This window comes from Zonotrichia leucophrys, chromosome 6 (assembly GCF_028769735.1).
Source record: "Zonotrichia leucophrys gambelii isolate GWCS_2022_RI chromosome 6, RI_Zleu_2.0, whole genome shotgun sequence".
NCBI lineage: Eukaryota > Metazoa > Chordata > Aves > Passeriformes > Passerellidae > Zonotrichia > Zonotrichia leucophrys.
Window position 1 is genome coordinate 804,356 of NC_088176.1, and position 69,887 is coordinate 874,242.

Below are 69,887 nucleotides of genomic sequence, written 5' to 3' on the forward strand. Positions count from 1 at the left end.
TAAAACCACCTAATTAAGGAGCCAAAGCCATGTGTTTTACCTTGGGATAATGAATGAAATGATGGGCTGGGGACAATTTCCCCCATGTGAGACACCAGCACCCAGAATCCTCTTCCTGCACTCATGGATTGAACTCCTGAGGATGGGTCTGGATCCTGGGGCAGCTCTGGAGAATCTCTGAGGAGCTGGGAAGGGGCTGCAGAATCCCTGAGGAGCTGGGAAGGGGCTCAGCTGGAGCAAAGGAGGCTCAGGATGGGCACAGCAGGAATTTCCCCATGGAAAGGGGGCTCAGGCACTGCCCAGGGAGGGTTGCAGTGCCCATCCCTGCAGGTGGCACCTGGAGGTGGCACTCGGAGCTGGGGACAAGGTGGGGACTGGTGACTTGGTGATCCTGGAGGGCTTTCCCAGCCTCAGGAATTCCAGAACTGTGATAACTTGACCATCCCTGAAGGACCTGCAGTCCCTGTCCATGCTGGGAACAGCAGGATGTCTGGAGCCCCTCACACAAATGTTCTGCTGGAACTCATGAAAGGGTTAATTTCCAGCTGAGTTATTTGGAGTGAACTCATTGATCTGGCTCCACCGAGAAGCTGCAACGCTCAGAATTTCTCCCTGAGCTCCCTGAGGTTCCTGGAATGCTTATGAGACGAGTGGTGGTGCAAGGACCAGCTCTCCAGGCTGGCAGGCACGGCTGAGGAATGGGAATGAGGGAAACACCCCTGGAAACAGCCGGGGCTGAGGCAGCTGCAGAGCATCTCCTGCAGCCCTCGGTGCCACTCCTGAGCCTTGCAGGGCCAGAAGGTGTGAGTCTGAGAATGCTGTGCGTCTGCAGTGTCCCCTTGGAGATCCAGAGTCCTCCAGGCAGCCTCTGGGAAGGGCAGGGAAGGGAGAGAAGGAGGGAATCTGTCTGTCCTTCTGTGGTCAGCAGTGCCTGCCAGGTGAGACTCCATGGACAGAAGTGCTGGCCCTGGGGCCCTTCTGGAACCCTTCTGGAGCAGCCCCAGGGCAGCAGATCCACAAAATGAGGGAGCCCCAGCCTGCTTTGGGTTGGGAAGGAACTTAGAGCCCATCCAGTGCCATGGCAGGGACACCTTCCCCAGTCCCAGGCGCTCCCAGCCTGTTGAAGATTGCAATGCAAGATGTTTTCCATCACCATCTGTATGGCAGATTGCCTTTGTCACGTGGGCAGTTTGCCTTATCTCTCTCTCTGAGTGACCACACCCACGCCTCCCTCGGGAGGGGACATTGCTGATAACAGCTATTGAATGTCCCTCCATGGCTGATAAGAACAACAGCATCCCATTGGGAGATGTGAGTCCAGAGGGAGGAGCCAAGCATTGCTACCCAGATATAATCCAGGGGGAGGAGCCAAGCATTGCTACCCGGATATAATCCAGAGGGAGGAGCCAAGCATTGCTACCCTGATATAATCCAGGGGGAGGAGCCAAGCATTGCTGCCCAGATATAATCCAGAGGGAGGAGCCAAGCATTGCTACCCGGATATAATCCAGAGGGAGGAGCCAAGCATTGCTACCCAGATATAATCCAGAGGGAGGAGCCAAGCATTGCTACCCTGATATAATCCAGGGGGAGGAGCCAAGCATTGCTGCCCAGATATAACCCAGAGGGAGGAGCCAAGCATTGCTGCCCGGATATAATCCAGAGGGAGGAGCCAAGCATTGCTACCCGGATATAATCTGGAGATTCTGGAACACCAGCACGGCTTCTTCACTGGATTCCCCAGAGGAACAGCAGCTGCCTCTTCTCCCACTGGATCTTCAGAGGAAGAATCCATCCTTCTCTACAGGATCCCTGCTCCAGCAGAACCACCCCTGACACTGCAGGAGGGCTGAGCCACAATTCCAATGGGACTGCTGCCAACACCCTGACCCACAGGGTGTCAGGTTGGGTTCTGACTCTGTCAGTGCTGTTCTAATGTACTGCATTGTTTATTTTATCCTTTATTTTTTTTTCCCTTTCCTTATTAAAGAACTGTTATTTCCTGCTCCCATATTTTTGCCAGAGAGCTCCTTAATTTAAAATTTATAGCAATTGGGAGGGGTGGGGAGGGTTCACATTCTCCATTTCAGGGGAGGCTCCTGCCTTCCTCAGCAGACTCCTGTCTTTCCAAACTGAGACACACCCCCAATGTCCAGCCTGGCCTTGGGCACTGCCAGGGATCCAGGGGCAGCCACAGCTGCTCCAGGCACCCTGTGCCAGCAGTGCCAGGGTTTGAGGGAGGCCCTCACCTCCCTGGCATCTTCTCCCTGTGCATTTTGTGAATTTGGAGTTCCATTGAGGCTGGGTTGAACCACCCTCCCTTTTTTCCTGGGTGCAGAGGGGAGCTGAGTTGCTGCAGCTGCTGACTGCTCAGCCCCCAGCTGAGCATGGAAACTTCTTTGGAGGCTTTTAAAGGATGCCTGGATCCAAGAGAGCTGTGTGTGCACTCAGGAGAGCTCTGGCACAAAGGGGGGCACAGGCAGATATCTTTATCCTGCTTTTCTTTGATCTCTCTGCTGCTGTGGAGCAGCACGGGGGCTGCCTCCCCAGAAGGGTGAAATCCCTGCTCTGGAGGTGGATTCCAAGGAGCTGGTACAAAGCAAACCCTCCCCATTGACTGTGCTCTTTATTCTCCAATTCACAAAGAGAATGTTTCCAGCCTCTCCTCTCATGCACACACAAAAGATGCCTTTTTCTCTTTTTTTTGTGCGTTTCTTGGTTTGAATGTTTTCTGTTGCTTCTCACAGCTACCCAAAGTGATCCTTCTGTGTGCAAACCCTGCCAAGCCTTACCCTGCACCTGGGCTGGTGTTAGAGATGAAAAGCGTCTTCAACTTCTGCATCCAACGGGATGAGAGGAAACTGAGATCTGAGGGAATGCACTCAGATGTTACCCAGAGCAGCTGTGGCTGCCCCTGCATCCCTGGAGCGCCCAAAGCCAGGCTGGACACTGGGGCTGGGAGCACCTGGGACAGGGGAAGGTGTCCCTGGGGGGATTTAGGGTCCCTGGTGGGATTTGGGGTCCCTCCACCCCAAACCAATCTGGGATTCTGTATTTGCCTGTGCCCTCCTGCCCTGCTTTCAGCTGCCCAGGAACTCGTTTGTTTTTCCTTCCTCAATTACCAGAGTTTGAAGTTTTGGTATCAATAACTCCGATTTTGGATAAAACCAGCTTGTGAATATTGCATAAACACCAGAAAACAAATTGACTGAGCCCAGTCGAAGGGAAACTGATACTCTGCAGAGGGAATTTTCCAGGAGGAATGCTGCTGGATCCTTTTTCACCTGGTCAGCAGAGGTCACCTGTGTGACCATGCTGGAGAGCTGGGAGAGCCTCCCGAGGAGCCCAGAGCAATTCCCACCATCCAGAGAGTGAAAAAGAGAGTCAGATGGGGCTCCTGGGGAGGCTGCAGTCCTGCACACACAGGTGTTCCTGCCGGGATTTTCACTGCCTCATTTGCCTCCTCTCTTTTTGATATCTCTTAATGGGGCTGTAACAAGGCTGATGGAAATCAATGGAATTCAGCAAAAATCACATCAAAGAGCGGGGATTTCACACGCCAGGAGCCGAAACAAGGGGTCATTTTCTGTCAGTCTGTGATTTGATGTGTTTGCCTGGGGCTCTGCTCAGCGGGGGCTGGACCCCGTGCTCGGAGCAGCGGGAGCTGCTGCAGCACCCACCACTGACACCATCTGCAGCCACGGAGCAACAGGGGAGCCCTGAAATGCCATGGGAACCCTGAAATCCCATGGGAACCTCGAAATGCCATGGGAGCCCCGAAATCCCATGGGAATTCTGAAATGCCGTGGGAGCCCTGAAATGCCCTGGGAGCCTCAAAATCCCATAGGAGCCCCAAAATCCCACCGGAACCCCGAGATCCCATGGAAGTCCCGAAATTCCCTGGGAACCCTGATATCCCATGGGAGCCCCAAAATCCCACGGGAACCCCAAAATTCCATGAGAACCTTGAAATCCCATGGTAACTCCGCAATCCCATGGGAACCTGCTGTGGTTTGGGATATGGGTGTCAATCCCCAAACCCCAAAGAGGGAATTGATGCAAGACTCCGAGGAGCTGTGCAGCAAAGCAGGAGCGGCCGCCGTGCTGGGGTGGAAGCGGGGGGCACAGGGAATTCCCGGTCCCTGGATGCTCCACACAGCTGGGGCAGCGTGGATTGCTTTGATCCATGCTGGGATCTCGCTCCTCGGTGCTGCTGGGAGCAGAGGAGCGGGCAGGGATCGGGATTGACCCAGACTGGGCTGGGAGATGCCCGCGATGGTGCCCCCGGTGCCCCGCGGGGTCACTGGTGCGGCCGGGGCTGGATCGGAGCCCCGCACACGGATGGGATGGGATGGGATGGATCGGGGGGAATCGGGGTGTGCTCAACCTTTCTCTGTCCCGCAGCATCGGCCGAGGGCATTCCCGGCCCCTGCTGCTGCCCCGGGACTCTGAGCTCGCAAACAGACAGGAATTTGTTCACTGGGAATGGGCAGGGGTTTATTCATTCACTGGGAATGGGCAGGGGTTTGTTCACTGGGAATGGGCAGGGATTTATTCACTGGGAATGGGCAGGGATTTATTCACCGTGAATTGACAAGGATCTTTTCCCTGGGACTTGGCTGGATTGTGCCAGGATTGCGGGCGCTGTTGGCACCTGCAGAGGCTCAAACAGGCGCCGCAGGTGCAGCTGCACCCGGGGGTTCCCGGGATGCCTCAGGTGTGCTGCGGGACCCGGGCTGTCCGTGGCCAGCACTCCAATTTAAAGGGATTCCCGGCGATGCTGCTGATCCACAGCGCCCCTTCCTTGAGTCAATGGTGCATCAGCGCCAGAGGGTTTGCTCATCACCCGATCCTGTCTCACCAGACAGCCCCGGCAGGAGGAGAAGTGGTGAAGAATGCCCTCAGGGAGAGAAATCCATAATGTAGATATTAACAAAAGGCATGTCTCTTTGGAGTGCTCAGACTCATTTTTCAGACTTAAAAATGAAGATGATGGGTCTAAACCTTTTATTTCAGCGCTAAATTGGCTTTTTGGCTGCCTGAAGTGCTCTTTGAAGCATTCAAGGGCCAAGGTGAGCACTGACTGAGGTGACGCTGATCAGCTGTCTCAGGTGCCTTTTCCCCACTGCATCCCATCCCAGCTCCTGAGCACCACTGCATTTCACAGGAAACAGCCCTGTTTCTGTTTGTTGGTTTTTGCTGTTGATTTTGTCATTGTGCTTCCGTTCCTCCGCTCAGCCCCAATTACCAGGATGTGGTTTTGAGTTTTACAAACAGCCACACACTGAAACATTTAGCAGTGATCCTCTGTTCATCTGATTTCTGTCGTTTTGTGCATTACTCCAATCTCCATCTCCCAGTGTCTCTCAGGGTAATTAGAAGCAATGCATTTCCCTGATCTCCTGTTTAGCCACAGATCATCATCATCTGACTCCAAAACTTCTAGGGTATTACCTTTATTAAGGTTATTTGCTGCCATGGGAATCAAACTCCTCTGCAATGATTCTAAACCGTGGAGCTGAAACATTTGTGTGTTGTGTGAATTCAGGCTTGGCCCATTTTGCCGTTATTCACTCCTTTAATTTTTTGCTGGAGCTGCTGGAAGCTGTGATGCCGTCAGCAGAGGCTTGCTCAGCTCCTTCATTCCACAGCAGGGAGGAAACGGCAGGAGAAACAAACCCACAGGTTTGGAGGGACAAACCCACAGGGTTGTGAGGGACAAACCCATGGGTTGTGAGGGACAAACCCACAGGGTTGTAAGGGACAAACATACAGATTTGTGAGGGACAAACCCACAGGGTTGTAAGGGACAAACATACAGATTTGTGAGGGACAAACCTACACGTTGTGAGGGACAAACCCACAGGTTTGTAGGGACAAACATACAGATTTGTGATGGACAAACCCCCAGGTTTGTAGGGACAAACATACAGATTTGTGAGGGACAAACCCACTGGTTTACAAAGGACAAACCCACAGGTTGTAAGGGAACACTGATGGCCCTGGGGGCTCAGGAATCACCTGGGCTGGTCTGGTCTGGACAAGGGAGCTGCCCTCGGGCAGCAGCAGCAGCACCAGGCTCCTTTCTGCTTGTCTGCCAGGAAATTCATAGGATCCCAGACTGGTGTGGGTTGGAAGGGACCTTAAATCCCCCCCAGTGCCACCCCTGCCATGGCAGGGACACCTCCCACTGTCCCAGGTGCTCCCAGCCCCAATGTCCAGCCTGGCCTTGGGCACTGCCAGGGATCCAGGGGCAGCCACAGCTGCTCTGGGCACCCTGTCCCCTCGCTCCCAGGGAAGAATTTCGTCCCGCTATCCCACCTAACCCTGTCCTCTGGCAGTTTCAATCCACGCTATTTTCTGTGCCGCCGGAAGGGTCTCGGCTGAGGGGCAGCCGTGGGATACCTGAACGCGCTGATGCCGCGGCGCTCGCACGGGCTGGGGAAGGGGGAGATCGGGGGTCTTGGGAAGGTTTGAGGGCTTCCGGAGATGGCCCGCAGCTTGAGGACCTCCGGGGGTCGGAGGTGTTGAGGGATGTGGGGGGTTTTAATGGTGAGGGGGGCTCCAGGAACTTGGGGGTGCCCAGGCTCCTCTGCCATGCCCCGCGGGCAGGGGCTGCCTCCGCACCTGCGGCCGCCGGGGATCACCCGAGAATCGCACCTGGCTAAAATCCCGCCTGCCCGAGAATCCCACCTGGCTAAAATCCCACCTGCGCGAAAATCCCACCTGCCCGAGAATCCCACTTGCTCCTGCCCCGAACCCGGCACAGCCGCGCTCCCAGCGGGGGCGGCGCCCCCTCCCTCTGTCCGTCCGTCGGTCCGTCCCCGCCGCGTCCCTCCCCTCCCCGGGGCGGCCCCGCTCTGCCCGCCCCGCTCTCCCCGCGCCGGGCGGAGCCTGTCCGCGCTGCCGCCGCGGGCTCGGAGTTGCGCCGGGCGGCGGAGGCGAGCGGAGCGCGGCGCTCCCGGCCCGGGCCGGTCCGGTCCATCCCATCCCATCCCGGGCCATGCAGGATGCTCCCGGCCGCCGCCCCGCGCCCGCCGCCGCTGCTGTGGCCGCCGCCCGCCGAGCCCCCCGCGCCGCCCTGGGCCTGGGTGCTGCCCGCGGCCGCGGGGCTGCTCCGGGTGGGCGCTGCCGCCGCCGGGGCTCCCCATCCTCCTCCTCCTCCTCCCGGGCCGCCGCTGCTGCTGCCGCCCCCCGCGCTGCTGCGGCCCGGGCCGGGCTGGCGCGGCCACGCCGAGCCCCCGCTGCTGCCGCTGCTGCCCGCGGCCGCCGAGCCGCTCCTGCACGGCCAGGTAAGGGCGGAGCCGCCGTGCGGGGACACAACTTTCCCGGAGCTGCTGCCCGGAGCCGGCATCGGCACCGAGACCCACGCCCGAGGCGTGCGGGGTGGCGGCGGGGGCTGCCCGGGCTCTGCATCCTCCTTTTCCGAGCTCTGTATCCTCCTTTTCCGAGCTCTGTATCCTCCGCTTCCCGAGCTCTGCATCCCACCTTCCCCGGGCGCTGCATTCCTCTTTTCCCGGGTTCTACAGCTCCCTTCCCGGGGCTCTACACCACCCGCCTTCCCTGGGCTCTGCATCCCCCCTTCCTGGGTTTTATATCCCTCTCCCTCGGGGCGCTGCATCCCCTCCTTCCCAAGCTCTGCATTCCCCTTTCCCCGGGTCTACATTCCCCCGTTCCCGATGCTCTGCACCCCCTTCCCCAGCTCTGCATCCCTCCTTCCCTGGGTTGTACATCTCCCTTTCCCCAGCTCTGTATTCCCCTTTCCCTGGGTTCTGCACCCCCTTTTCCAGCCCTGCACCCCCTTCCCGACGCTCCGCGCCCCGCGTGTGTGGGACCGCGGCTCTGGGAACGTGCTGCGGGCATCTCCCCGGGGGCAGAGGGGCTGCCAGGGGGCTGCGGGTCCCTCCCACGCCGGCTGCAGGCTGCGCTCTCCGCAGATGCGGCCGGAACGGGAGCGATGCCCCGGCAGCCGGGGCAGCACCGCCGCCGAGCGTTCTGCGAATATTTATAAAGACGAAAGTTTTGAGCCGTGTCACTGGAACCAGCGTGTCGCGCCAGTGCTTTCCCTGATGAATATTTCAATTATTAATTGCTGCCGTGAGGCTGCTCGCGGTAGCGGAGCCCTCAGCCGGGTGTTCGCCCCTCTCCGCGGAGGGCTCGGAGCCGTGCCCGCAGTTTTGCCTCGGCTTTATGGTTTTGGGCAGACAGAAGTAAAAATAAACGCGAGCCGCGAGCGCTGTGGCGTCCGCTCGATTCCGTGTGATGATTTCCAGCCTTTTCGAGCTCGAGCGTCTCTTGTGGTTCGGGAGAAAACAGTCGGTGCTGCTCTAATGAAACGGGAACATCAATTATTCCCCAGCGGGAGACCGCTCGACGAACCTGCAGAGGTGATTTTGCTGTGGGAACCCGTTTGCCAGGCGAATTTAAGTTGAGGAAAAATACATTTGTGCGTTTCCTTTGGCTCCCCCGACGCATTTTCAGGCTCTTGCTGGCGCTGTACGGTTCGGTGTGAGCAGAGGAGCCCAGGCTGCCCGTGTGCCCTGCTCCAGGCTGTGCTTTGGGCTTCCCGAGCCGCTCCGAACCTACCCAGCAAACACAAACCCAGGCAGCCTGAAGGGACATTCCCGACGTTTTCCGTCGCGTAATTAGGAAATCATGGAAAGCATCGCTTACCCAGGGTAAAATCCTTTTGTTAACCCCTCCTCTTGCGTTTGTTTGGTTTTTTTGTGCCTTCCCAAGTGGATATTTGGAGCTCACTCGCCGGTCGTGGGATTCTCCCCTTCTTCCAGCGTGGAATTGGTGCCGGTGCTGCCGCCCGTGTACAGCGCCGCGGTGCCGCCGCACGCCGCCAAGGGCTGGATTGAGAAAAGGCTGCCCAGCTGCAAGGTAAGTGCGAGCCTGGCCTGCCATGGGGCTTTGGGGCTTTTTTCTGGAGTACATCGAGTACATGAGCTGCAGAGTGCTGTGGGTTCAGGGCTGTGAGAGGTCGGTATTTGTCAGGAGAGGCCTGTGGAAGGGGCAGGTAATGGAACAGCAGGTACAGCTTTACTGTTCCTAAGTTTCAGTAGGACTAAAATGTCGCTAATATTTACTCCTTTGAGTAGAACGTCCTCATTTTCCTACCAGATGTGATTATGGGGGTTTTCCATCTTCCCTTTCTCCCTGGTTTTCCCACTGTCTGTCCCAAAGTGATGCCACAGTGCGGTGCTGGCAGAGTGGTGTCACCGCGGGCACTGCCATGTCCCTGGTGCCAGGGTGGCCCTCAAGGTCCCATGTCCCCATCCCACCTCTGGTCCCCACATCTGCCTCTCTGCCAGCTGAGTGCTGAACATCTGGCTTTGTGCTGCTGGCCCTCAGCTTTGTGCTGCTGGCCCTCAGCTGGTTTAGTGCCCTTATCTCCCCTGTCCCTCAGCTGGTTCTATGCCCTGTCCCCCTGTCCCTCAGCTGGTTTTGTGCCCTGTCCCCTGTCCCTCAGCTGGTTTTGTGCCCTGTCCCCCTGTCCCTCAGCTGGCTCTGTGCCAGAGGGTTCTGTGCCCTGTCCCTGAGCGGGTTCTGTGCCCTGTCCCTGAGCTGGTTCTATGCCCTGTCCCCCTGTCCCTCAGCTGGTTTAGTGCCCTTATGTCCCCTGTCCCTCAGCGGGTTCTATGCCCTGTCCCCCTGTCCCTCAGCTGGTTTGCGCCCTGTCCCCCTGTCCCTCACCCCCGTGTCCCCAGGCTGGGGAGGTGGCCGCAGTCCCCGGTGCTGACGGGGTCACTCGGGGTGGCCGTGTCAGCACCAGGAGTGGCCGTGTCAGGACAGCTCTGCCTCCAGGGATTGCTGGCCTCCCATGCAGCTGCAGCAGCTGATCTGTCATGTCAAAGCCTGTTAATTTTAAGTGGTCACTTCACTTCAGCCTCAGCACTGAGGGATCCTGCTTTGGGCAGTTTGTCCCCAGCTGAGGCTCTGCCTGTTGAAATACCGAGTTAAAGATGCTTTGTTCTCACTTGTATTTCTGAGTTTGGGATCTCAGACTGTCACGTTTTCCTTTCTTTCTGTTGCACAGATCTACCTGAACAATGCCTTTGCCCTGGATTCGGCCTGGGTGCAGCCTGAGGAGTCCAGGCTGTTCCAGGGGGCTGAGAAGCCCCTGCTGCTGAGCAACCAAGTGGCCATGGCTGTAGCCAGGCCAGCTGCTGCCTCCAGGCCACTGCCCACGCTCGTCCTGGCCCCTCAGCTGATCCCAGGTCAGGAAATGAGCGCATCAATATTTAAATATTGCCTGTTTCTCGGTGGTTTTCCTTTAATGCATCCCCCAGAGAGGCAAGGCTGCTCTCTAAAGCAGAGATTCACTTCCACTCAGCTGCAAACCTTGCTTGGGCAGAGCCTTGATGGCCAAGTGCAGCTCAGCCTCTGAGTGACTCTGAGAGGAAGAGAGGGCTCTGTGTAATTACAGCAGATTGTGCCAGGCTGCTCTGGAGCTGCTTGGTGGCCCCTGCCAGGAAGGGACCAACCACTCCCCACCTACTGAGTTTATTTTTCAAACAGAAATGGCTGTCAGCCTCAGTGAGTCTATGGTTCCGTGTAGGATTCTGCTGGCTGCTCGTGTGCAGAGTTTGGTGGGGTCTGTGCAGACAGCCAGCAGGAGAGAGGAGCAGAGGATCCGTCATCTCATTAAGGCTCAGTCATTTGTGAAATCAGTTCCATTAATCTACATAACTGAACAGAAGAACTAAAAGTTATAAATATTAACTGTGTAATATTTAAATATTCTATGTATAAATATTCTGTGGTGCTTTAGGTAACTGAGATTTACACCTGGTAAAGCGCTTTTATCCTTGGACAAGAGCAGACCAGGCATTCCAGCAGGGCTGCACCTCTGTTTTGTGGCTGCAGGAGTAAATTAAAATAGCAGTTCTATCCAGAAGGCTGAGGAGAAAAGTGCCACTGATGGTTCAGCCCCTAAATACACTCCTGGGAACTGGAATTAGTGGGAATTGGAATTACTGCCTTGCTGGCTGTGGTTCCTGCCTTCCTCAGAGCAGAGGTGCTGTCCCTGGTGCTGAGAGCAGAGCTCCCCTTTCTGCATGCTCTCCCCAAAGCAGTTTGTACTTCAGAGCTGTGCAGCACCCAGGACGTGGGGTTTGCCATCAGGGCTGGGGTTCAGAGTGCGCTGGAGGGGCTCCTGGGCTCGTTAGCGGCCTCGTTAATTAGCAGGGGGTGCCCTGGCACGTGCTGGCCCCTGCACCTGGGTCTGTATTTTGGTGTTTGAGCAGAGCTGGGGCTCAGCCTCCTCTCCTCTGCCAGCACTGCCCAGGGCTCAGCTGGAGGAGTCAGTGCTGTGGGGAAAGCCTGGTATGAGTTCATTTCTGTTTATTAGAGCATTTATTGGTATTTATTGCACACAGAAGCAGCTGCATGCCCAGGCTGCTGGGGAATCACAGGATGGGTGTGCTGCTGAGGGAGGGATCTGGGCAGGGGAGCCACAGCCCCTCCTGTTCCTGCACCTCTTAAAGACTCCAATGTTTTAAATATTTCAGTATTTTAAATGTGCACAAGCATATTTGATCACATGCAGAATGGCAGATATAAGGCAGGAGCATTCCTGGGAGCAGCTGAGGGGCAGTGCAGGCAGAACAGGGACACTGCCAGCCTGGTGCCACCTCTGTGGGCTGCAGAGAGCCCTGGGAGGGGAAGGGTTTTGTCCCCCTGGGCAGTGTATGTGCCCATGGCTGTCTGCTCAGGAGCCCTGCAGCTGGACCTGCTCCTCCTGCAGCAGCTGGCTCAGTGCTGGCTGCCAGCTGAGCTCCCTCGGGGTGGGAGAGGGGCAGGGGGGAGCTCAAATCCCCCAACCATCTCTGTAAATAATGGGATCGCAGAATCCTGGAGTGGTTTGGGTTGCAGGGACCCCAAACCCCCCCCAGTGCCACCCCAGCCATGGCAGGGACACCTCCCACTGTCCCAGGCACTCCAACCTCAGTGTCCAGCCTGGCCTTGGGCACTGCCAGGGATCCAGGGGCAGCCACAGCTGCCAGGGCCAGTCAGGAATTCCTTCCCATCCTTGTTGAGCTGTTGCTGTGGTTGGTGCCAGTCCATCCCATCCCATCCCATCCCATCCCATCCCATCCCATCCCATCCCATCCCATCCCATCCCATCCCATCCCAGGCTGTTTGGGGCTCCAGAGCTCATGAGGGACCGGTGGCCCCATCCCTGTCCTGCAGGCAGAGCCAGGAGCTGCCTCCCCAGTGTTCCCTGTGCAGTATCTGCCCTCAGTGTGGGCAGTGATGAAGGTCCTGGGGCAGGTTCTCAGTTGGGTGGGATCAGGGCAGTTAATCAGCTTCTGTGCAGCAGTTCATCAGGTTCTGTGCAGCATTCACACCAGAGCTGCCGTGGTGGCAGCAGCTCTGCCTTCCCCAGCCATCAGCAATGATAGAATTGTTTTCTCAATGGAGCTGCAGCCCTCCTCAGCTCCAGGAGTGAGCACGGAGCCTGGCAAGGCTAATGTGCATAATTGAGCAGCTGCAGCCCAGCCACTCCAAGGTGCTGTTGGCTGTGAGGAGCAGCAGTTATTGTTCTCTCCTGAAGTGCACACCGTGAGTTACGTGCTCTGTGTTTGTGTTTCAGCAGTTATTGTTCTCTCCCAGAGTGCACACCATGAATTATGAGCTCTGTGCTGTTTCTGAGGAGCAGGGTGCCCTGTGCCCCTGGCAATGACGCCTGGCTCACGCTGCTCTGGGGAGGAAGGCAGCATTTCATGTTCCTGCAAAGACAGCCCTGGTGTTTCTGGGAGGAAACAATTCATGTTTCTGTCTCCTGCGCTGTGCGGTGAGGTCAGGGCTGGCCAGGTGCCCTGTACCAGCTGGGTGTCCTGCACATCCCTGAGGGCTCAGTGGCTGCTGGATGGGGTAAGGGAGCACTGGCAGGACCCCGTGGTGGGGTTCCAACACTCCAAGGTGGAACCCAGAGCCCTGAGGCACAGGACATTCACCGGTGTCACTGGGAGCTGTGCTGGGGTGGTTTGGCACTCCTGGTGTCAGGACCATGCTATCAGTGCCATTTGGAGGTGTGCCTGCTTTGGCACTCCTGGTGTCAGGACCATGCCATCAGTGCCATTTGGAGGTGTGCCTGGTTTGGCACTCCTGGTGTCAGGACCATGCTGTCAGTGCTATTTGGAGGTGTGCCTGGTTTGGCACTCCTGGTGTCAGGACCATGCTATCAGTTTCATTTGGAGATGTGCCTGGTTTGGCATTCCTGGTGTCAGGACCATGCTGTCAGTGCCATTTGGAGGTGTGCCTGGTTTGGCATTCTGGTGTCAGGACCATGCTATCAGTGCCATTTGGAGGTGTGCCTGGTTTGGCATTCCTGGTGTCAGGACCATGCTATCAGTGCCATTTGGAGGTGTGCCTGCTTTGGCATTCTGGTGTCAGGACCATGCTATCAGTGCTCCCTGCCCGAGGGGGTGTTCTGATGCTGTATCTGGGGAGGTTTTATGGAATTGTGGAAAGGTTGGAATGGACCCTAAAGCTCATCTGGTTCCACGTGTCTCCTGCGTGGAGATGAGGATGTCGGGTGGGGCCCCCCAAGGAAATGACATTTTGATCCTTCTCATTCATGTCTTTTTCTCCTGATGGCAGTGCCCTTTACAGAACCAAGGCAGTGTCAGCACTGATGCGCAGATACACATCCAAACACAGCCCCAGCTTGCTAAGTAATTCCCGTTTACAGGTTCTGAATGAAATAGGGCTGCTCTCTGTTGAATTTGGGTTCTGTTTTCTCATGAAGTACACCAACCCAGGACCTCTGACCTCCTGTATTTCCTAAGCACAGCTCTGTGTTTGAAGCACATCTCCATTTACAAACACTCGGGTTTTGGCTTCCCAAATTGGATTATCTTGTATTTAAGTGCGTGTGCTGGGGCTCCCTGTTTGGGGACAGAGAATAGCACAGCAGGACCCCATTCATGTCCCTGAAAAGCCATCAAGCCTCCCTTTGTTTGTGGAGTATTCAAGCACTGCCAGCCAAGTGCTTTATTAGCTCTGGGAATGCTTGGCTTTAACCACAGCTTTCACAAAGTTTTTGTTTTGCTCATTAAGCTTATGGTTTTTGGTGCTTTTCCCGTTATTTCCTCAAATCAAGAGAAACTCAGAGTGAAGTTTGTTTTCTCACTTCAGTGACAGCAATAACCGCAGGAGCAATGTGTTTGTGGGAAGGGCTGCTGCTCTGACCTTTCCGTAACATCATCCCTCCTGACCCTGGGAGCTCCGTGTGAATAAATCCAGCTCTCGGTGCTTGCAGGGGTGTCTGAGAGCAGCCAGGGATTGCTATTTACTGCGCACGAGCAGCAAAGTGAGCAGGGCTGTGAATGGCAGTCACTGGGCTTACAGTGCCAGCTGCTGATTTCCCCCTTGGAAATCAGGGATATCAGGAAGCAGGGACATATCTACATTGTTTGTGTTTGCAGGGCTATTGGTGTGTTTGCTTCCCTTTGCAGGGCTGTTTGTGTGTTACCCCATACAGGGCTGTTGCTGTGTTTATATCCCTCTTCAGGAATATATCTGTTCCCTTTGCAGGGACATCCCTGTGTTTGCTTCCCTTTGCAGGGCTGTTTGTGTGTTACCCATTACAGGGCTGTTGGTGTGCTTGTTTCCCTTTATAGGAATATCCCTGTTTTCATTGCAGGGACATCCCTGTGTTTGTTTGTTTCCTTTGCAGGGATATTGGTGTGTTTGTGTTTGCAGGGCTAATGGTGTGTTTGTTTCCCTTTATAGGGACATCCCTGTGTCTGTTCCCTGTGCAGGGACATCCCTGTGTCTGTTCCCTGTGCAGGGACATCCCTGTGTCTGTTCCCTGTGCAGTGGGACATCCCTGTGTCTGTTCCCTTGGCAGGGACATCCCTGTGTCTGTTCCCTTGGCAGGGACATCCCTGTGTCTGTTCCCATTGCATTGGGACATCCCTGTGTCTGTTCCCTTTGCAGGGACATCCCTGTGTCTGTTCCCATTGCATTGGGACATCCCTGTGTCTGTTCCCTTTGCAGGGACATCCCTGTGTCTGTTCCCTGTGCAGGGACATCCCTGTGTCTGTGCCCTGTGCAGGGACATTCCTGTGTCTGTTCCCTCTGCAGTGGGACATCCCTGTGTCTGTTCCCTGTGCAGGGACGTCCCTGTGTCTGTTCCCTGTGCAGGGACATCCCTGTGTCTGTTCCCTGTGCAGTGGGACATCCCTGTGTCTGTTCCCTGTGCAGGGACATCCCTGTGTCTGTTCCCTGTGCAGGGATATCCCTGTGTCTGTTCCCTGTGCAGTGGGACATCCCTGTGTCTGTTCCCTGTGCAGGGACATCCCTGTGTCTGTTCCCTCTGCAGTGGGACATCCCTGTGTCTGTTCCCTGTGCAGGGATATCCCTGTGTCTGTTCCCTTTGCAGTGGGACATCCCTGTGTCTGTTCCCTTTGCAGGGACATCCCTGTGTCTGTTCCCTGTGCAGGGACATCCCTGTGTCTGTTCCCTTTGCAGGGACATCCCTGTGTCTGTTCCCTGTGCAGTGGGACATCTCTGTGTCTGTTCCCTTTGCAGTGGGACATCCCTGTGTCTGTTCCCTGTGCAGTGGGACATCCCTGTGTCTGTTCCCTTTGCAGTGGGACATCCCTGTGTCTGTTCCCTGTGCAGGGACATCCCTGTGTCTGTTCCCTGTGCAGTGAGATATCCCTGTGTCTGTTCCCTGTGCAGGGACATCCCTGTGTCTGTTCCCTGTGCAGTGGGACATCCCTGTGTCTGTTCCCTGTGCAGGGATATCCCTGTGTTTTCCTTTGTAGGGGTATCAGGGTGTTCAGGGTTTTTTAGGAACTCTAAACACAGCTCAGGTTGAGAAGGAGACTTTTGTTCCACACAAGATGAAAGTTTCCCAGAACCCCGTGTGGGTGCAGAGTGATTAATGGTAGCTCTAAAACCCTTTCAAGGCCTTTTTGAACAGAGCCCACAGCAAGATCTGGTTTGTTTGTGAGGAGGATTTCTCAGGCGGGTGCCCCCCGCGCTGGGGGAGCCCTGGCCCAGCTGGCAGTGCCCTGGGCAGGGCTGGGCTGTGTTTGGGTGGCTGGGCTGGGGATGCTGCTGAGCCGAGGCACAGCTGAGCCCTGCCCGTGCTCCTCTCCCCAGCACTGAGCCCCCAGGGATGGCCCTTCCTCCCTGGAGTTATTCACCGGGAGAGACAGAGTGAGAGCTCCATCAAAGGAGGGGAAACCACCCAAACTTCTCCTTCAGCGGAGCAATGAAACTTTGATGAGGGCATTGATGCAAGTTTAATGAGCAGCCCAGCTCGAGCAGGCTGTGCCTGCCCAGCTCACATCACTCTCCTGTTCTCCTGCCCTCTTTGGGGAAATCACATCCTCCTCTCCAGAAGAAAAGAATCAAATGAGAAGTAAACAACCTTCCTGCTCGTGTGCCCTGCAGGAAGGCGCAGCAGAGTCGTGTTTGCAGACAGCATTAGCTTTCACAGGAGGCGTTTTGTGGGTTTCTCCCAGCAGCAGGCAGCTGGAATTGGGAATGAGCACAGGCTCTTGGAGGGCAGGTGTTTGACCCCACTGAAGGATTGTTCCACTTCCCAGGTGAATGAACAATGAGCTTCTGTTTAACACTTGGATTGCTTGAACACTGATGGGTTTTTACTTTTCTGTTTGTTTTTTAATTTCTGCCAGTTGGTCTGGCAGAAAAATCTGTTTTCATTTATCCATTGCTAAGTGATCAAAACTTAAATATTTGTGGGGTTTGTTTGGCCTGTGTGCCTGTTACTGAGTGCATCTGCAGGTGTTCCTTGGCATGGAGGAATAATGACTGTGGAAATAATGGGCTTTTTTGGTGACACTGAAAACACTAAACTTCTGCTTTGCTAATGCAGGGCTTATTTTGTTGGGAAATAATTGTTTGTAAAGGTCTGGGACAAAGCTGGGGCACCTGGGGGGGGGCTCACCTGGGCAGGAGCAGCTCCAGGGAGAGCTCAGAGCCCCTGGCAGGGCCTGAAGGGGCTCCAGGAGAGCTGCAGAGGGACTGGGGACAGGGATGGAGGGACAGGACACAGGGAATGGCTCCCAGTGCCAGAGGGCAGGGCTGGATGGGAGATTGGGAATTGGGAATTGTTCCCTGGCAGGGTGGGCAGCCCTGGCACAGGCGCCCAGAGCAGCTGTGGCTGCCCCTGGATCCCTGGCAGTGCCCAAGGCCAGGCTGGACATTGGGGCTGGAGCACCTGGGACAGTGGGAGGTGTCCCTGCCATGGCTGGGGTGGCACTGGGTGGGTTTGGGGTCCCTCCCAGCCCATTCCAGGATTCTGTGATGTCACCCCTGTCCCTGCTGGGATTCTCATGCCTGGAGCTGTTCAGGGGCTGCATCCCCACCCCACAGCCTCCCTCCCCAGCACCCATTCCCTGTTTTCCTGCCATGCCCATGGAAAGGGAGCCTCAGGGTGAGGGAGGGCCTGCAGTGGGATCAGCTGTGGGTCTGTGGAGCCTCAGTTGTCTGCAGGGTTTGCAGGCGGGCTGGGCTTTGCTGGATGCCACAAGGAGCTGGTGATTGCTTGATTTCTGAATCCCGAGCTCGGGCGGAGGGAGGAACAGCTGCTGTTTGTCAGATTTGCTCTGCTCCTCAAGAGTTTTACACTCCTGTTCTTGTTTATTTAACATAATTAACCAAGATTGAGCTCTGAAGGTCTTCCTTGCCACTGTCAGGCTGGGGAGAGAATGGTGCAGGGGCTGAAGGGTGTTTGAGCTTTGATTTGGGACATTCCTGGGGCTGCCCAGGGAGGGTTGGAGTGCCCATCCCTGCAGGTGGCACCTGGAGGTGGCACTCAGAGCTCTGGGCTGGGGACAATGGGGCAGAGCTGGGACTCCCTGGGCTGAGAGGGCTTTTCCAGCCTCAGGGGTTCCATGAAGCATCCTGCTGAGTTTTTGGGATGAAGGAGATGAGATGCAGAGCTTGTCAAACTCAGGGATTTGTGTGCAGGACACAGCAGAGCAGCCAGGCAAGCCAGGGAGCAGTGAGTGCCTAATGCAGCAAGGAATAAATTCAGCTTTGGCATCAGACAGTTACACTTTGGAAAGCTGAGAATGATTGTGCTCCCAGTGTTCAAATATTTGACTTTTTTATTAAGTTTTTTCATTTAAATGTAATGACTCTGCACAGTTTGTGTGTGAGTCACTGCTGCCTTGTCCCTGTGGGTGATGTGCTCACATCTGTGGGGTTCCATGGCAGAAAATGCCAGGAAATTTTTCTGGCTGCTTTAGAGGGCTCAAGCCCCTGCACAGGGGATCAGAGACTTTGGCACAGAGCTCAAAACTCTTGTGCTTTTGATTTAGCTTTTGGAAAAAACAATTACTAACTTTATATAAAGAATTACAAGCTACAAAAGTTTAAGTAGAATGATAGTGAATTTATCACTAAAAATAGATTTTTGAGGTTTTTAGCATGAAGGTTCAGGGGGCAAGGTGGAGGAATCTGGGCATGTCCTGCCTTTCTTCTTCATCTTGGCCTTCATCTTCTGCTGTGATGTTGGCACTTTGAATTGGTTTAGAGTTGAAGCTCACTGTCTAACACAGGTGATGGGTATTGGAAAGGAATGGTAAATATTGTACACGTAGTTTTTAGTATAAAAAGATAACACTGCCTCAGGGCAGGCAGAGTGCCTCTGTCTGTTATGCTGAGTGGATCTTGGCAGGGCAGGAGAAAGAATTTTATATATAAGATACAATAAACAATCTTGAGACTGAGAAATGAAGAGCTCTGGCTCCTTTTTTGAGCACTGGTCTGGGAAAAGAGACTTTTTAATGTATCTCGGGGTAACTCTGTAACTCTGAGCAGCAGAGACCCTGATATCTCACATCTCTCTCCCTCTCTGTCCCACAGGTGGGTGCCAGAGCAGCCTTAAAGCCGTGGGTGGCACGCAGAGCCTGGCGCTGGTGGCCCTGGAGCCCGAGGCCCCGCAGGCCGCGCCGGGCCTGCCGCCCTGCCAGCTCCTCACCCTGTCCCCCATCAAAGTGCCACTGCTGGCCTCGCCCTTCCCAGGTAAGGCCCTGTGGGGCAGCACAGGGGTGTGGGGTGGTGCTGGAAATGGGCGGCACTGCCGGGGTTAAACTGGGGGTTCTGGAGCAGTGTGGAGGTGTGCTCTGGGCTGGGTGTCAGGAGTGGGTTCAGAGCTCCGGGATGTTTGTCATGGATGTGTCCCTGGGGCATTTGGGGCCAGCTGAGCTGGTTCCTGCCTCCTCTGAGCGGGTTCTGTGTGCAAATCTGTGAGCGCCCCTGCCCACCCTCAGGTTATGGTGGTGTGGTCACAGCTGAGCTGGACCATTCATGTTCTCAACTGGAAAGGGCCCTCAGGAGGTGTCTGCACACCGTGGGCCAGCACCTGATGAAGTCCCCAGCAGATTCTCTGGGTGTTTACTCACAAACGTGCTGGGAGAGCTCAGCCCGGGCCCTCTCCCAGAGCTGAGGTGTGTTTGGTGCCTGCAGAAATGGCTTTTTGCTGGTTGCTGAGTGGAACCTTTCTAGAGGTGGCAGCTGAGGGGCATCCCTGCCGGGCTGGGCAGGCCTGGTGGTCAGGAGCCTTTAGGGCAATGTTTGTGACTGCACCTGGGGTGCCTGGGGCTATTTTTAGAACAGTTATCTGCCAATTAAGTGAAAAATGTAAATGAGTGAGAAATGGAAATGAGGGCGCGTCTTCCATCTTTTTGGTAATTGAGGAGTAGCACAGGGAGATTGAATTCTGCAGAAGGTGCAGCTCTGGTTTGGGGTTGGTGGGAGAGCTTTAATGAGAGATGGATCCCAGGGATTCTCCTTCCTGCCAGAGCAGGGCTGTGGGGCTGGGAGCAGCAAACGGGCCCAGAGGAGGGAAAGGGCAGGAAAAGGAGGCTCAGGGGCCCTTGTGGCTCTGCTCAGCTCCTGCCAGGAGGGCACAGCCGGGGGGAACAGGGACAGGAGCAGAGGGAACGGCCCTAGGCTGGGCCAGGGCACCTCAGGGTGGGCACAGCAGGAATTTCCCCATGGAAAGGGGGCTCAGGCACTGCCCAGGGAGGGTTCAGTGCCCATCCCTGCAGGTGGCACCTGGAGTTGGCACTCGGAGCTCTGGGCTGGGGACAGGGTGGGCATGGACACAGGCTGTGTCTGTCCCGATCCATGTGTCACCTAAAAAGTGACCCTGGGGTTAAGGAGCTGTGAGTTTGGGGTTAATGACCTGTGACCCTGGGGTTAGTGAGCTGTGACTGTGGGGTTAAGGACCTCCCCACATTGCCCTTGTCTAAAGCTTGTGAAAGGCCATGGGCACGCAGCAGCAATGAACTCAGAAACCCCAAAATGACATCATTTCCAGCTTCAATCCCCATGTTTATTGGTACCTGGAAGGCTGAACATTGTGTGTGCGGTTCGCTCGATTAATTGATTATCCCCTGTTAACTGATTCTATTAGAGAGCAGTGTCCTGTTCCTGCCTTGTGTGGTCCCATATCTCCAATCACAGGGATTTGCTCAATTTGATCAATAGTCTTAGGAGTGAATATTTATTTTTTAGGCCTTTGATTGTGGTTAGTTTTGCAGCCTTGCAGTTAACTCCTGGCAGCCTAATTAATAGCTTTGGGAATTAATAGCAGGGTGTTAACACAAGGTGGGAGGTGTGGGAAGGGCACAGGGCAGGTGGGGATCCAGGCTCTGCTGCTTTTCCAACCTCACAGAGGAAATTCCTTGGAATTCCCTCAAAGCAAATCACCAGGAATTTAGGGGAACTTGGAGTCTGCACAATGCAGTGTGGTCAATTTTAAAAATTCACTTTTAATACAATTTACTTTACATTTTGGGAAGGAAAATCAGAAGCAAAGCTATGAGAGAGCAGAGAATATTTAAGGGATTTAAAGGCAGCCTTTTCCTTCCAGGAGGCTGTGAAGGATCCCAGCTGGAGCCCTGGGAATGAGCACACAGGGCTGGGAGGTGCTGGCTGCTGCAGGCTGCTGTGCCTTGGCTCTGCAGCCAGTGGTGCTCTTGGGGATTGTTTTGTCACTGTGCTGAGCCCAGAAAAACTTGGAATGATGAAATAAACGTGTGGGAGAGAAGCAGCATAAAAGCCCTGGGTTTAATAGCAACATAAAATGCTGTTTTATATGGAATAAAGTGTTGAAGCTTGAGGAAGCTGTCCATGGAGTGATGTGTGGCTGGAGAGGCTCTGGCTCTGTGCACTGAGAGGGGCCCTGGCCCCACATTGCTGTGCCCTCTGCTCCCACCCCAGTGAGGTGGGCAGGGAAGGTTCCAGCAATGCAATTGCAGCCCCTTTTTGGGTTAGAATTGCTTTTATTTCCTTTCTTCATTTCGCATCTACTGGTGGTGCTGCTCATGCATCTCCCAGGCAAATGTTCCCTTAAATATTTCATGGCAGCCTGGCTGTGAGTGTGGATTTTGTGCCAGGTTTAACATAAAGACTAAACAGGAGCTTGTGGAGATGCAACTCCTCGCTGTGCTGCATCTTCCTGGGCCCTGCTGGGGGAGGAAACTGCATTTCCCAGCACTGCCACGCAGGGCTCTGAAATCTGCCTCAAAGAAACCCTAAATGCATTAAATCTGCAAGCACCAGCACTTACCTGCAGTAATTAAGGAATGGGGTGTCTGGTAATCTCTAACACCCCTCTGCAGCTCCTGCATAAAGGAGTGGGTGTTTATTTTCCTCACATGCAGGTTTTTAATGGTAGCAGTGAAGAAGGTAAGAGATGAGCCTGTGCTTATGGACTCTGTAAATTAGCAGCGAGCACAAATATTAAAAAAGGCACCATCTGCCATAGAATCCATTTGCCACCTGTTCCCTGGCTCTCAGCATTATTTAAGGGTTTAAGTGTGGTGGTTTAGGCTGCCACGGAGCAGCTGGGAAGTGACGGAGCCTTTTCCTCTCAGCACCTCAATGCTGAGTGCCAAGGGCTGCTCGGTGCCAGCTCTGTGCCCGAGCTCTCTCCGTGTCTGTCAGTCTGTCCGTGTCTGTCAGTCCCTCCTCAGCAGGGACTGCTCACTGAGCCAGGCTTGATCTGTCCGTGTCTGTCAGTCTGTCCATGTCTGTCAGTCCCTCCTCAGCAGGGACTGCCTGAGCCAGGCTCAGAGCACACTCAGAGCTGGCTCATGGGCTGGGCTCAGTGCTGGGGAAGGGACCTGGGGTTAGTCCCACTGAGCCCTTGAGCTCAGCCTGAGGTCCCCAGGGCATCACAGGAGCCCAGGATGGATTGGTTTGGAGGGACCCCAAATCCCACCAGTGCCACCCCTGCCATGGCAGGGACACCTGCCCCTGTCCCAGGTGCTCCCAGCCCCAGTGTCCAACCTGGCATGGATGTTCCAGCATTTTCCACATGTTTCCTGGCCAACCTTGTCCCTCCCCGTTCCTTACTGGGAGGGCTGGGCTGGGCCATGTGTCCAACCTCTGTGCACACTCCTTCCTTCCTTCCTTGTGTTAATGAGCTAATTAGCAGCTGCAATCCATGGGTCAGAGCCTGGACGCCCCTGCAGCCCTGGCCAGGGGTGGCTCCTGCTGGCTCTGCAGCTGGGGCTCTGCTGGGCTCACTGCCACCCTTTGGCATCCTCTCTCTGGGAATTCTCCTGGTGCACTTCTCAGTTCACCTTAGCCCAGCCTCGCCTGCACAGGAATTCCACGGCATCAGGTGAGCACAAATGAATGATTTTGGGAGAACAGGAAAGTTCCAGGCAGGAATGTGGGGCTCCCTGTGATGGTGTTCACAGGGGTCCCAGGATGAGGGAAGAGACGAGGATCTGACTCCATGTTTCTCAAGGCTGATTGATTATTTTATGATATATATTATATTAAAACTATACTAAAAGAAAGGATTTCATCAGAAGGCTGGCTAAGAATAGAAAAAGAAAGAATGATAACAAAGGCTTGTGTCTGGGACAAGAGTCTCCGAGCCAGCTGACTGTGATTGGCCATTAATTAAAAACAACCACATGAGACCAATCCCAGATGCACCTGTTGCATTCCACAGCAGCAGATAATCAATGTTTGCATTTTGTTCCTGAGGCCTCCCAGCTTCTCAGGAGGAAAAATCCTAAGGAATGGATTTTTCATAAAATATGGCTAGAGCTCCTGTCCTGGGGAAGCCTCCTCTGGCCTTGCTGGGTGTGCCCCGTGCCTGGCACTGGCACAGGCTGGTGGTTTATGAACTGGCTGTAAATGCTGTGCCCAGCTCTAATGCTGGCTAACGAAGCAAGCAAATGAATGTTCATAGTTATTAGAGTGATAACTTCCTGCTTGGGCTAATGTTCAGCACAAAATCACGCTTTGGTTCTCTGTGTTGGCACACCAGAGGGAAGGTGAGCTGCTTCAGGGGCTCAGATAATGCCCAGAGCCCACTGAAATGGTACCAATTCCCTCCTCCCTGCACAGAGAGTCCTGGCTGGGGGCTGGAGTTGCCCACTTTATCAGGACCCTGTGATAATGAGGGGATGGCTCTCAGTGTGAAAATTCAGCTGGTTTGGGTTACCAAGGCAAAATGCAGGAGGAGGGTGGGCAGGGTGAGGTCAGGCAGAGCTCTGTAGTGTTGCACATTTTTGCACCATCCAAAGCCACTCATGGGCAGTTTATTGGTGCCAATCCATGGTGGGCCTGCCTGGGTTTATGGATCACAGTGAACTTGGTACCAGCAGGGGTTCCCAAGGCTTTGGGACGTCTGGGAGCAGGGGCAGGAGCTGAGGCTCAGGCTGGGCATCAGGAAAAGGCCCCACCTCAGTCCTGCTTAGGCCAGGCTCATGGTTAAGTACCTGCTCCTGTGGTGTGCTCCAGGAGAGGCTCTCAGTGCCTGGGATGTAATAGCAAGGTATTGACAAAGGGAAAAATATCAATACTGCAGTGGCAGTTACAAAAGACAAACAACCCAAATCCTCTCAGTCGTGCCCAGCTCCTGGTAAATGTCATGGAAGTCAGAGTTAATTTAGTGTGTCTGTAACTGCTTGTTAAAGCCCTGAGCTGGCTTTGCTGCGGGAGTGCAGTGCTGGGCAGTGCTTCCATCAGGTGCCACTCCCAGGGGCAGCAGCTCCTCTGCTCAGAGCCCTGCCAGGTGGGTTTGTGTCACAGACATCTTTTCATGGAAAATCCTTTCCGTAGGAGTTTTCCTCCTGAGAAGCTGGGAGGCCTCAGGAACAAAATGCAAACAATGGTTATCTGCTGCTGTGGAATGCAACAGGTGCATCTGGGATTGGCTCATGTGGTTGTTTCTAATTAATGGCCAATCACAGTCAGCTGGCTCAGGCAGAGAGCCGAGCCACAAATCTTTATCATTCCTTTCTACTCTTAGCTTAGCCAGCCTTCTGGTGAAACCTTTTCTTCTATTCTTTTAGTATAGTTTTAATGTAATATATATCATAAAATAATAAATCAGCCTTCTGAAACGTGGAGTCAGATCCTCATCTCTTCCCTCATCCTCAGACTCCTGTGAACACCACCATAGGTTTTCCCCATCCAGGTGTTTGCAGAGATAATCAAAACTCCACAACTTTGTGAAAGTTGTAAAGCCGGGATGTTTATTACAGCGCTGGACACGTGTGGGAATCATCCCCTAAAATGACACGTGTACTTCTGGGAACTTCAGGTCCCTTTTTATCCCCCTCTCAGATACATGTGCATACAATTCCACAATAGGTTCATACATATTCATTTTTACCAATTTTGCGTGACATTTGCCGCTAGTTCTGCTTTATCAGAAAGAATTCCTAGGTCAGGCTGAGCTGCTCTCACAGCAGTCTCTGTCTCTCTCTATCACCCTTTATCTCTGTCCTTCACTGGAGCAGTTTCTCTGAGCCTAGGCCTTGCAGTCAGGCTACATAGCCATGTTTGCTAACCACAGACTCAACTCAAAAATGTACATTTCACCTAAATCAAAATGGATTTCTACCCTGGAAAATTTCTACTCTGCTTCACAGGTGAGGCTGGGGCTCGGGGCTCACACACTGACACAGGAGTTTGTCCTTTTCCCTCTCAGGAGCCTGGGCTGCACAGGGCAGGCTGAGCTCTTTTTCTGTCTGTTAGAGGCTCAAATTAACTGAGATTTGTGTCGCTTAAAAAGCCCTCACTAAACCGAGTATATTTCTTGTAAATGGAGCAGAAGTCTCAGAAGGAAAACCCAAACTGAGTGAAAGGAAGGAATAAGCCTGGGAAGGACAATGGGATTGTTCCACGATCAGCCCTTGCTTTTCCCTCCCCAGAAGAAGGTGAATGGATGAGAATTCCTGTGAGAATCCTGTGAGTTTTAAATCAGAGCTGAGGAAACACCTTGTTGTGGTGGCTGCTGCATCCTGATATTTATTGATGCAATTAAAGCATTAGGAGCTCTGCAGGTGTGGCCAAGGCTTGGTGGAATGGTGCTGGGATGCAAAATAATCCCCAGGGGATGTTCAAGCCCAGCTTTTGTGCTTTTGGGGTGCCCAGCAGGAATATTGGGGGACTTGGAGAGGGGAACATGGCAGCAAATGTTGCTGAGGCCCCTGTAAAAGATGGGAGTGATGCTGTTTTGTGTGCCTTTGTCTTGCTTATTAGTGAGGGGGGAAAAAGCATTTTTAGGCATTATTTTTTATGTGTTCAACTTTATTATTCAGCTGTTTGGGGACTGGTTTTGATGCTGTAAAATGAAGCCACAGAGTGGATTTTAATTAATATATTCCCAATGTCTGGCCTGAATCAGGGCTGGATGTGGGGTAAACTCAGTGCAAAATGAAATCTGACGGAGGAGGAAATTCCACAATCCCAGTGGATTCATCTCCACTATTAGGATTTGCATCTGCAGGGTCTTTTGCCTCCTGGTGCAATTCTTGGCATGGGGATAATCTCAGCATTCCCTGGAACAGGAGGGGACCCTGGAATGCTGCAGACACTCTGCCCAGTGGGATTGAGAGCTGAGCAAACCCTGTGCCACAAACCATCCTGTGAATCATTCACATTGCTGTTGGACTTCCTCTTGGAAACTAAAATTAGTATAGAAATTCCTGACTGGGAGTTTATTGTGAGGGAATTGAAATTCCAGGGTGCCATGGCACGACATGGGGGGTCTGTGAGGCTAAGACTCAGGATAATTATTATTATTATAATTATTGTTATTATTTTTATTATATTTTTATTATTATTACTATTCCCCCAATCAAAGGCCATTCCTGCTCAGCCCCCTGGATGCTGGGAACCAAATCCTCAGGGATTTTCCTGGTGTTTGCTCCCAGCTTTGCTTTGGAGCTGTGGATGTTTCCTGGGTGGATCCCCCGTTCCTCAGTCAGGCCCCACTAAAGTGTAAAGAAATGTAACGAGGTAAAATGAATCTTCCTTCTTGGCCAGAATATAAATAAGGGAGCTTAATTACATTTCCCAATTTTAAGTGTGCCACAGGAGCTTCCCCAGGGTGCTAAATGGAGTTTCATGGATTTTATTGCATGTGCAGCTCTGTTGGCACATGCAGGACGTGGGGATGGTGGAAGGGGAAAAGGAGAAGGATGTGGGGATAGTGGGAGGGTCCCTGCCCTTGGCAGGGGTGGCATGGGATGGGCTTTGAGGTCCTCCCAGCACAAACCAGGCTGGCATTCTGTCACCCCCAGAAAATCCCTCCTGCCAGCCCCTGTTTGGTATCAAGAGCCTGGGACTTGAAACCTGACTCAGAAACCACCAAAAAATGGAGCACAAGGGTCACATTCCTGGTTTCTGCCTGGCTGGGTTCAAATTTCCAAATCTAATTTCTGACTCAAAGCCTCCCAGAAATGAGTGCTTGAAGATTTCACTCCAAAACACAAAGGATTGGTTCAGGCAGAAATAATTACTGTGCTGTGACAGGAGCAAGGGGAGGTTCTGGGGGCCTGATGCTGCATAATTCAGTGTGTTCTCTCACAATTACATCCTGTCCAGAGAGGAGATGGAAATTTGCTGCTGGGGTTTGTGTGAGGCTGGAAAAGAATCATAAAGGTTTGGGAAATGGGACTGGGCAGAGCAGTGGGAAGGGCTGTGGGAGATGAAGGCTGTGGGGTGACCATCACCATCCTCATCACCCCCTTTTGTCCTGCTCCAGAGGCTCCCTGGGCTGCAGGGGGGTCCCGCCTCCCCTTTCTGGAAAAGCTCTGTCACAGCCCAGGAGAGCCCCAGTCCCTCCAGCCAGGCTCAGCACAGATCCCTGCTGTGCCTGTGGCCCCTCCAGCCTTATTTTCCAATCCTCTGATTTCTCATTCACTGATGGCTCCATGAATAATTCAGGAGGAGCCTTTGATCCGGGCTGGCTGCCACCTGCCCTGCTGGGAGGGCACGGAGGTCACCTGGGTCAGGAGCTGCTGCTTCAGAAACTGCCCAAAAATCCAATCAAGCCTTTTCCCCCACTTTGGAGGCTCCATGGAGCTGTGTAATGCAGCAGGAGGGCAGAAGGTGTATAATACTGAGCCTGGGAAAATCTCAGTGCAGTTCTACACTGTTGGAACAAGGCTGGAACCACTCTGCAGTCCCTGCTGGACGTGGGCTGTGTGTCCTGGGAGGGAATGGCACAGCTGTGCCTGTGGTAATGGGAGCTGGGATCCCCTGAGTGAGGTGCCAGAAAAATTCAGATTGTTGAGGCTTTCATACCAATATTAATAATGATTTACATTGCTCTGCTCCCTGGGACAGCGATGGGACCCAGGGAGCAGCTGGAGCTGTACCAGGGGAGGTTTAGGTTAGATTTTAGGGAGAGGCTCATCCCCAGAGGGTGCTGGCACTGCCCAGAGAATGGGCACAGCCCCGAGGCTGCCAGAGCTCCAGGAGAGCTTGGACAGCACTCCAGGTGTGCCCAGGTGGGGTTTTGGGGTGTCTGTGCAGGGCCAGGGCTGCTCTGGGTGATCCTGTGGGTCCCAGCTCAGGATATTGCATGTTCCCACAGGATTTACAACAAAGCCCAGGAGAGGATCAGAGTTCTGAGGCAGCAGGAGAATCCTGTGTGTGGAGATAACCCAGGGAGGGAGGCAGGACCGTGGTCTGACCCTGTGCCAGCCTGCAGACCCAGGGCTGTCCAGGCTCTCCCCACTCCTGGTGGCACCTCGGGCACCTGGTGGGCTCTGTCCTGCTGAGGAGAATTCTCCTGCTGGAGACGTTTCACCATTTTCCCCTCTTCCTTTCTGTCTTTTCTCTGCAGCCCAGTTCAGACAGGGAAGGTTTCAGTGGTTTTGTTCCACAGTGTGTAAAATGTCACTGCCATTGTCACTTGGGAACGGGATCTCTCAGGTAGAGAGAAGAGATTTGTCTCGTTTTTGGGCACAGTTCTGCCAAGATTTCTTTTTAATGAGTAAAGCCAGCTCGATGGCTCAGTCTCAGTGCAGAATTTTGAAATTCAGGGGAATGTTCACTAGAGAGGGGTTGATGCGAGAGGAGCAGCAGATCTGATACAGATAAATGGTGATAACTGGTTTGTCCTGGGAAGTGATGGATCCTTTTGTAGGAGTGCCATTCCCACCTCGCCAGAGCAGCTCAGAGCACCTTGTCATAGTTCCACATAATGCCAGAAGTGTCCCTAAAGGAATGGTTTGTGCTTCTCAGTATAAATTCTGGTGCCTTTTGCTCTCCAGCCCCCCCTGGCACAAAGCAAGCTCAAGGAGAAGCCACCCCTGGGGCTCTGCTTTCCCTGGGCTCCCAGAGCAGGAAGGTCTCACACCAGCTCCATATCAGGGCAGTCAGAAATGAGTGAGAAAAGGTGAATTACATCCTGGGCTGGAGGGTGTGACAGTGTTCACAGGGGTCCCAGGATGAGGGAAGAGATGAGGATCTGACTCCATGTTTCAGAAGGCTGATTTATTATTTTATGATATATATTACATTAAAACTATACTAAAAGAATAGAAGAAAGGATTTCATCAGAAGGCTGGCTAAGAATAGAAAAAGAAAGAATGATAACAAAGGTTTGTGGCTCGGCTCTCTGTCTGAGCCAGCTGACTGTGATTGGCCATTAATTAGAAACAACCCTACGAGACCAATCCCAGATGCACCTGTTGCATTCCACAGCAGCAGATAACCATTGCTTGCATTTTGTTCTTGAGGCCTCCCAGCTTCTCAGGAGGAAAAAACCCTAAGGAAAGGATTTTCCATAAAAGATGTCTGTGACAGGAGGGCACCCAGAAGGGCCCAGCCCAGCTCCTGAGTTGGTGCTTTCCAGTATAAATTCTGGTGGTTTGGCACAGGCACTCAGCAATGCCCCGTGCCCCAGAGCCTTGCCCAAGCACCCCCTGCCCGTTCCTCTCCCAGCACAGCAGCAGGCACAGAGAGCCTCCAGCAGGAGCTGGGTGTGCAGCCCAAAGCTGAGGAGCTGAGCCCAGCAGGGTCTGGAGCAGGGCTCAGCTCTGCAGTCACCCAGGGACACGAGCTGAGCCTGCCAGGATTTGCATCATTTGCTTTGCTAAGCAAGGCTTGGATGGGGTTTAATAATCCTGCTCTTTTTGTTATTAAATGTGTCGGGTTCAATTCTGTCATGGTGAGCCCTGCTCTTACAGCTCCTGTGATGAGAAATCTCATTAAAAGTTGGGAAATGCTTTCTCTTAGCTTCTGCTGCTCACAGACTGCTTGTTTCAGTCTGAACTTCTTTTCTTCCAGTTAAAGCCACTGTTGGGATTTGGCACAAAGGGAGAGTTCCTGCTTGGGATCACAAGGGCAGCACCAGAGGAGGTCAGAGCTGGGCAGGGACTTTATTGGGATGGGCACAGGGCTTTGAGCACCCATTTCCCCCACAAGAGAAGAAATGAGGATGATAGACCCTGTCCAAAATGATTCCTCTGAGGAATTTCTAAGTTGGGACTCCCCCGGTGTCCCAAGTGCTGCAGCAGGGCTTTGGAGAGTGATGAGAGCTGAGGTGTCCTGGGATTATCCCTGACAGGACAGGGTGGAGCAGGACACTTCACAGGGCTTTGGGGGATACTCCATGCCCCTGAGCCCAGCAGGTTTGGGGTGTGGGCTCTGCTGGTGCTGTCACTCTCATGGCATCATGGAATAATTTGTTTTTGAGGGGCCCTTCAGAGGTCATCCTGTCCCACCCCCATTTCCCTGGCTGGTTTTATAGGTGGTATTTCCAACACCAGTAGTACAGGACAGGGCTGTAAGAACTGGCTGAATGTGATGCTCCAGCCTTTGGGGGGGTTGATTTGTTTTGATGTCACTTTGCTTTTGAAGCCTCTGTGCCTTCCCTCGTTTCGCTGCTCATTTGGTGGAAATTGCTAAAAAGCAGGTTGTTAAAGGAGGAGAAATTGGAGAGGGAAATGTTCCCCAGCACAGCTCACTGCAGAAGGTGCTCATTGCCACTTAGGCCTGACTCTGCAGATTTTCAGGAATTCTTGCTGACTTTCTTCCCTTCCCGCTCCAATAAGCAATTTACTCCAGCATTCACCAGTTCTGAAGTGGTTATGGCAATGCATATTGAAATGAAAGCTCCAAATGACCCTGCAGGAACAAAAGTGCAGCTCCTGCTCTGCTGGGGAGGGGCTGGGGGCCAGCAGGGGTTGGGATCTGCTCAGGATCCAGATATGGAATGGGTCGGGATGGCCTTAAATCCCACCCAGTGCATGGCAGGGAACGAGCAGGGGTTGGGATCTGCTCAAGATCCGGCCATGGAATGGGTTGGGATGGCCTTAAATCCCACCCCTGCCATGGCTGGGAACCATGGAATGGAACGGAATGGAATGGAATGGAATGTCCCTAAATCCCACCCCTGCCATGGCAAGAACAACTCCCTCTGTCCCAGGCTGCCCCAGCCCTGCCAGCCTGGCCCTGGGCAGTGCCAGGGTGGGAAGTGTCCCATGGAACTGAGCAGTGATGTCTCTCCATATTTGTGTTCTGCTGTACACTGATTTGTCTGGGCATAAATCTCTCTCCAGCTGCACTTCTGTGCCTCATGCTTTTATTTTTCATTTCACCAAAGAGAGAGGACCCTTCACTCATTTTCTGACCTCCTCCCTGGGCAGTTTATTCATCTGATGGAATCCAGTGGGAGGACTTGTCTCCTACACCATCAATTTTAAACTTAAAAAACCCAAAGCATTTCTGTGCCAAAATCCCACTTCTCCCAGTCCCTGTGGTGGCCTCGAGTCCCCTGTGCCAGTGCCACGCTGTGCCAGTGGCTGTGCCACCCCGCACCTTCCAGCTCTTGTCATTCTCCTGTGCTGCCCCCAGGTCAGGAGTGAATTCCTTTTGTCACTTCCCAGTGCAGCAGGAAAGGAGCTCTTCAGCAGACATTTCTGTATCCTTTTCTCAATTTGAAACTGGGAAAACCCAAACAAACACAAAGCACAGGGCAGATGGATGAAGGAGAGCAGAGCAGTTGGGTCATTCTGCCCAAACCAGCGATGCTGATTTCCAGGGTTGGCTCTGATTGGGATGGAGCTCCAGCTGCCCCTGGGGCTGAGCTGGGGGTGGCAGTGGGGCAGGGCAGCTTGCTGAGCCCTGCAGCAGCTGCGCCAGCTGTGCCAGCTGTGCTGGGATGCTCCCCCCAGCACAGCCCCGTGCCTGTGCAGGCAGCCAAGGGCAGCTGCTGCTCAGGAAGCACCACACGTTCCCAGTGTGAGCACAGGGAAGGGCATAATCACATTCAGAGAGTGCTGAATGTTTTAATGAACGTGTCTGGGCCTTGCAAAGGAGCAGAGGAAGGAAGGGAAACTCCTCAGAGGTGGCTCCTGGGCAGCCTCGTGTTTACCCAGCAGGGGCTGCCTTGAGGAGGAGTGTGATGCGTCCTTGAGGGGAAGGGGGAGCAGGGCTGAGGGGCTGCATGGAGCTGAAGGATGCTGCCTGCTTGGGAAAAAGTCGATTTTTTTTTTTATTACTGCTCAATTCTTCCTTTTTTTTCAAGCAGAGAGTATTCTCTTGTCCTTTGCTGATAGGCAGGACTGCCCCAAATTATCTCATCAGGATGGACTGTGCTTCTAAATGAAGCAAGTCCCTGGGCCCTGATCTCCAGCACTTTGGGGGCCAGGAGGTGACAGCAGCACTAATCAAAGTGACTGGGTGCATTGCTGGGCCTGCCTGTCACACACAGGGCTGCAGCTGCTGATTCCACTGCTCCTTCCCATCAGGAGAGGTGATGGTGATGTCCCAGGATGTCCCAAACTCCTCCTCCCCCTGGGGACATGCCAGGGTGAGCACTGGGGCTCCTCTCACGGGGCAGGGCAGCCACAGCAGGGCAGTTCAGGGCAGAAATTAGGGCAGGTTTATTCATGGAGGGGTTGTAAAGCCCTGGAACAGGGAATGGTGGAGGCCCCATCTCTGGAGGGATTTCTGAGTGGGCACATGGTTTCATGGTGACCATGGTGGTGCTGCTGGCTGGACTTGATGGTCTTGCAGGTCCTTTCCAGCCATAGTGACTGTGGGATTTCCTAGTCCAGCTGGTGCTGCTGTCCCTCTCCTTGGGGCTGGGAATGGACAAATTCCTCCCAGGTGATGTCCCAGCAGTGCCAGAACTGGATGAGATGTGGATTTATCCTGATTGCCCTCCCCACCACACCCTGCAGCCCTCTCTCCTCTGCTCTCCTGCACCTGAACATCCCTCACCACTGCAGGGCTCCTGTGTGGGGCTGCCCCACCTCGGGCAGGGCTCTGTGCTGGTGCTCACCCTCATCACACAGGGCTCAGGGTTCTGAGCAGCAGCTCTGAGCTCTGCCCTGCTTCTTCCTCTCATTTTGTTAAAAATGCCAGCTTTGGGAGTTGCAGAGGAGGGTTTGAATCCTTTCTTCCTGAGATAGATAAGATGGTGGGGTTACTCTAAGAAGGGGTTCAGTCTTCAATCTTTGGCTTACAAGAGCCATGTTTTTATAAACTATTAGAGTCAATTAGAGTTTGAGTAGTTTATTCTCAAGCCCAGCTCCCGTGGGGGCTGTGAGGGGCAGCAGGAGTGAGGGCAGTGGGAAATGCTGGCACTGCTGGCTCTGAGGAGCTGAGCTTAGCACCAGGCAGGGCATGCTGGCACCTGCAGCTGCCTCCTGGAGCTGCCCACACAGAGCTGGCAACTGCAGGCACTGCTCACATCCCACGGGCTGGGGCAGTGCCCAGCCTGATCTCAGACACCTCAGTGCCAGGAGGGGCTGGGGAATGGGGCAGTGCCCAGCACCAATCTCAGACACCTTACAGCCTGCAGCTCAGTGCCAGCATGGCCAGGAGGGGCTGGGGGCAGTGTGTGATGGTGCTCACAGGGGTCTCAGGATGAGGGAAGAGATGAGGATCTGACTCCATGTTTCTGAAGGTTGATTTATTATTTTATGATATATATTATATTAAAACTATACTAAAAGAATAGAAGGAAGGATTTCATCAGAAGGCTGGCTAAGAATAGAAAAAGAAAGAATGAATAACAAAGGTTTGTGACTGACTGAGAGAGTCTGGACAGCTGGCTGTGATTGGCCATTAATTAGAAACAACCACATGAGACCAATCCCAGATGCACCTGTTGCATTCCACAGCAGCAGATAACCATTGTTTACATTTTGTTCCTGAGGCCTCCCAGCTTCTCAGGAGGAAACATCCTAAGGAAAGGATTTTCCATAAAATATCATGGCTACAGCAGTGCCCAGCACTGATCTCAGACACCTTACTGCTGCAGCTCAGTGCCAGCCTGGCCAGGGAGGGGCTGGGGAATGGGACAGGCACCTGTCCCTGGCCACCTTGTCCCTGTCACCTCCTCTTCTCCCTGCTCACCTTCTCCCTATCACCTTGTCCTGTCCCTGCTCAGCTCCTCCTGTCCCTGCTCACCTTGTCCCTGTCACCTCCTTCCCCTCTGCCTTGTGTGGCTGTGTTGGAACATGCTGGGAAGTGCCTGAAAGGATCCCAGGAATGTGCAGATGTTCTCCAGAGGCACTGCAGGCTCATCAGCCTGCCCTGGCCCTGCCAGCACCCAGACCTTCACAGGAACAGCATTTCCCTCCTCCCTCCCTCTCCTCAGGATTGTTTTGGAGTAGAATTGGCCTGAATTTAATCACAAAGGGTTCACACTCAGGTGTAATTCCAGCCCAGGTTATGTTCAGTTCAGAGCAGAGGCTGATATTGCATCGTGACATTCAACTCCATCCAGGCTGTGTTTGTATTCCAAAGCCATCCATTGCAAAGACTGCTCTTCAGAAGCACAAAGAGCTCCAAAGCATAAATATTTATTCCTTAAAGGTTAAGATTGCCTTAAATCATTCCAGCTTATTTGGTGAGCAGCAGTTATAATTAAAATAAGCAGTTGAACCCCATCTGCATGTATGAAATGCATATATATGTGTATATAAATATATATTTATATGTACTTGACTCTGGTGCGGATGGAAGCCGTGGGATAATTGCTTCCATCACATCAGAAGATGCACTGATATTGTTCCTGGATGGGGTAATAAATCAGCATAAAGAAGCAGCTGAAATTATATAATGGCACGTCACGTTTGAGAGGCGGCAGAGCCAAGGTGGGGAATGAGCAGAGCTTGTCTCCAGTGCAGGGTGCAATTGCAGGGATAATTATGCAAGTTATGGAAATCATCCCAGTTCTGCTGTAGAGAACTCATAGAACCCAAGGACAGTGTGGTGGTGTTCACAAGGATGAGAGAAGAGATGAGGATCTGACTCCATGTTTCACAAGGATGATTTATTATTTTATGATATATATTATATTAAAACTATACTAAAAGAATAGAAGAAAGGATTTCATCAGAAGGCTGGCTAAGAATAGGAAAAGAAAGAATGAATAACAAAAGCTTGTGTCCTGGACAGAGAGTCCAAGCCAGCTGACTGTGATTGGCCATTAATTAGAAACAACCACATGAGACCAATCCCAGATGCACCTGTTGCATTCCACAGCAGCAGATAACCATTGTTTGCATTTTGTTCCTGAGGTCTCTTGGCTTCTCAGTAGGAAAACTCCTAAGAAAAGGATTTTCCATAAAAGATATCTGTGACAGGACAGGGCTTGGAGCAGCCTGGGACAGGGGGAAGTGTCCCTGCCATGGCAGGGGTGGCACTGGGCGGGATTTGGGGGCCCTTCCAGCCCACACCAGTCTGGGATTCCGTGCTCTGTGTTGGAATATTGTGCTGTGGCACCTGGAAATGCAGGGACACAGATCCGTGAGAGCATTCAGAGTGTGTGAATGGGCTTTTGTAACAGACTGAAGGTTTCAGAAGTGATCCATCCTATTCCAGGGTGTGCAGAAGTTGGGATGGGAGCTGTCTGATATCCCTGCAGGAAATCCTGCAGCTTGGGCTGTGCTGGGAATTGTGATATTCCCTGTCTGCATTAAAGCTGGGATGGGATGGGATGGGATGGGATGGGATGGGATGGGATGGGATGGGATGGGATGTACAGCCATGAATGTACAACAAATGACCCTGGCAGTGGTGGCTGGGAAATGGGACATGGGCACTGCTGCTGGGCCACCTGGCTTTGCCCTGCCAGGGAATGGGGTTGGGTGGCTCTTGTGTGGCTCAGCTCCTGAAAAACCTCCCAGTTCATTGGGAATGAATGCTCCAGGTTGGACCTCAGGTGTGGCAGCAGGCAGGAGTTATTCTGCAGGACTGAGAGCCTGGCTTAACTGGCCTGGTTCTGGTTCCTCATGAATAATGAATGCACATGAGCAAATCACACTTTCTGCTCTGGGCCTTGTCCCAGCAGACTGTGAAGCCCTGGATAAAGCTGTACTTTTAAAGTATTGGCAAAATAATTTCCCCTGGATAGAGTGGGACACCAAGAAGTTGTGATGAGTAACAGTGGAAACCAGAGGATGTTATTTAAAATGAGAACACTGATCTTGCTGTGACCTGCTGGGAGGGCATCGATCTATCCTGGCAAATTCTTACTTTGAGGGACACGTTTTCATTAATTTGAAATTTCTGGCACTGTTCATTGGCTGAAGATCCGTGGGCATCGTGGCCAGGAATCGAGCTGAGCACAAACCTTGTTTTAACCCTGCAGTGGGGGCAGGAGATGTGCTCAGCAGATGAATTCCCTGAATCACTGAGGCTGGAAAAGCTCCCTGAGATCCCCTAGTGCAGCTCAGCGCTGCCATGGCCTTGAGTGCCAAGGGCTGGGCACAAAACCTGAGGGTTTTAAAGGGAATTATTGTTTTCCAGGGCTAATTCCACCGTGTCCTTGTGCTCTGCTTGCAGGTTCTGCCTCCAGGCTGGACAGTTCCATGGGGCCCCTGGTGCCAGCTCAGCTCACCCGTGTCACAGCCCTGGCTGCACCCACCGTCACCCTCATGGCCACCAACCTGCTGGAGCAGGCACGAGCAGGTGGGTGCTGTCCCCAGGGCTGGGAGGGCCTGGGCCCATGCTCTGTGTCCCTGCAGCCAGGCTGAGCCCCCTCCTGCAGGGCTGGGACCCCCAGATCCGCTGGGGTTGTGCTGGGCTGTAGGAGCATCGGGGGGTAGGATGGTGGGGATGGACAGAGAGCAGAGAGCTCTGCAGCCAGGTCAGGAACTTGGGGTTCATTGCAAAGGGCCTGGGTGCAGGGCCCTGCTGGGATTTGGGGTTCATTGCACAGGGCCTGGGTGCAGGGCCCTGCTGGGATTTGGGGTTCATTGCCAAGGGCCTGGGTGCAGGGCCCTGCTGGGATTTGGGGTTCATTGCACAGGACCTGGGTGCAGGGCCCCGCTGGGATTTGGGGTTCATTGCACAGGACCTGGGTGCAGGGCCCCGCTGGATTTGGGGTTTATTGCAAAGGGCCTGGGTGCAGGGACCTGCTGGGATTTGGGGTTCATTGCCAAGGGCCTGGGTGCAGGGCCCTGCTGGGATTTGGGGTTCATTGCACAGGGCCTGGGTGCAGGGCCCTGCTGGGATTTGGGGTTCATTGCCAAGGGCCTGGGTGCAGGGCCCTGCTGGGATTTGGGGTTCATTGCACAGGGCCTGGGTGGGCTTTATGGTGCCTCCCAACCCAACCCAGGCTGTGGTTCTGTGATTTCCAGGGCAGTGGCAAAGAGCAGCTCGTGGGCAGGGTGGCTATGTGGCTGGGAATGCAGCTATGGAATGAGTGTGTCCCTGAGCTCCACACCAACACTGAATTTGGGTTCTCATTTGTCCCTGAGCTCCACACCAACACTGAATTTGGGTTCTCATTTGTCCCTGAACTCCACACCAACACTGAATTTGTCTGAGTTCTCCTCCTGCTCCCACTCCAAATGCCCTGAACAATGACAGGGAGGGTGGGCAGTGTTTGCTGCAGGAAGGAGAAAAGCTCAGCTCAAGGAGATTTGTTCTGAGAGGGGAAAGGAGCACTTGGAGGGCACAGCAGGAGCGCTCAGAGCAGCAAAGAAATTGAGTTAAAAGGAAACCAGTGTGGGCAGGCAGGAGCTGTGTCCCTGGAGCAGGGAAAGGACCTGGATTGGGTGGGACCAGTGGGATCCCAGTGCCTGGAGCAGGGCAGGACCTGGCTGATGGGACAAGAGCTGAAATGCCACCCTTGGATTGAGTAGAAGCAGCAGAGGAGGAGCTGGGGATCAGTCAGGGGAGGTTCTGGGCTGATCTCAAACACCAGAGCCATGAGGTTGTGGGCACAGACAGAGCTGGCCTGTGCAGATTCTGGGGGAGGACAAACCCCAGTGTGGGATGTGTGTAGTTAATAAATCAGTTACTGGGAGCATTTAAGAGTCAAACTGTTAATCTTTTTTGAGATTAATGGAGGTTTGGCCTCTTACAAAACAAATTTTGACTATGCCTTGTCCACAGCTCCTCATGGCATTGAATCCATCTTCACTCTTCCCCTGCCTCTCTAATTCTGCTTTTAAGGAGTTGTTTGTGATCACACCCAGCATCCTCTGTGCTGTACCCAAGGCAGTTTTGCTGCTTCACCTTTGCTTGCATGCTGTGAATTATTCATGTCCCTGTGCTGGTGGAGCCTGGGAGAAGGAGCCTCTTTCATCAGGAGCCTTTATCTCCATCCCCCCTCATCCTCCACAGCGAGCAGAACTCGCCGTGCTGGCTGTGCTGCTGACTCTGGGGTGAAAAGGAGCTGGAAATGTCTCATGCTGGCTTCCCTGTCAGGCTGCAGCTCAGTCTGAGCGCTTAGGGTTGGGGAGAGGGTAATTAATGAGCAAGGAGTGAAGGTGTGCCCAGTGAACACATTCTTTAAATCTTCTCTTGAAACAGCTCCACAGTGTACTGTTGTTGATAGTTTTTCACCTATGATTTTACATTAAAAAGGTCGCCTTCTTCATTTGCAAGTAGTATTATATTTAATCATATTGCAAACTAAAATAGCTCTTCCAGTATCTTCTATGTTCTTCTGAAAATGATAGTTATTCCTAGTATCTTCCAAAAATGTCAATATTTTCAAAAGATGTATATAACTAGACAATTTGGTGACACAGTGAACCCTGATGCTGGTCCCTCCCAGTGTGGGCACAGGAGGTTTCAGGGATGGGGAGGCACTGATGGGTTCCCTTGGGAAGCTGGGGGCCCTGGGGCTCCCCCTGGCACAGCCAGCCCTGCTCCAGGAGGGATCCCCAGCCTGGGGAGGGAGAAACAACCTCTTTGTTTTATTTTCCTCTTTACTTGCACTGCGGGCAAACACTCAGCATTCAACTGCAGGTGTAAAACTGAATGGCTCCTGCTGTGCACAGGCCTTCAGGGCTTCCCTTTGTTGTTTTATTTTTGTTGGTTGTTTGCTTTTTCTTTTTTTTTTTTTTTATTCCCATTTTCTTTTCTCTGTGCTGTGGCAGCAGGTTCCACATGGGAATGCCCAAGGAAATGCCTCTGCAGAGCTCACCAGGGCTGCAGCAACCAGGGCTGACCTGGGGCCTTGGATGGGCTGGGAGGGAGAATTCCCAGGAGGGAAAGGAGAGGGAGATGTCCCAGAAAGAAAAAGGAGAGGGAGAATTCTTGAGAGGGAGAGGACAGGTGGTGAGCTTTAGTGTCCCTCCCAGCCCAAACCATCCCATGATTTGTATCAGAGCTTCCAAAGGCAGGGAATGTTTCCTGTCTCTTGAGCCCATGTGCCTGTGGGATGAAATTCACCCTGTATTTCACAGGGATGAAATCCATGGCTGCTTCCCAAGTCAATGGTGACTGTAAAAGTACCAATGTCACCCTGGCCATGGCTTGTGCCCCTGGGGCTCCCCGGGCAGTGTCCCTGTGCCACCCTCTGTGCCAGGCCTTGCCCAGGGCTGCCCTTCCCCTCCCAGCCGCCAGGCACTGGCACCGGCTGTCACCTCCTGTGTCCAGAGCACCCGAGTGCCTGGCAAGGCTTTGATTCCCAATTACCAGATACCCAGGGAGGGAAGATGAATTCCGAGCCCCTTTTGATGTGTATCAGCAGCTGCCTGCTCCTGCCTCCTTTAATGTGGAAATGAATGGCTCTGGTTTGTAAATCTTCTTTTTTGCTCCCATAAAGCCATCTTCTGAGCAAAATGCCAAGGGTTTAATGTTGTATTATTCTGAGATATTCCAAGGGAAGCAGACTCAAATGAGGGCCTGTTCTGTACATGGAGGAATTTTGAAATAAATGGAGTAGCATTTTAAGGGGAATCTGCCCCACGGAACCCAGAGTGGTTTGGGCTGGAATGCCATGCCATTTTCTTATCCCATTATCCCATTATCCCATTCCCCCTGCCCCTGTGTCCCACTGCAATGGGGCACCTGGAGAGGAGATGCCTGGGCACAGGGGCTGTGAATGAAGGGGAGGAGTGGCAGGAGGAGGCTCAGAGCCATGGGCAGCACTCTGGGGTTTGTTCAGCACTTTGGGCTGGTTGTGAGTTTGTTTATTTGTTCCACATTTGCTCCTCTCCTTGCAGAGCGCGGCAAGGACCCGAGCAGAGCCGCCTGCCCCCCGACGCTGATCCTGCACACGGAGAGGAAGAGTGTCCCCACGGGCAGGGACAGTGACAAGGTGTGTCCCCTTCCTGAGCCCCTTCCAGAGCCCTGGGAGCCCTGAGCTGCACAAACCCGGGTCAGGGCTGGGCTGGGCTGGGATAGCCAGGGCTCTCCATTAAGCCCCTCCTGCAGTTCTGGCCACAGGGTGGGATCTGTACCCCAGAGCAGCTCTGTGCAGCTGCTCTGTTTGCTGGCTGACCCCTGTGTGTCCCCAGGATCACTCCTTCAAGCTGCTGAGCGAGGCTGACAGCGCTCCCAGCGGGAACAAGCCCGTGGCATCGGCCCCCGTGCCAGGATCGCCGTGGTGAGGAGCTGCCAGGGCCCTTCTGGGCTGGCACGGGGCACAGCACTGCCAGGGCTTCAGCAGCATGGCTGGGGGCTCCTGGCAGAGCTGCTCCATCCCCATGGCCTGAGCAGGGTGAGGGAGGGAGCAGCAGCCAAAGCCCAGCTCTGCAGGGCGGCTGTGCCCAGCTGGGCTGGCACTGGGCTGGGGCACAGGGGAAAAGCACGTTGCTGGTCTCTGCCAGGCTCTGAGGCTGGTGTGTCTCCTGAGCAGGTGTGTGGTGTGGACTGGAGATGACCGGGTGTTCTTCTTCAACCCCAGCATGCAGCTGTCGGTGTGGGAGCGGCCGCTGGACCTGCGGCACCGCGGGGACATCAAGCGGCTGCTCGAGGACCCCCCGCACAAGCGCAAGCTGGAGGCTGCACCAAGTAACCAACCAGCCCACCTGGCCATGTTCCCCTCTCCCCGAGCCCCTGGAGCCCCCCTGGAGTGGGCTGGGTGTGCTTATGGGGTGGGTCACCCTGAGATTGAGAGGGCAGCCCGGGGGCATTCCCGATGCAGGGAAATCCATGTTGGCCACAAATCCTTGTTTTCCCTGCAATGCTGGGCTGGGCACTGAGCCTCCTCCCTGCTGCAGAGAAGCAGGAGGGCTCCTGCAGGAGCTGGATCTCTGCTGGGATCACCCAGCAATGCATCACTCCCAAAGCTGGGATCACCCAGCAGAGCATCACTGCCTGCTCCCAGAGCTGGGATCACCCAGCAGAGCATCACTCCCAAAGCTGGGATCACCCAGCAGAGCATCACTGCCTGCTCCCAGAGCTGGGATCACCCAGCAATGCATCACTCCCAGAGCTGGGATCACCCAGCAGAGCATCACTCCCAAAGCTGGGGATCACCCAGCAATGCATCACTCCATGGCTGGGGATCACCCAGCCCAGCTGTGCAGCAGGAAATCCCAGCAGGGAGCTTTGGGGAAAGGAAATCCCAGCAGGGAGCTTTGGGGAAAGGAAAGGAAATCCCAGCAGGGAGGTTTGGGAGAAAGGAAAGGAAATCCCAGCAGGGAGGTTTGGGAGAAAGGAAAGGAAATCCCAGCAGGGAGCTTTGGGGAAAGGAAATCCCAGCAGGGAGGTTTGGGGAAAGGAAAGGAAATCCCAGCAGGGAGTTTAGGGGAAAGGCTCCCAGCTCTGGGAGCTGCTGTGTCCCTATCAGAGCTCCTGGGGCTCCACACTGGCTGCACTGGAGGGGTGTCCCTTGCTGGGGACATCAGCCATGGCAGTCCTTGGGACTGCTCCTGGCCTTGGCTGGCTGCTCAGAGTTCTTGAATATTCTGGGTTTGGTGTGAAAGAACAGCCACATCCTCCAGGTGCTGCTTGCTCCTTGCTGGGGAGGGGGAAAAGGCAGGACTTTGGTGGTTATTTCCATGTGCTGTGTTTTGTAACTGAACTGGGGTGGTGGCACTGCCAGGCTGCTGCAGGACCTGCCCTGTCCCCATGGGCACCAGGGATGGGCACTGGCTTTGGTCCAGGGGGACAGCTGCCAGTGAACCCCTGCAAACCACAGTGAGCCCCTGCAAACACCAAATAACTGCTATAAACTGAAACAAACCCTGCAAACCCCAAATGACCCCTGCAAACCCCACAGAAGCACCAGCTGCCTGCAGGGAGATGAAACTGAGCCATTTTCAGCTCCTCTGTCAGCAGAAAAGCAGCTCCAAGGAGGGCTCTCTGTCTGTGTCCTCCTGTTGACACAGCCTGTAATTCCATTTTCTCTCTGAATTTCCACAGCAGGTGCTTGTGGGTACATTTCTGTATAATTCTTGTGTATGGCTTGAAGAGCTTTAGCTGTGGATGAAATTCCTGCAAAGCCTGTCTGCTGAAATTCATTCTTCAGGAGAAAAACAGAGCTTTTAATTGCAGGATGTGCTGCGAGCTCAGTGAATTCCTGCCAAGGGATGGCCAGAGACAAAGCTGAGGGTCATTGTTCATGGTCTCTAGCATTGTTCCTGCTCTGTAATTAATTAACAGAAGAGTCTTAACTCAGGCCTGAGAGGTGCCACTTCAAAAATCTATTTTTTGCCGTGCTCCATCCTTTCCATTTATTATGTCTACCACAAAGATTTGATTCATGCTCCTGGTTTTTTATGGCCATGACTTCCATTGTTGTTAAATATCTTAATCCTCCCTGCTGTAATTGGGCCCTGTGGTTGCTCAGGGTTGGAGCAGTTCATAATTAGTATAGATTAGCTCTGAGGTGAGGGGGATTATTTGTTACCTCTTCTCTTAGCTTGTAATCTCCAGTAAATAAATAACACAAACGAGCTGAGTGTTCCCAACAATGCTTCCCACATTTATTTAGCTGAGTGGCTGCTGCTGAGATTTAATTAGGATTTTCAAATCAAACATCTTAAAAAAAAAGAAAAAAAAAGGATGTCAGGCGAAGTTATCCACAGGATGCTTGGGGTTGTCTCTGCTGAGGGATCAAGTGCTTTTTAAATTTGGGCAGAAATGAGAAATTGAGAAATGAGCAATTACTCCTCCTGCACCAAGGGTTTGCTCCAGGAGGTTGATGTGGCTGTTCCCTGGTGGGGTCCCATCCCATGGGCTTGGGGAGGAGGGACAGCTCCTCCAGAGCAACTGCTCTGCTGTGCTCTCTTCTCAGCTGCCCAGGGTCTGCCTGGCTGCTGGGGCTGAGCAGGATTGTCCAGCTAATTAACAGAAAATGGACATTGTGGAGTCACCAAATCATGGGATGGTTGGGTTGGGAGGGACCCCAATCCCACTCAGTGCCACCCCAGCCATGGCAGGGACACCTCCCCTGTCCCAGGTGCTTCCAGCCCCAATGTCCAGCCTGGCCCTGGGCACAGCTGGTAGCACTCCTCCTGAAACCAGTGCTGATGTCCTTCACTGAATTCCCCCGGGTGTTTGGGCCCTTTGGCGCTCAGACAAGAGGCTGCAGCCCATCCCTGGGTGCAGCACATGAATATTGGCCAGCCCCTGTGCTGGGGACCCTCCCGTGCAGCCACTGCAGGGATCTGACTCCTGGCACTGACCTTGGGGGTTTGGGGAGAGCTGCAGCTGGCAGAGGTGACAGAAAAGGGTTCAGAATTCAGACTTGTGTTCAGATTCAGATTTGTTTCCCTTGTCTGTGAGTGAAAATCCAAGCCCTGAGCCCCTCAAGGACCCATGTCAGGCCTGACCAGGGGCTGCCCTGGCCTTGGAGCTGCTCTGCAGCCTCAGCAGTGTTGGGGTTGTTGGATGTCCCCAGCCCTGCGGGTGCTGCTGGAATTCCTGGGAAAGCATTCTGAGATCCCAGGAGGAGGAATGGGACAGAATTACCTCCAGGGGATCCCTCAGGCTGTCAGCACAGAAATGACTTTGCAGGAATGTCTTCAGCTGCATTTTGAAGGGAAGGGAGGAGGGAGGATGGGTGAAACAATAATAAGATTTAAAGCAATCATGTCATGAATGAAAAATGAGGAATTTTGCTGACTGGAAACGGTCACTTTATTGCTGTTCCTTCCATTTGGATGAAGGCAATTCCGAGGATTTTATAAAATACTTGTTATTTCTAAAACCCTCTGTGGGGGTGAAAGGCAGGAAATACCTGAGCAGCAGAGAACAGGGAAGAGGAGTCAATCTGAGGAATTTGTATCCCCATTTATCTCGTTCAGATCTAATAATGACTTATTTCTTTTCAGCAGACAAGTGTGTTAGCTCTTGTCCAGGGGATGAAAATGATGATCTGAGCATCAAAACCAAGAGAAATAAGTGAGTTCAAAGTTTCCTTGTGTCTGTCTAACACTGGGAAGGGCTGGTACAAAGGAGGGCAGGTTAAAGCAGTTTTGGCTCTGTGTGGGTGAATGATGGGGCATTCTCCAGGTGTGCAGTCCTCACCAGGGCCAGGATTCCCTGCAGCCTCTGTTTCCCATGCACATCACCTGGGTTTGCCTGGGGGGCTCTTCCTATATCCAATGGTTGCAGACAAGGCTGTGGGTCACTCCAAAGGGATAAATGTTTCCCTCCCTCAAGTGCAGCAGATTTTCCCTGCTCAGCCCCAGGTGCTGCTGTTTCTGACCTTCATTCCCACGTGTGCCTCACACTCTGTTGAAGGCACAACCGGAAATGCAGCTCTGGGGTGGGCAGAGTGCCCAGCTCTGTGCCAGGTGTCCTTCTGAGAGGGCAGCACAGCCTTGGTGCTGGGAGCCTTGGGAAACCTGACCTAGTTAGGCTGGGCAGAGTCACAGAATAAAGCAGGGATTGATTCAAAGCATCTCCTCCATGGATGCACCTTGGGCAGCACCAGAGCCCAGCCAGGGCTGCACCCAAGATGAACCAAAATGGCCCCAAAATGCACGGCCGGGCACGGGCTCTGTCCCTGGGATCAGTTCTGCACCTTGCAGTTCATTGTCCCATCCCAGCTTTAGCCCAGGCAGTCCCACCCTGCTTGTTTTTCTCTCTCCAGCCCACGGGGTTTGTGCTCCTGGGCTGAGATTTGGATCATTTGTCCTTGGTGCCCAGCTGGAGCAGGAATTGTTTTGTCTCCCTGCTCTGTGCACAGAGCTCAGCATCCCTGATGTGAGCCCAGAGCCACACACTAAAGCAGCACAGAATGGGAAATATTGGTGAATGCCCACAGAATCTGAGGCATCAGTGGATTATTACCAATGTGCTGAACTTTATTAGATCCTTTATTGTGATTTTTGTAAAGAAAGAATGCTCCCCCTTTAAGGTCCCCCCTCCTTGGCAGGGCTATATGAAGTTGTCACTTTGGTGCACCTTGAATTTGGGTGTCAGGTCCCTCTGGTAGCCCTGAGTGACCCTCTGGTGGCCGTGAGTGACCCTCCTGCCTCAGCAGGAGCTGCTGCAGCCCCCTCCAGCCCCCTCCAGCCCAGGTTTGGTGCCAGCTCTGGGTGTGGGAGGTTCTGGGATGCCCCAGGGAGGATTAAAGGATCCAAAGGATGAAGTCCCTGTTCAGGGCAGTGTTGCTGACCCTGTCTGTGTGTGCCCTGTGCAGAACAGAGCAGTGGCTGACCCTGTGTGTGTTTCCCTGTCCAGAACAGAGGAGTGCCAGGCTGCGGGCCCAGCCGGCGCTGAGGAGGAGCAGGCAGGGGAGGAAGGCTCAGCCCCGCGGATCTCACCGCCCCTGGAGGAGAGGATCACCCACTTCAGGGACATGCTGCTGGAGAGGGGGGTAAGGAATGGCCCCTCCTGGGACACAGCACAGCCCTGGAGCCATGCCCTGTGTCAGGAACCATGGCAGGAACCACACTGGGGTCCTGTCCCTGAGCCCTGTGCACTGTCCATGTCCCCACTGCCATGGCAGGAACCACACTGGGGTCCTGTCCCTGAGCCCTGTGACACTGTCCATGTCCCCACTGTCACCCCTGGAGCTGGGACCCTTTCCAGACAAATCCCTGGGATGTCCAGAGGCAGCAGGGGCTCAGAGGGACGTGGGGCTGTGGGCACTGCCCTGTCCTGGCCAGCCCTGCCCTCTGGCAGCATAAAGCCATTAATGCTTATCCAGACCCTTGGGGAAGGGTGTTCTGGAGATGGTTCCAGCTGTGCTGGGAACAGGGAATGCTCTGGGTTTGGGCTCAGTGGGACAGGGAGGGGTAAAATGAGCAGTGGGTGCAGATGCTCTGCCTCCCCCACACTGCCACATGTGTCCCATAAAGGGAATGTCACTCCTGCAGCAAAAAACAGCCCAAGGTGGCTCCTGTCAGGCATTAAAGCCTATAAAATTTATCCCAGCAATCAGCAAGCTTTAAAGGGGGATAATTAGAGCTTCAGCAGCTCAGCAATGAATTATCCCCACGCCAGAGCTGCTTTATTAATACAGCTTGTTATTTATGCTGCAGAAATGCAGGAGGGCCATGAAGGAGCCCTGGGTGAGGGCTTTGCTGGCAGGCTGGGACTCGAGGGGCAATAGGTCAGTATTTGGAAGGATTAGGGGTGTTCAGAACAGGATTCTCAGGTGTTTCTGTGTAAGATCTGCTCCTAAAAGAAATTTGGGAAATTCACAGTTTGGATTCAGTGATGTTTAAAAATGGGGAGAGAAGAGGTTACTTTGCTTTTACCCTGAACATTTTCCAACTGTCCAGCTCAGCAGCAGCTGCTTGGCGTGGCTGAAGCACAGGGAGACCATTAATGCCATTTAAATCTGATTATTTAATGACCATCCCCTGCCCTCTCCTCCTGAAGGAGCTGCTGGATGGAATCACAAAGAGCTCGGAGCAGATGGAGTTTGCCAGTGGAGTTCTGCAGCTTCCCACAGAAATTATGTCAAGAGAAGAATATTTATTGTAACATTTTAAAAATAGAGGGGGTTTGGGGGAGCTCCAAGGCACAGCCACTCTTTATTCTGAAGCCTGGGGTGAGTTTCCAAGATGAAGAAGAAAATTCCAAGATGAAGAAAATTCTAAGATGAAGAAGAAAATTTAAGGTTCCTCCTGGCTCCCTCTCCTACCCAGCATCAAAATATCCGCATTCTAAGCCAGCATTTCCAGGAAGGTCCTCTCCCTGCTGGCTGCTCTCAAGGCTTCTGAGAGGATTCCAGGGGCTGTTTTATCTCAAGGTTCTCCCTTCTTAATCCCAGGGAGAGAGGAGGGTTTGTGTGTGAAGGGGTGTTTGTGTGATTTGTGTGTGAGGTGTACCTGGGATGAAATCAGAATTACCAGCTTATTTTAGGTGATGTTTGCCAAATGTGCAGTGTAATAATTGCTAAGCACAGAATCATCAGCTGGAATGATTATGTGATGAACTAGTCTGAGCTTAATTAGCCTGAGCTCAGAGGGGGATTTGTGCAGGGAACAAGGCTGATGTCCAGGAGAGTGTGAAAGGCACCAGGAAGAGAGAATTCCTGGTGCTGGAACCCCAGAGCTCCGGACAGGGGCACAGGAAGGGGAGCTCGGGCTGTGGGAAGGGGATGCTGGGGGGACCAAAGGCAGCCTGGGCTCTGGGTACCCCAAAGGTCTCAGATCCCAAAGGCAGCCTGGGCTCTGGGTACCCCAAAGGTCTCAGATCTCAAAGGCAGCCCAAGCTTTGGGTTTTACAATGGCCCCACATCCCAAAGGCAGCCCCAAGCTTTGGATTTTCCACTCTGAAGCCCCTCTGAGAGGAAAACAAGTCCACTTAAAGCCACTTTGCTTCATCAGAACTTTCCTGCTGGAGTGTTAATTACTGTTTAATTACACTTCACATCCTTTATTTTTTTTTTTTTAGTGAATTCATTCTTTTGTAATTAGTTGGAGTGATTAGAATATTTTATTTCCTTCAGATTTTTCTGTCGCCAGTGAATTAGCAGGGATGCTGTAGAAGCTTCTGAGCTGGTGGGAGGGAATTGTCCCTGCACAGGCAGGGGATGGGGATGGATCTGGGTGGTCTCTGTGGTCCCTCCAGCCCAAAGTGCTGTGTGATTCCATGGCTCCATGAGGCTGGAAGCAGCCCTGCAGGATGGCTCATTCCCATCCCTGTGGTGCTTTAGGGTGTTCACTGCCAGCCCTCCCTGTGTGCCCCAGCTGGGTCCCAGCTCCAGCTCTGCAGTTGGAATTGTCCTTTTGTGGGCATTGGTGCCTCTGCTGCCCAAAGTGCAGCACAAATGGCATTTCCTGCCTGCTGCAGGCTCCTCCAGCACAGGGAACATCTCCAGAGCAGCAAATCCCTCCTGGTCTGAGGGTGAGGGGAGAGACGAGGATCTGACTCCATGTTTCAGAAGGCTGGTTTATTATTTTATGATATATATTACATTAAAACTATACTAAAAGAATAGAAGAAAGGATTTCATCAGAAGGCTGGCTAAGAATAGAATAGGAAAGAATGATAACAAAGGTTTGTGTCTCAGACAGAAAGTCCGAGTGTTTTGCGGAGATAGCCAAAAACTCCACAACTTTGTGGAGGTTGTGTGCAGATTAGAATCTCCAAATGCGTCCTGTGCTGTAATAAACATACTGCCTTTACAACTTTGTGAAAGTTGTGGAGTTTTTGGCTATCTCTGCAAAACATGAGCCAGCTGACTGGGATTGGCCATTAATTAGAAACAACCCCATGAGACCAATCCCAGATGCACCTGTTGCATTCCACAGCAGCAGATAACCATTGTTTGCATTTTGTTCCTGAGGCCTCCCAGCTTCTCAGGAGGAAAAATCCTAAGGAAAGGATTTTCCATAAAAGAGGTCTGTGACAAGGGGCCACCACAGCTCTGCCAGAGACTAAAATCCACCTTCAGCCACGCCAAGGATGCTGCCCGGGGCTGCTCAGCTCGGGAGCATTCACTCACTCCTTGCCCATCCTCACAAAATGCTCTGTGTGTGCCCAGGTGTCGGCGTTCTCCACGTGGGAGAAGGAGCTCCACAAGATCGTGTTTGACCCACGCTACCTCCTGCTCAACCCCGAGGAGAGGAAGCAGGTGAGTGCCCTGAGCCCCAGGTGAGTGCCCTGAGCCCCAGCCCCATGGCCCTGCTGCAGCCAGCACCCCCAGACTGAGCAGGAGCCTGCAGCAGCTGCCCTGGGAGAGAAAAAGAATAACATAAAATCAGAATTTCCCTGGGGACACTCACAGGTTTGGCTCTGCCCATCGGGGGAATGCTCACCAGGCACAGGGTGGGCTTTGGGGGGTCTGGGAGCTGGGCTCTGTGGGGTTTGGGAGTTTGGGAGCTGGGTTCTGTGGGGTTTGGAGGATCTGGGAGTTGTGAGTCCTTTCCCATCAGGACATTCTGTGGTTTCCAGGGCTCTCTCCTTGGACAAGCAGGTGCTCCAAGGTTTGATCACAGGGACCCTTGGGGTGCAGGAACAGCTCCTGAGCCTGGAAAACCTGGGAATGGGGAATTGGGAATGGGGACCTGGCTGTAGGAGGGAAATGGCCCCAAGAGAGCAGTTGTACCTGGATAGTGGGATAGTGCAGAGACACTGCTGGATTTCCATTGTTTAGGAGCTTTCCCAGGAGTCTGGCAGGGGTTGGTGCTGACCCCACAGGACACAGCACTGGGGGCTCTCTGCCAGGGTTGGGTTTTTCTGGGGAGCTGCAAAGGGATGTGGGGCTTTGCTGCCTTGGTAATTTGGGCATTAATTATCACTAAGGGTTCCAAAATCTGCAGATGAGTCTACAGAATTCAGGAGAGATGCAGGGATTTGCAGAGGAGGTGAACACTGCTGTTCTCTGGTTATTTCTCTCCCTTAAAAGTCTTTTGTCATCCTGCAGAAGGAATAATTTTTAATATTGAATCGTCCATTTTTTAAATAAACAGGATGAAAAATGAACTTATTCCATATTGTCCCATGGTTCTCCAGAGAGCTTCCTGTAGGTATTTACCACAGGACTGGGCACATACATCTTCATTTGCTCCCTTTCCAATATCTCCTTTCCTAAGAAAAAAAGTGAAACAAAATAATAAGGAAACACAGGAATGAAAATGTATGAGGAGCTGCCAGGATGGAAAGGGCTGCTAAAGAGCCTGAGCAGGGAGTTTGGGATTCATTTCAGGGAATGGGCAAGGACAGCACCTGGGCACGATGAGTCAATCCAGAGACATTCCTGGGAGTCATGGAATCACTTTATCAGCCATGGAATCATTTTATCGGCCATGGAATCATCATTTTATCAGCCATGGCAGGGCTGGCCCTGGCTGGGCTTTGAGTCCTTCCTGCCCAAACCAGTCTGGGGCTCTGGGATCAACAGCAGCACTGCTGCCCTTTAATTAAATACCCAATTACTGCCAGGACAGAGGGCCAGTCCTTGGAGGTGATGGGATAAAAACTCCTGGGCGTGTGGGGAGGCAGATGAGGACTGCAGGCCCTGGGCTTGCCAAACCCCCAAAGTTTTGTCCATAACTCCTTGTCCTGGCTCCCTTCCCCGGGCAGATTTTCGAGCAGTTTGTCAAGACCCGGGTCAGGGAGGAGTACAAAGAGAAGAAGAACAAGCTGCTGCTGGCCAAGGAAGAATTCAAGAAGCTTCTGGAAGAATCCAAGTTATCCCCAAGGTGGGTGTTGCCTTAGGAAGGGTTGGGAAGCTTGGCTTGGTCATTTAGGCAGAGCTTTTCAGCCCAGAATTCTTCCTAGCAAGAGGAAGATGCCAATGCTGGGGTGGCATCTCTTCCCTGGTATTTTCCAGTATTTTGTTGTATTTCTGAGAGAGGAAATGTTCCATCTGTGTCTCCCACTCTGCCTCTCTCTGTCCCTTCCCCTCTCCCTCTCTCCCTCAGAATGTGCAGCACTTTGCACAGCACATTTATTTTATATTCCTGTATATGCAGTGATTATAGAACACACATTACTTATGGAAAATCAGTACCACAATGTTCAGTCTCATCCATATTACACATGCAGGTGTAATTACTCAGAAATTGCATTTAGTCTTGGTCTGTGGTGGAAGAGAAATATAATTTCTCAAAGTTCCTGTTAATGCCATGCCATTAAATTCATGGAATGTGTCCCTGCCCATGGCAGGGGGCTGGAACAAGATGAGCTGTGAGATTCCTCCCAACCCAAACCCTTCTGCGGCTCCACAGTTCTGTGATTAAATTAAAATACAGCAATTGTGCAAGGCACAATTTATGTTTTACTTTGTTTTTCTAGTGGTGGATCCAGACTCACACAGTGGCAGTGGCAGTGCTTAGGGCAGTGCTTTCTCATTTGTAAATTGCATGAAAATAAAGGGGTTTATATTATAAATATTGTTAAATTGCTGGAACAAAGAAATGACTGTTTTCTCTGATAAAACATGCAGACAATTATTCAGCACGACCTGCGTGGGCACACGGATCCAAACAGCACGTGGGGCTGGAATAATTGTAATTACAAGAAGCGTTTTACAACAAAATTAGGGATGTTCTGGGCTGATGTCCCGCCCAAACTCTGCTTCCAGCACTGATATTCCCAGTGCCCAGGGGAAAAGCTGTGCTGGCCCAGAGGCCAGGGGCATTTCACCCCTGAAGGGTTTTGGGAGCTGACTGTGACAACAAAGCATTGAGGAAGCTCCTTTCCCTGCCTTGATTTAGGCACACAATGAGAGAAATAAATCCCAAATATTTCCAATAAAAAGCAAAGAGTCACCTTGGGGAAAGGAGCCGGGCATGCAGCCTGAAAGGCAATGAAGGTAGAAAACCCTGCTAGGAGGGAGCTCACTTGGAAATACAAAACATGCAGGAGCTGAAATAAAACCTCCCCGTCACTGCTCTGTGAGCGTGGCTTTAATGGCTCAGCACCCCCCTGCCAGCCACCAACCCTTCTGAAATGCCATTTTAATCCTTGCTGGCTGCCCCAGTGCCAAGAGCCCTGGTGGGGCTCACCTTCCTCCATCCCAGGAGGAGGAGGAGGATTCTCCATCCCGTTCCTGTCACCCATTCCCATTCCCTGGTTCTTAGTGTGGGTGCAGTGCAGGAGCTTGGGGATAGCTGTGGTGCTGTTCACAGGGGTCCCAGGATGAGGGAAGAGATGAGGATCTGACTCCATGTTTCACAAGGCTGATTTATTATTTTATGATATATATTATATTTAAACTATACTAAAAGAATAGAAGAAAGGATTTCATCAGAAGGCTGGCTAAGAATTGAATAGCAAAGAATGATCACAACGGTTTGTGGCTCGAGCTCTCTGTCCGAGCCAGCTGACTGTGATTGGCCATTAATTAGAAACAACCCCATGAGACCAATCCCAGATGCACCTGTTGCATCCCACAGCAGCAGATAACCATTGTTTGCATTTTGTTCCTGAGGCCTCCCAGCTTCTCAGGAGGAAAACTCCTAAGGAAAGGATTTTCCATAAAAGATGTCTGTGACAGGTGCCAGGCACAGCCCCAGCTGCCCAGTCCCCTTTTCCCAGGACAACCTTCAGGGACTTTGCCTTTTCCACAGGACAACCTTCAAGGAGTTTGCTGAGAAGCACGGCCGGGACCAGCGCTTCCGCCTCGTCCCAAAGAAGAAGGACCAGGAGCATTTCTTCAACCAGTTCATCCTCATCCTCAAAAAGAGGGACAAGGAAAACAGGATAAGGCTGCGGAAGATGAGATAAGAGCAAGCGGAGCTGGCAATAAAGACGCGTGCCCGGGCTGGGCTGCAGGAAGGGGTTCCAGGAAGGAGGAAACGCTCGGGGTCCCAGAGCAGCACCAGGAGTGGGGGGTCAAAGCTGCCTCTGAAGGGAGTTTGGGGAGCACCCACTGCAGTGGGGGAGGCTGTTCTGCAGGAATGGGAAGGATATTCTGTTCTCAAAGAATTAATGTTTCATATTGAAGCTCTCTTTTGTACAACATCCAGAGTTCGATGCATTTCTAATTGCCATGATATGTCGATCCCTTAATTGTTTTAATTATGCAAATTACTTGTAATATACACAAGTTATGACTCCGATGCAGATTTATAATTAAGCAGAAGCAGATGCCATCCAGAGCAATCTCAAGGCATTTCCATCACTTAGGGGAAGTATCTCAAGCAATCTTTTGGCACCTCTGCATTCCCACCAAGCGTGTGGGGCCTGGTGGTCTGCAGGACCCGCTCCCGCTGCTCATCCGTCTCTGTCCAGTCCTTGAGTAGTAGTAACCAGCTATTCATTGTAAACCTTGGTGAAGAGTGTGGAAACCTTGGCACATGTTCCATGGGAGAACTCTCCAGCCCAGAACTTTGCCATGGGCAGGGTTCCCCTCAGCCTTCCAACCCCAGTTCTGTGGTGAAGCCATCCCAGTTGGATTTGGGTTCTGTTCCTGTGTGTGAAGAGTCTGCATGAGATTTTTCTCATCATATTTGTATAAATAAATATTTAACTTTTGTAATTAAGAAGCATTTCAAGCCTGATTTCAGGGATGAAACCTTTTGAAGAGGTTTTTATTTGACAGAACTCGAGTGGAAAATGCTGTCAGGGACGGGGTGGGGGTTGTTGGGGTGTCTGTGCAGGGCCATGGGTTGGACTGGATCCTTGTGGGTCCCTTCCAGCTCAGGACACTCTGGGATTCCAGGAAATAATGGGGAAAATAACACAGGGCTGGTGATTTCTACTGGAGAGATGGGAAACCAGAGGGGACTCCTGCCAATCAAGATTTGTGTGCAAATTCCAGTGAGATCCATCAGAAATCTGAGGATATTGGGAACAAAAGAGTCACTCTGGCTGCACAGGTAGGATATTGTGGCTGGAGGGACATCAGGAGATCTCTGTGCTGCTCCAAAGATGCTCTGATTGTGATTTTTTTTTTTCCCCAGGAGACCTAAATTTTAAGTTATTGCTCCTTAAATCCATAGACTTCTGTTTGCTTGGAGTGAGGGGGATAATTTCTCCGACTCCCAGTAATTTTTATTTGGGTGTGTGCTGGATATTTTTATAATCAAGGCAATAAATGAACTTTCTGCTGCCTTGGAAAAATGAGCTTGGAATACTTGAGAGTGCCAGGACAAGGGGGGATGGCTGCCCAGGGCCAGTGGGACACTGGGAGGGGATTCCTGGGTGAGGGGTGGGCAGGGAGCAGGGCTGACCCAGGCCAGTCCAGGCCCTGCTTGCCTTGCTCAGGGATGTGAGACCAGCTGCTCCATGGCTTCACATCCCTGAGGGATCCACTGCAACTGCTCCTGCTCAGGTGAGTGCCCTGGGGCTTCCGGATGGCTGCATTTTGTTCAGTTTTCAGGGTGGAAAAACACATCAAGGAGTGGAATGGATTTAATAGTTTTTAATGGTTTTTAGTGGTTTTAATGGTTTTTAGGGGTTTTTAATGGTTTTTGGTTCAACTGAGAGCACTAAGAGACATCCCTGGGAGCTCCCCTGACAGCCAGGCCAGGCATGGGGAGCAGCTCCATTTGGAGCTGGTTGGATCACAGGGAGGAGAATGAACCCAGGGTATCTCCAGAGGGAGCTCAGGGTTTGCCTCCCCAAGGACAAGGCGCTGAAAATTAGGAAATTGTCATTAAAAGCTAAATTATGGTGGAGGGGGCTGCCAAGGACTTGAACTTGTTCATTTTGGCTTCACGTGCCAATAAAATGCTGATGATGGCTTTGCTTGGGTAATGTGAGGAGCAGTTTGTGTGCTGGCATCCTTGGCTGGCTTGTATTGGTCTGAACCCCAGATAAACAGGAGCAAAAATCAAAGGGGATAATGTTATGTGGCTTTTCTTTATTTAGGTAAAATGCAAAATTCTGAGGGAACAAACTGTGCACAATGTGGGCAATGTGAAGGTGTGCAAAGGATGATTTTGGGAGGTTTTGGTCAGTTTGGGATGGATTTTTCTCTGCTTTTCAGCCTCCAGACAAGGCTAGAGATATTTTAATGGTTGAGCAAGAGTTAAAGCCATTTTGGTTCTCTTTTTGAAGTACTTTGTGATTTATTTTTTTTTAACTCAGTTCTTCATATTTTGATTTCTGTGCCTGGGTTTACTTTGGTAAATATTGCTTTCATGGCACCCCCCTGGGAGCAGGTTTCCCTGTTGCTGTGATCATTGCTGGGAGAGCTAATCCCGAGCAGAAATGAAGAGAAGTCAGAGAAATGAGAACAAATGATGGCAGAGTTCCCAGGAGACTCTGAATTTCCTCCTCTGGATGCACAGAGAGATGCTCTGGGTGTGTTTGTGAGCAATTCCAGCTGGTTGATGCTCAAGGGCCAGTGCAATGTCCACACCTTGTGTTTCCCTGGCACTGCTGCCTCTGCACTGGCCCTTCCCAAGGAATTCTCATTGCTCAGAGCAATCCTGGCACTTCTCCGGGGGTTCCTTCTCCTGAGGTTCCTGTGTTTAAAGGCTCCACACTGGGCAGGGGAATGGGACAAACTGGGAATGCTGGAAATGCAGAAATGATGTTTTTTCCTTGAAAGGGAAAACTCCATCCCTTTTGCAAGGAAAAACATAATTTCTGCATTCCCAGCATTCCCAGTTTTTCCCAGTTTCCCTTCCCAGAGACAGACCTGGAGCTGGCTGGGAGCTTTCAGGAGTTTGTGAGAAGTTCCTCTCAGCCCTGACTGGATGCTTCACATTTGTCAAAATTGCTTTAAATGGAACCTTTTTCCCTCCTCTCCTGGGAGGGAGGGAGGAGCCTCCAACTGCTTTTTGATTGTTGTATTTCCTCATCCAGGTGCTCAGGAGGGGTTGGCTGTGGGAGAGAAGCAAGGATTTATTTTTGTTCTTTTTTAAAATAATGAATAGTCAGTGAGATGATCCTGTGTTCTCACCTTCACTGCAGACCACAATCCCTTCTTCTTCTTTAATAGAAGTGAATAATTTGCCAATATTTAACTCTGGGGATAATTTTCAAGGTAAATCATTGAATGGTCTGGCTTGGAAGGGACCTTTAAGATCATCTCCTTCCCCCAGTGCCTTGTGTAGCTCATTTTGGAGTCAGCTGCTGATAAAATGAAGGGTTTGATTTCAGAAAAGGCAAGGAAATCTGTGCCAATTCACTGAGCATTCTCTGAACACTCCTTTCTCAGCTTGTTATTTATTTAGAGAGAAAAACCCAGTCTTTGTAAATCTCCTGCTTGCTTGAGCTCACATCCCAGGCAGCTTTTCAAGGACATGGGGTCTCCAGCTCTGCTGGGACATGTCTGAGCTGGGAGGAATCACTGAAACCTCTCCAAATGAACTTTTCCACGTTCGCCTGTTGCAGTCAATGTGGCCATCACTGGTTGTGAAGCAATGGTGGGGATTGACCATCAGAATTGCCAGAGCAGCCCCTGCATCCCGGGCAGTGCCCAGGGCCAGGCTGGAGCACCTGGGACAGGGGAAGGTGTCCCTGCCATGGCAGGGTGGCACTGGGTGCGATTTGGGGTCCCTCCAAACCAAACCAGTCAATTCTTAGACAATGCTTTACCCCATGAACAAAAATATCTTTTTTTTTTTTTAATAGATATATTTCTCTTTTTCCTCCTTTGAAGAGAAAAGCTTTTCCCTGGAATCACAGCAAAGCTGTGCTTCTGCTTGGAACAGGCACTGCCTGCAAAACAAGAATTCATTTAACTTTAAAGAGCATTTTTAATAAAGACCTTCTCCATCTGAGGGGGCTGTGAGTGTAGGCACGGTAGGCTGAGCCTTTCAAGGCCCGTGTTTTGTTTGTATTAAAAATAATTTTCCCCTCAGATGTGATGTTTTTCCTCCTAAAAGAATAAAATATTGATTTAATAATTCAGACCCAGTCAGCTGGAGGTTGATGTGTCTGGATGCTCTGCACAGATCTCCTTACCAATTGCAGCTGTGTGTTTTTATGGCTTCATTGTGAAACAAACGCTGCTCCTGTATCCTCCAGAACATCTCAATGAGGCTGAGATGTTACCAAGGCAGGGAAAACCCTCTGGAATCAGGAGCTGATTCACAGAGAGGGGATGGAGGGGGCAGAGCCCAACCCTGCCCAGGGCTGGGGGAAACAGATCTGGGGGCTCTGGGGAGTGCCCATCCCTGGGGGTGGCACCTGGGGACACACCTGGGGCAGGGTTAAAGAACAGAGCAGGGATTTATTCCAAGGAAATCATTCCCTCACAGGACACACCTGGGGCAGGGCTGGGCAGGGTTAAAGAACAAAGCAGGGATTTATTCCAAGGAAATCATTCCCTCACAGGACACACCTTGGACAGTGCCAGGGCCCGGCCGTGGCTCCAGCCCAATCTCACCCTTTGGTCACTTCTGCTCCATTTCCACACTGGGTTCAGTGCCCAATCCCAGCTCCAGGGATGCAGTCCCACCCTCCATCCCCTGCTGGTGGCACTTTTGGGGCTGAAGCTGCAGCGCTGTCCTTGGTTCTGGGGCTGGAAAGGATTGCTGTGTGTGCTGGGCTGTGGGCAGAGCTGCTGGCACTGGGTGTGGGGTGCAGGAAAAGGATTGCTGTGTGTGCTGGGCTGTGGGCAGAGCTGCTGGCACTGGGTGTGGGGTGCAGGGGCACCCTGGGGCAGGGCAGAACCTGGAATAGCAGAGCTGGACCTGAAGGGGTGACCTGGGCACTGCTGGCTGGCCCCAATGGGCTCTGGGGGCTGCTCCAGCCTCCCCATTCCTGTGGTTCTGTGCCTGAGCAGCTCCAGGTGCTGCTCTGGCCCCACAGCAGTCCCCTCTAAGGGGTACTGGGATGTCACAATACAAGCAGACAGGACTCCTGTTCCTTCCTGCAGAAAAGCTGGATCTTTACTGCACAGCTCATGTTTTACAGGAATGTCAGAAGGCACCGTGCTAAATCCAGCTGCTTAACAAAGCTTTGAGGCTCAGCTCATTGCCTGGTGATGGCTGTTGCACACGGCTACCAAACCTCTCTGTTTCTGCACAGTTTATGTGTTTTCATCACAGGACAGATTCCCCGGGGTTGTTTTAGCTGCTGGCTGCACTTAGCTGAGGTTACAGGCCTAAGCCATGACTTTACAAAGCCTTTCCTTCCTGGGGTTTTACCTCCGTGCAACACTGGGACTGCTTTTCTGTGGGACAGTTTCCAGCCCTGCCCTGTCCCAGTGAGGCTGGCACGGTGCTGCCTCAGGGCTGTGGGTGCTGGCAGGAGCTGCTCTGCCCTCACTGCTGGGGATAAAGGGATTGCTGGGGATAAAGGGGGTTTCTGGGAATAAAGGGGGTTTCTGGACATAAAGGGAATTTCTGGACATAAAGGGGGTTTCTGGAAGTAAAGGGGATTTCTGAAAATAAAGGGTACTTCTGGACATAAAGGAGATTTCTGGACATAAAGGGGGTTTCTGAAATAAAGGGGATTTCTGCAAATAAAGGGGGTTTCTGGAAGTAAGGGGGGATTCTGGACATAAAGGGGATTTCTGGGAATAAAAGGATTTCTGGACATAAAGGTGATTTCTGGACATAAAGAGGGTTTCTGAACATAAAGAGGGTTTCTGGGAATAAAGGGGATTTCTGGACATAAAAGGAATTTCTGGACATAAAGGGGGTTTCTGTACATAAAGGGGGTTTCTGTACATAAAGGGGGTTTCTGTACATAAAGGGGGTTTCTGTACACCAAGGGGGTTTCTGTACACAAAGGTGGTTTCTGTACACCAAGGTGGTTTCTGTACACAAAGGGGTTTCTGTACACCAAGGGGGTTTCTGTACACCAAGGGGGTTTCTGTACACCAAGGGGTTTCTGTACACCAAGGGGGTTTCTGTACACAAAGGGGTTTCTGTACACAAAGGTGGTTTCTGTACACAAAGGGGGTTTCTGTACACAAAGGGGGTTTCTGTACACAAAGGGGGTTTCTGTACACAAAGGTGGTTTCTGTACACAAGGGGGTTTCTGTACAAAGGGGGTTTCTGTACACCAAGGGGGTTTCTGTACACAAGGGGGTTTCTGTACACCAAGGGGGTTTCTGTACACAAAGGGGTTTCTGTACACAAAGGTGGTTTCTGTACACAAAGGGGGTTTCTGTACATAGAGGGGGTTTCTGTACACAAAGGGGGTTTCTGTACACAAAGGGGTTTCTGGGCCCTGCAGTCCCTGGGTGCTGTGGGCTCAGTCAGGGATCAGTGGCCGTGGTTGAAGGGCCAGGAGAGGTCTCAGCACAGCAGCATTGATGGTCTCTCCTCTCTGGCACTGACAGGAGAGGAGTCCAGGTGAGGCACTGATGGGTTTTGGCTTCTCACTAATTAAAAATGAGTAAATCTTTCAAGTCACTGCCTCTGCTTTCTGTGGCTGAGATCTCAGCAGTGAAGAGAGAGAGTTTGCTCCATGTCAGCCTCTGAAATTGCTGCACCAAAACCTCCATTGCCCTGGGATGCCCTGGGGAAAGCACAACAGTGAACTGCTTAAAAATTAAAGTCTTTGCTTTGGGCACTTTCTGAAAAAAAAAAAAATCCATTTTGACTTTCAATTAAAAAAAAAAAACAAAACAAAGGAAACTACGAATTGCAATGCAGAAATGAAGAGCAGAACTATCCTGTCACTGCCTCCATGAGCTGCAGTCAGGTTTCTGTGTAAATTATTCTGTTTATTGGGAGTGCTGGCTGCAGAGCTGGGGTCCAGCACCAGCAGGATGTGGAGAGAGAAAGGCAGCATTTCCTGCCAGCCTTGCTGTGTCCATGGGCATTCCACACCCGAGGGGTGATCCTGGGCTGGGCAATGCAAGCAGGCTCTGAGGGCATTGGCACCATGCCCTGGGGATGCCAGGGGAGATGGTGCAGGAGAGAGCTCAGGGGGGAATGCTGGGCTCCCACCCCAAACCCAAACCAGCCCCAAACCCAACCCCAAATCCAAACCCAAACCAGCCCCAGCCCCAAACCCAGCCCCAAACCCAACCCCAGCCCCCCACATTCCTCCATGGGGTTCTGGCAGGGACCTCTCCATATGAGCCCCTTCCCAGACCTCTGCCCAGGCTCCTCCCTGGGATCCAGGGCCAGCCACAGCTTCTCTGGGCACCGCTTATAAATGAAATACAGGATTTGTTATGGTATGTTTTATAATTTTATATTGTTTATATTTTATTTTAACATTAATCTATTATGTTATATAACTATTGATTAATTAATAATTAATAATACTCAATATAATAATTATAATTATAAATAATAATTATTATATTGATGGAATGTATATAATATTGGTGGGTTTTTTTGTAATATGATTTTATATAATTTTATATTATGTTATGTCATATTACTGTAAATAAGCAAATGGTGAATAGGTTTAATCCCCTCCCCATTTCCGAGTTAAGCACAGTGCCTGTCTGAAGGGTCAGTGGGAGCCTGGCAATAAACCAGATTGTCTTGGAGCAGTGAAGGGGCGTCAGCAGGGGCTGTGCTCCCACAGCTCAGCAGATTGTTTAATTGATCCCACAATTGATTGGTCTCAGCTAATGACAACTGTGCCTCCTTGCCCTCCTGTCCTCATGGGCAGTGAGCTGGTGATGCTTTGAGAGGGCTGACCCAGAGCAGAGGCTGGGCAGAGCTCCAGAACAAAGCAGGGATTGATTCAAAGCATCTCCTCCATGGATGCACCTTGGGCAGCACCAGAGCCCAGCCAGGGCTGCACCCAAGATGAACCAAAATGGCCCCAAAATGCACGGCCGGGCACGGGCTCTGTCCCTGGGATCAGTTCTGCTCCATTTGCACCTTGCAGTTCATTGTCCCATCCCAGCTTTAGCCCAGGCAGTCCCACCCTGCTTGTTTTTCTCTCTCCAGCCCACGGGGTTTGTGCTCCTGGGCTGGGATTGGGATCATTTGTCCTTGGTGCCCAGCTGGAGCAGGAATTGTTTTGTCTCCCTGCTCTGTGCACAGAGCTCAGCATCCCTGATGTGAGCCCAGACCCACACACTAAAGCAGCACAGAATGGGAAACACAGAAAAGCCAAACCTGAGGCATCACCTCTTTCCTTGGGCAATCCCTGCTGAGTTGAGGAAGGGGGAACATCCCAGGACACCTGGCAGGATCCTGTCACACTCCTTTATCCCTTTATCCACTCCTTGGAAAATGATTCCCTCTCAGCCAAAAGAATGTGAAATCCAAATCAGTGCCCTTGCCCCTGACTGCCAGTGCAGGGATCAGAACGAGCTATCATTAAATTACATTCTGCTGTTTATTCCATTCTGCTTATGATGCCATTTTTCTCCCCATTCCAGCCATGGGATAAATGATTCCATTGTGCAGCCCCACTTTAAGGCCTGCCTGCAAGGATGGGATATTTATGTAAATCAGCCCCGTGCCTGCCTGCCATCCCCAGCCCTGCTCATTTGTCTCCTGGTGCCACTCCTGATTACCCACTTTGGGCACAGATTGCTGCAATCAGGGGGCAGGAGCAGCTCCCTGCACGGGGGCCTTGGATCAATCTCCTGATCACAGCCACCATCCATTTCCTGGATAAATGCCTGTAACTTTGCACTTTGGGCATTCATTAACTAATTAATGCCACTGATTGCAAGGAGAGCCAGGTAGGGCTGTGAATCAACATGCAGAAGCAGCATAGAAAGGTGAATGAAGAGCAGAGCTGGGGCTACTGGAGACACAAATGAGGGTGGAGGGGCAGTTTTGATCCAGCCCCCAGCCCACTCTTGGGGCAGTTGTGGTGCCCAAGCAGGAGCTGTCCCAGCCTGGCTCACACACTGCACTGTGTAATTTACAGTACAAGGGGAGCAGAACTCTCAGGCACTGAGCTCTGTGCTCTGCCAGGCTCCCAAACTCATAAACACCAGGATTCAATAATGTCTTAATTCAGGAAAACTAATTTCCCAAGCCATTAAATGGTGTTTAGCAAATTAGCTCAAATTTATTTCTCCAAACCTGGAATTAAAGTTGCAGTACATCTTGGTCGTGGTTGGCTTTCCCTTCCCTCTGTAACCAAATTTCTGCTGCACTGCTCCCTCCAGCCTAGGGCTGGAATCAAGCTGCAGTGTCACAGACATCTTTTATTTCCTTAGGATTTTTCCTCCTGAGAAGCTGGGAGGCCTCAGGAACAAAATGTAAACAATGGTTATCTGCTGCTGTGGGATGCAACAGGTGCATCTGGGATTGGTCTCATGTGGTTGTTTCTAATTAATGGCCAATCACAGCCCAGCTGTCCAGACTGTCTGGTCAGCCACAAGATTTTATTATCATTCCATTTTTCTATTCTTAGCTAGTCTTCTGATGAAATCCTTTCTTCTATTCTTTTAGTATAGTTTTAATATAATATATATCATAAAATAATAAATCAAGCCCTCTGAAACATGGAGTCAGATCCTCGTCTCTTCCCTCATCCTCAGACCCCTGTGAGCACCAGCACAAGTGCTCAGATTTCTGAGCAGGGTTTGTGATCTCTGCCTTTCCCCTGTGATGTGCTCAAACAGGAGCTGTGTGCTGCAGTGGGTTAGGGTTGTGGATGGTCAGAGCTGACCTTGGCCAGGATCTCAGCCCTTTGTGAGGAAACACTGAGCCTCACCAAAAGAACAGGAGTAATGATTTGAACTTTAATGTTTCCAGGATTAATCTGTGTTGTTTGTAAATTTTCTGGGTTCCTCCATGCAGCATGCAGAAGGGATAAATGCTGTATTATTTTCCTTTTCCATCCCTCCTGCTTCCAGAGCCCCTTTTGTGCCTGCCCAGGCTGGTTTGAGCTCAGGGTAAATGTTGAGCTGAGCTGAGGTTTGAGCTGAGTGTAAATCCCCGCATGGAGAGCACTTGGTGTCTGCTTTTTCCTCATGTGGTTGTTTTATCTGTTTTATCTCCCACTGTGGGAGCTGGGCAGGTTCAGGCCAGGAAATCAGGGCCAGAGAAGGGTTTGTTCCTCAGAGCTGGAACAAATCTGCTCCTCCTTGTCACCAGCCCCAGCCCTTGGGTGGATCCATGGTCCTGTTCTGCTCACACCGATTTCCATTAGGCTGTCACTGGGCTGTATTAATGACTCCAAATAAAATCTCAATACAAATTCTCAGTGCCCCCAAAGCCCAGGAAATAAATCCATCACATTGAGCAGATGGAAATGCGGGCAGCTCAGTGAAGGGCTCTGTAGCAGCACGAGATGTATTGGCTTATTCCAATTTCCTCCTTGTTATCAGAGGCTGTTCTGACTGGCAAACTCCTGACCCTTGGAGCAGAAACTCCTCTCCCAGCAGTCAGCAATGTAACAGGATTGTGTTATCAGCCACTCCTGGGATGGTGAGGAGATGTCCTAGGGTGACGTTCTGATGCTGTATCCCCATTCCTGTGTTTTGTTTTTGCTGGATATCATGTTCTGTGCCCTCAAGAGTGGCTCTGAAGAGTGAATGTTTTGTTTTGGTTTTGTTATCAGCCGCTCCCCCACGGCTGGAGTGACACACAGACAGGGCAGTACATGGTGCTGCTTATGCTTTTTGCTTTGCTTTTCACTTTGCTCCTGCTTTGCTCTTGCTTTTTTGCTCCTTCTCATTAGTTAGTTTAGCTAAACAGTCCAAATTTTCCCTGGACTGTTTCTCCTTTCCCTTTTTTGGGCCTACTCAAGCCTGCTCCAGACTGGGCCCTGGGAGCACCGAGAGTTTGCACCTTGGGCCTAGCGGGGCCTGCTCTGGGCAGCAGCTGCCCCAGCGCCAGAGGGACTGAGAACAGAGCGACCACCCCCAGAGAGACTTTCTGAATTTGTCATCTTTGTCAGAGCGGTGACAGAGTGGTGTCATCTGGTATTGTTCATTTTGTGTGCTGGGGGTGCTGTGCCTGTTCAATAAACAGGTTCTGTGTGCTGGGGGTGCTGTGCCTGTTCAATAAACAGGTTCTTTCCACTTCTCTCCGAGGAATCCTTCCTGACCCAGTTGGGCAGAGGGGCTGTGTGGGTTTGCTTTCTGGAGGGGCCCCTTTGGAGGTTTTCTCCCAAATTTGCCCTAAACCAGGACAGGTGTGGCAGTGCCCAGGTGGCACAGGCAGACAGGCTCTGGTCCATGCTGGGGCACAGGGGAAGGGCAGGCAGGAGCATCCTGGGCACAATTCCAGAGCCCTCCTCTCCTGGGCTCTGCTCTCAGGCAGTGCCTGCCACAGGGAGAATCTGCAGCACCACGTCCTGCCTGCCTGCCACATCCATTTTCTGGCACACTCTTGAGAGGAATGGTGGATTTTTCTTTCCAAACAAACTCTGGGTCTGCTGGTGGATAAAACCAGCACTGGGAGATAAAAGAAACAACGGGAAGGGTTCCACTAATTGATGAATGGAAAGAGATATTTGCTTTTTACAAATGTACTTTGGGTTTGCTGATAAATGAAATTAGACATTGAAAGATGAAAGAAACAATGGGGACGAAAAACCCCTCAATTCCATAAGAATTAGAAATTAGAAGGCAGGTTTGTACATTAGAGGAGAATCTCTGGTATCGGGTGTTCTGGGAAGTCTGAACCTCTCAAGTACCTCAGAAATGGGGAAAGAGAGAAGGGAAATGCAGCTGGGAAATTGGGATAAAAAGGAGGCTGCATCCTCCAAAACTTGGAGGGACCCCAGGGGATGCCCCATGGCCTCCAATCTTCCTAAAACTCCCCCAGATTTCTGGTTCTGAGCACACCATGCTGGACGTGGTGCTGCTGCCCCATCTCAGCACCCTTGGAAGCTACAAAGGCTTTTTTCTCCCCACTTCCTCCCATCCTCCCAAAATGTCCCAGACTGGTTCCCTTGCTGGCATGGAATCACCATCCCCATTATTCCAGAGCTGCCAGTGCAGGTATCTCCCAGCCAGGGATAATAACAGCAAAAACAAATATTAAAATAAATATTAATAAATATTAAATCTTTCTGAATTAGCTGAGTCCAACATTCCCAGCAACATCAAAGCAGGCTCTCTAAAAAAAGAAGATTGTTTCACTCTAGTCCAAGGAGATGAGAGGGAATGGGAATGAAATGGAAAATTATCAATCAGCAGCATTTCCTTCAGAGCCTGAGAGTGAAATATTCCATGATCACGTATTCCAGACTTCCATCAGGGAGGGAAGTCAGGGGTTGAACCTGGCCAGAACCAGGCCCAGGTGGAGCTGCACTTTGATCAAGGGTTTCTTTTGAAGATCCACTGCTTGATTTGAGAATATCAGATGGAATAAATAACATGAGCAGGAGCTGAAAGAGAAATGTCAGAGGAGGCAGAGGCTGGGATTGGGAGGAGTGGGACTGGTTTGTGGAGGGACAATGGCAGGGGTGACAGGAGCCACCAACCTTCTCTGTCACCTGAAGGCTGCTGTGCATTAACCTGCTCCTGATGCCACTAATTACACACTAATTACCCATTAACTGTGAGCATTAACCTGCTCCTGATGCCGCTAATTACAGCCCTCACATTAAGGAGAGCATTAATCTGCTCGTGGCCACCACTAGTTACACCCTGAGCACCCCATGGAACATCTCATGGAACAGAGCCTCACCAGGGTGGCTTCATGTCCTGGAGGAGGAGGATGGAGCTTGGGGAAGGCAACTGGAGGGAACACTGGGAATATCTTATTTAGAACAAGCCCCTGAACTTCCCTTTATGGGTTCCCCGGGCAATGGGGACCTGCAGGAGCAGAAGGACAGCCAGGGATGTGGATTTTTGTGGTCATACACTCCCCCACTCCCCTCTTTAAGTAGATGAAAAGGCCTAATTGGTTTGCCTGGAAGAGAAAAGAGCTCAAGCTGCTTACAGAGCAAACAACAATAATTTGCTTTTCCCCTTTATTCAGGAGAGCTCCAACGTTAGGAGAGCACTCTCAATCCCTGTTTATTCTCCTCACAAACAAGCCCTGCGCTGCTGTTCTGTCAGGCTACAAAGCACAACCCCTGCTAAACTGGGCTTTAATAACTGAATGGATTCCAGGGGAGGCAGGGCAGGGCATCTGCTCCTGTCCCAGATGAGGAACCCACGGGGCTCCTGCTGGACACAGGCTGGGAATGGGCCCAGCTCTGCCCAGCCCCTGAGCTTGGGGTGGAGGGAGCAGGGGGGCCTTTGGGATGGCAGAACCCCAGAATGCCAGAATGGACTGGGCTGGTTCTGCTCCCAGCTCCTGGTTCTGCCCCCAGCCCCAACTGGAAGCTGGTGGAACCCTTGGAGAATCCCTGAGCCCCCTGGGGTGAATGTTTGGGTGTGAATTCCCATTCCCATCCATTGTAAGAAACCCTCTGGCTGTCAGAGCTGTGCCAAGAGGAGCCATCCCCTCAGGGAGCAGGGAAAGGGGAGACACAAAGCCCTGGATGGTGATTTTCATCTGCAGATAAATCCTCCTCTGGAGCATTCAGGAGATCCCAGCGTGGCTGGAGCTCCAGTGCCTTTCACACAGCAGAATTTATTTCCCTTTCAAGATCCTGGCAGCTGCAGGAGACTGCTGGAGCTCCACATCAAAGGCCAGCCCAGGAGCTGGGGATGAGCTGGGAACAAAGGCACCAGGTAACAGGGAAATGGAGGGGAGCTGTGGAAATGGAAATCCCTTCATGAACGTTTCATTCCAGGGCTGGGGTGCAACCCTTCATCGCTTTTTGTGGTGCTGACTGACTCTTGCAGCTCCCAAAATTCACATCAGATAAACCCAGGTGTTTCTCTCCTCAGCTGCTGTTGTCCTCAGGGTTCCTCGGAACTCTGGATTTTTTGATTTTTTAGGATTTTACAGGAACATTGACACACACCATGTTCTTCTTCACCTACCACAATGCTCTTTGAGGTGCCTTCACTTCTTGCAAGGTGACAAAATCTGTTCCAGGCAAAAGGAGGGGAATTTCCCTCCTCACCCTGAATTATTCCCCAGCTGGGTGAAGGAAACCTCTTGGGTTTGTCTCCAGCCCTGACACACGAGGCTGTATGTGGGGTTTTCCTTCTGAGGATTCAAACCAGCAGGGTCATCCCTCTGGGTTTCCAGGCCTGATGAAGAGCTGCCTGCTGGGATCTGTGGAAGCTCCAGGGGTTGCAGAGGTTGTTGTGGAGCTGCTGGGTGAGGCAGCACAGCTGAGAGGTTCTTGTGAAAAATGTGTATTTTATGGTTGGCTTTTGGCAAATATTAAAATGAATATTATATGTGTTGTGTTAGAAAGTGATGCGGTGTTAATTCTCTTAAGTACTGTGTTAAATACAGTTTTAGATTATAAAATTTGTTAAAATAGAAATGATGCTATGTAGGATACTTTTTTAAAGAAAAGACTCACAGTGAGATAGCAGCCACAGGATACCTGAATGTTTCAAAGAAAGGGAGCAATAAATTCCCTATCAGGAGAATTGAAATTCCCGCCTTGAAGGCGCTGTCAGGATTCAGAGGAAGAAGCTGACACTGCCCAGCCAGAATCCTGTGTTTGAATGGAATTTATGCATCATGGATGAGGTGTATGAATATGCAACAGGCTGTTGCATTTAAGGGTTAATCCTCTGTTAATGTGGGGCCTTTTTTGGGCTTATTTTGCTCAGAAAAAGGTACCCGGACTGTCCATAACTCATTGTTTCTATTATCTCATATTGTCCTAATTCAAATTGTCCAAATTACTATTACTCTCATTGTGTTACTACTTTTATAACCATTTTATTACTATTAAACTTCTAAAATTTTAAAAACAAGTGATGGGCATTTTGCACAGTGCTCGTGGGGAAACCTCATTGAGCCCAGCCAGGAGCCTTCCCCTGGCTCTGTGTTTCCTACAAAAAGGTCAGACAAACAGGATTTAAATGGGATTTTAAACAGGAAAATTACATCCAGTGTTACTGCATTGTAATACCTAATGTGAAACACCTTTTATTGGATTACCATGCAATTTATGGTCGCCAGTAGCACGTGGTCAGTCCTGGCTGCAGCTGCAGCAGAGGGCAGGGATGGATGGGATTTTGGGAATTAGGGATTGTTCCCAGGAGGGTGGGCAGGCCCTGGGTCCCTGAAGTGCCCAAGGCCAGGCTGGATGAGCCTTGGAGCACCCTGGCATGGTGGAAGGTCCCAAATTCAAAGGCACTTTGCCTGTAAGAGCTGCGAGATTAGAAAAGGAGAATTTCACTGAATGAATGTAGGGATGAAGCAATACATATTTTTATTTCTACCTATTTGAGTATATAGAACTGCTTTATTTATATTGAAATTGATATATTTTTTATTTGACTCCAAGTCCTTCACAAGAGCTCATCCCACCCTTGTCTCTGGGCACATCCTTACAGTAAGAAAATGATTCATCTGACACACAGGAGAGCAGAGGGAAACAGGTAAATCATTTTATAAAATAACATCTCACATTTTCTGTATCTATTTTTTATATAGTTCATATAAAATAACAGGTCTAAACACTCCAGTTTGCTGTGGAGCTTATTGAATATCACTGATTCTTTTTTCTAAACCACATATTAAATAGCTTCTATCACTTCCTAAAGCTTTAAGCTCAGTCTTAGTTAAGTCCTGCCCTGAAATGTCAATTAGCCTTATCAAATATGACATAATTGTCTCACAGCCTGAATTTCCCCGTGACTTCCAGGGAGTTATGGCCCCATTATCCCATTGCAGAGCCTCAGAGCTGGGCTGTGAGCTGAGGGATGGATGCAGCCGGCAGAGCTGCTCTGTAATGTCAGCAGAGCTGCCAAGGAGCTCTTGCTTTGCTGGGAATGGGGACATTGCCATCACATCCCTATGGTGCTGTGCTGTGCTGTCAGAAAAACTTGGGATTTGTGGCTGCCTCCTGCAGGGGCTCTGCTGAGGGGCCTTTATTCCATTTATTCACTCACATTGGCACCACAGGTCCATCACAGGTATCTCAGCCTGGGTGAGAAGAACTTCCCAAAGCTCCATGGAAGTGCCTGATGAGACAATCCTTGGGAAGAGCCCTGGAGCTGGCACGTGGAACCCCCAAATGGCCTCATTAGGGCTTTTTATTCAGCCCAGTCTGGGGACTTTTCTTGTCACTTGTCTCAGGCCTCATTTCCAGAATGTCTTTATTAAATCTGCTGAAACCAGAACTGGGCAGGCTGAGGGAACCCACGGATCCTGAAGCCCAGGAGAGGATTCTGATCTCAGGGAGTCACAGAATCCCTCTGTTGGAAAAACCCTCCAGGCTTTGGTTCCAGATGTCCCCAGGTGCCACCTCCAGTGCCACCTCCTATTGTAAATCAAAGGTGACTTCGACAAAGGGGAGATTGTCACAGACATCTTTTTATGAAAAATCCTTTCCTTAGGATTTTTCCTCCTGAGAAGCTGGGAGGCCTCAGGAACAAAATGCAAACAATGGTTATCTGCTGCTGTGGAATGCAACAGGTGCATCTGGGATTGGTCTTGTGTGGTTGTTTCTAATTAATGGCCAATCACTGTCCAGCTGTCCAGACTGTCTCAGTCATTCACAAGATTTTATTATCATTCCTTTCTATTCCTTGCAAGCCTTCTGATGAAATCCTTTCTTCTATTCTTTTAGTACAGTTTTAATATAATATATATCATAAAATAATAAATCAGCCTTGTGAAACATGGAGTCAGATCCTCGTCTCTTCCCCAGTCCAAAAACCCCTGTGAACACCATCACAGGAGAGGATGATGAGGAGGGCTCCATGGATATCAGAAGGCTAATTAATGACTTTATTACAGGAGGACAGCCCAGGGGTGCTGTTGGAGCCCCAAAGGTGGCCTGGGATGAGCAGCTGGGTGAATTCTGGGGGAGGCAGACGTGTGCCAGCAGCCTGGGAGGGGAAAATGAACTGTTTGGTGCTGGTTTTTCCCAATAGGCTGTAGGCAGCACAGGTAAGGGGGGACTGTCCTGGGAATTCCCGCCCTGCTCTCAGCACTGGTGTGGGCAGCAATCAGAGTTATTTCAGCCCAAGCAAATAACAGCTCCTGAGATCTCTGTGAAGCACAAAATCTCCCTCAGTAGCCACATAAACACGAGCCAGGAGCAGGGAAAGCCAAGGTGGTTGGTGCTTGAAGGTTCCCACAGACCAACCCATCCATCCTGTCTAACAGGCAGGACAAACAGCCTTGGCCCTCTAAAACACTTGGATTTATTGACTGACAGCCTCCTAAGCAGCCCCAAGTTTAATCTGGAGGCTGTCAGGGAGCAGGGCTGAGTCCCTGCGCATCCATCAGGCACAAACTGGCAGCTTGGCACGAGGGACAGGTTTGTTCTGCGCTTTCCTTTCTGGCTGCAGGTCACAAACTGTGTGTCCCCAATGTCCCTGGGTGTGGGCAGAGCCCTCCCCTGCCCTGTGCTCACACCCAGCTCCTGTGGGATGGGATCCCTGGCAGGGTTGGGTGGAATGGGGAACCCAAGCCCAGCCCCTCTCCAGCCCTGAGCCCCTGCTGCTGTCACAAGGGGCAGGAGGGGGGTCTGCTGGCCCCCCTGTGGTCCCTCAAAGCCAGCACAGAAGTCTCAGGTCTCTGTGGTTGACATGACCCTGAGGTATTGAAAAGTCATTTTTTTCCCAGCCCCACGACCAAAGAAGAAGCAGAGGTTCCTCAGTTCTGCTTTTCAGGGTTGTTTATTTTCCTTTATCTATTCCACTTTTTCTCTGACCTGCTGAGATCTGTCCTGCAGGTTGGTTTGAGGCACAGTCCCTGCCCTTGGGGTGGTGTTGGCTTTTT

General features: G+C 51.9%; 1 protein-coding gene across 4 annotated transcripts; it reads left to right on the forward strand.

Moving 5' to 3' along the window:
- The first annotated feature begins 6,906 nt into the window (after positions 1 to 6,906).
- On the forward strand, positions 6,907 to 52,294 carry TCERG1L (transcription elongation regulator 1 like). Of its 4 annotated transcripts, none has more exons than XM_064716847.1 (13): positions 6,907 to 7,292; positions 8,740 to 8,886; positions 10,043 to 10,223; positions 18,862 to 19,020; positions 36,076 to 36,201; positions 39,696 to 39,790; positions 39,990 to 40,078; positions 40,379 to 40,485; positions 43,758 to 43,824; positions 45,112 to 45,247; positions 48,371 to 48,460; positions 49,912 to 50,030; positions 51,903 to 52,294. In XM_064716847.1, the coding sequence occupies exons 1-13, from the start codon at positions 7,011 to 7,013 to the stop codon at positions 52,057 to 52,059; spliced, it is 1,755 nt and encodes a 584-aa protein (XP_064572917.1). In that variant the 5' UTR covers positions 6,907 to 7,010; the 3' UTR covers positions 52,060 to 52,294. The 4 variants fall into 4 exon arrangements, with proteins under 4 accessions (XP_064572917.1, XP_064572915.1, XP_064572916.1 ...); XM_064716845.1 differs by having other exon boundaries at positions 6,908 to 7,292; positions 40,331 to 40,485; XM_064716846.1 differs by having other exon boundaries at positions 6,908 to 7,292; positions 43,755 to 43,824.
- The last annotated feature ends 17,593 nt before the right edge of the window (positions 52,295 to 69,887 follow it).

Bases quoted from the DNA above. Each gene is read 5' to 3' on its own strand.
- TCERG1L (XM_064716844.1), top strand. From the start codon at position 7,011: ATGCTCCCGGCCGCCGCCCCGCGCCCGCCGCCGCTGCTGTGGCCGCCG. The intron at 36,202-39,695 runs GTGGGTGCTGTC...CTCTCCTTGCAG, and splicing joins GCTGGAGCAGGCACGAGCAG to AGCGCGGCAAGGACCCGAGC. The intron at 39,791-39,989 runs GTGTGTCCCCTT...GTGTGTCCCCAG, and splicing joins CGGGCAGGGACAGTGACAAG to GATCACTCCTTCAAGCTGCT.